This window comes from Monodelphis domestica, chromosome 6 (genome assembly GCF_027887165.1).
Source record: "Monodelphis domestica isolate mMonDom1 chromosome 6, mMonDom1.pri, whole genome shotgun sequence".
NCBI classification, from domain to species: Eukaryota; Metazoa; Chordata; class Mammalia; order Didelphimorphia; family Didelphidae; genus Monodelphis; species Monodelphis domestica.
In genome coordinates, this window is record NC_077232.1 from 155,710,202 (window position 1) to 155,782,290 (window position 72,089).

The window sequence follows — 72,089 nt, forward strand, 5'->3', positions numbered from 1 at the left end:
ATAGAAAAAGGTCTATTAGAACACGTGGAGCACAAATAGCCTACAACCTAGGGGAGGGCAAGAGTGGCAGGCATTTATGTGACTGACACCTTCTAATGAGGGGTGGGTGCCTGTGTGTGGGGTGGGAAGGATCATGACATCCACCTGAAAGGCTTTTTGTTTGTCAGCAGGGTGTGTTATAGACTTGATTAACCAAAAAGTTAAAATGTACTGATTAGCTCAAGACCTATTGATCCCTGGGTGGCCTCATGTTGAAAGAGTGAGACAGTCCCCTAGGAAGAAATGGCAGCCACAGCAGCAGATGACAGCTTCACTGGACAGCAGCAGCTTGGCAGAGCAGCAGAGAGTAGTGTTTGAGGATAGAGTGTCAGCGGATGACAGCTGAATTGGCAACAATGGCAAGGGAATTCTGGACCAAAGCCAAGGGAGATATAGCTTCACCGAGAAGCAGTGAAGTATATCACTTGCCAAGAGATAAAGCCATGAGAATTCACACTGGAGAAATGTTCCAACCATGACACAATCTTTTCTCACCTTGGAACATGAGTTTCCCAGGGATTTATTTCCTTTTCTATCACTCAGAAGTCTGTGGGAGATTTTATCCATTTATGGTTGGGTTAGGGATTGGGGAGGGGCTTCTGAGCTTTGATTCCATTGCTCAATTTTCTCTGTTATTTTCTTGGCTAATGTAGTCTAATTAAATGTTTTGCAATTTGATTAATTCCATAAAGTGCTTATTTGATGCTTCAGTGTGGCATGAAGGTGACCTAGGGTTCTTGTTTTCAGGGGCTATCTATGCCAATAGAATGCAAACTTTGGAAGTGTCTACTGCTAAAAAAATGGGTTTCAAGCACAGTCTGGCAACTGTATATTTTCTGAGAGCCAAACAAGCTAAGCCTTCAAACCTTTGAAGCAAAAACAAACAAATAAACAAATGGATAAGTGAATAAATAAGTATAAAACACTTCCTTAGTTCTGTGCAGCCTCTTTCTACTTAAGTGGTGATCATAATTGCAAAAAAGGCAAGGAGAGGTCAAAGGGTGCTAATAATCATACATTTTCTAGACTGCCTTTAAACATGAGCTTAACTGTTGATACTCAATATGTGAGATCTTGCTCTAATGTCCAAAGAGTAGATAGACTTCTAGAATAATTAAACTGTATTAATATTGACATTCTAATGATAATCAGAACAAAAGGACTGAATAATCAAGAAGTATTTGTTAAATTATCTCATCCCTTTCAGTTTGATACTCCAGGTCTTCTCTACAATGACCAACTTGAAGCCTAATTTCAGGCCTAGAATTTAAACATGGAATTACCCACTGCCTTTGACTTCTCCTTCTGATTGGGTAACTTTTTTTCTGGAGTCCAAGCCAGCTAATCTCCTCCTTCTCCAGACTTCCTCTGTCCTATCCATAGACTAAATACCTTTGTCTTCCCTCCCCAATACCACTTAAAAAAAATCTTACCTTCTATATTAGAATCCATACTGTATTTGTTCCAAGGCAAAAAAGTGGTAAGGTACTTGTCCAGGACCAATTGTCTAGGATCACATAGTTAGGAAATATCTGAGACTGGATTTGAACACAAGTCCTCCTGACTCCCAGCTCAGCATTCTATCTACTGTATCAACTGGCTGCCTAAAAACAAAGAAATTCTGGTGGATATTTATCACTTCAATGATTAAATATGAATTATTCTTTTGGTCTTTGAATAGTTTGCAAAATCTAGTCTCAGTCTTACTATCCAAGACTATAACATATTACTCCATTTTAAACACTGTACAATGCAGCAAATAATCATTTGAACTAAGAGATTGTATGAGTAGAGAGATATTATGTAAAGAGGATCATCCTGCCTTGATATATAATTGGATATAGGTATTGAGCAAAAGGGTAGACTCAAGAGTGCCTTGGGAGTGTGAACTTGAGTGAGTTGGACAAGAGTGACACATCATCAAAAATGGGGAATATTGGAGAAGTTTGATTTAAAATATAATTCATTCTTATTTAGACCAAGTGTGAAATACTTACAGGGCTACCCTCTGTTGATTTGGAGAGAGGAGAGAAATGAACCAGGGATACATAGATCTGGGCACCATCTGCTTAGAGCTAATAATTTAATGAATAGGATTTGACAAGATTACCAAACACAGAAGAAAAGAGGTCCCAGGAAAGAGGCATGGAGAATGTGTATATTTAATAGGTGGTAAGAGGATGGTTTCAGAAAAGATGATTGAGAAGAAGTAGACATATAGGAAGAGAAGTAGCAATGAACAGCAACCCAGAAAGTCAACATTTTTTTTTAAAAAGAGGATCCAGAAGGGTCATTAACAGTGTTAAAAGCTACAGAGGGGTCAATAAGGATGATTGCTAAGAAAAGATTATTGGATTTAGCAAATAAGACATTGTTGAGAACCTTGGAAAGGGCAATTATTAGTCAAGCAATAGTTAATAGATTGCAAGAAACTGATTTGTGTTAAGTAAACATGTTCTGTTATATGGTGGCTCACTTCTAGAATAAAGGTTGGGCCACCAAGGCGACTAGGTGGTGGAGTGGATAAGAGCACTGGACCTAAGTTCAGGAAGACTGGAGTTCAGATCCAGTCTCAAATACTTACTAGTTGTGTGACCCTGGGCAAGTAGTTCATCATCTACCTCATCCTCATATGCAGAATGATGATAATAATAACACCTATTGTGACAGAGGCTGACACTAAAGTAAAAATGCCAGGCTGAAAAGTGTGTAAAATTGATCACCTCGATGGGGGAGGGGACCAAGGAGATTGGAATATGGAGGAGAAGACTCTGGTTGGTCTGGTTGGTCTTGTTGGTCAGAGGAGTTGGTCTCTCAATAGGGAGAAGGCGAAGAGAGAAGGTTAAAAAAGACTTTCTCTTTAGGGTTACTCACTTTTTCCTGTCTGTGACTAGAAATCTTTTCCCCAAACATTTCCCAATTGAAAAGAATATTGAAGAGGAAACCTGAGAAAGACATTTTAAATCTCTGTATGACTTTACTTCAGCTCCTGTTCTACTGAGTCTGAACTGCAGCCAAGGGGCCAAACCCAGGGTGAGTCAACCTGACTTTCTCTCAGGGGGCTCAGGTTGCTAAGGCCTGAGTTCCCCCAAAATTTGAGGAGGGAGGGGTTTAGATAGAGACAGATAGGTTTAGATAGAGACAGGGACCCCCTTTTTCCCACTTCCCTTTGCCATTCTTTCCGTGCTAGTTATTTTTTGTATTACCCTGACTGATTTGTCATTAAAAGTTATCTGTTCCCCAAGCTGTGAACAGGTGTGAGTGAACAGATCAAGGGGAAATCCTTTGATCTCAAGTAGTAGAGGGGGAAGAAGAGGGACAAGAGCAAATCTGGGAGAGCAGCCTTAGCTAAGGAGCGAAGGCATAATTGGGGAAAATCTTCAAAACTCCCTCTCCTCTCTCTGAACCAACTGTAAACATCCCTGTCTCCCCTGAACCCAGTTTGATAAGGAAAGTTCTCCACTCTTTCCCCCTCTCAATACTGAAAGTCTTAATCACTCTATTACAACTAAACGAACCCCTCGAATACACTATCTCCTATGTTGTTGTGAGGAATAAATGAAATATGTTAAAGTTACTTTTTAACATTAGCTCCATTATTATTATTAGGAACTTTTAAAATGTGATGTTTAAAGTCTTAACAATCATAAAAATTCTGGAAATTTAAGACCTAGGAGGAACTATTGAGGTCATCTAGTTGTTTTTGTTTTTGTTTTGTTTTCCCAAAAATCTGGAATCATTTATTACCTTACTAGAAAGGTAAGGTAGGAAGGGAGGTACACAGAATCTTTCCTTTATTATATGTGAGGAAGAATAAATGAATGCACACAAACAAGGAACCCTGTTTAATCAAGATTTCAAGACCCTGGAGGATAAAAATCATTAAATAAGAGTAAAAACAAAACAGAACAACAACAACAAATTTCCACAGCCAAATGATAGAGCTTGTGGAAATCAGAACTGGAGACTGGAGATCCTGGGTTCAAATCGGATCTCAGACATTTCCTCCTTGTGTGACACTGGGCAAATAATGTACCTGCAATTGCCTATCTAATGACTCTTCTGCCTTGGAACTGGCACTGAACATTCCTTCTAAGACAGAAGGTAAGTATTTTTTTTTTAAATTATAGAGAATCAATTTCTACCGGGCTTGTCTCCTCTTAATCCTCTCATATCACCCAATCTGGATGCTCATGTGACTTTATTCACATTCTATGAAATCTCATCTAAGTACCATTTATTAAACACTTATATAGATATAGACATATATACACACTCTATGAGGCTCTGACAAAAATGAAAAATAGCATCAGATATCTATATTTTAATGAAATTCCTCCACATTCCTATGTACTGGAATACTAAAAGCTATTCCAAATGCCTTTGATGTATAGAGCATAGGTTGGTGACTTCTGTGTATATCAAAGTATACTTGAGCTGGAATTTCCATTTTCTGCTGTTTGCATGAAGAAAACATGCTATTTGCATGGAGAAAGCTTCAAATTACATGTCTTTGTTGTATTAGATCAGAGCTTGTGCCTGTAATTTATGAACTTTTCTGAGTAACAATAGCTTTAAATTCTCCATATGGAAAGCAGTAGATTTAAATAGCTAGGTAGAGAATGGGAATGGAAGGAAGTGGATGAAGTAAATGAAATTTCTAAGGTCAAATTATTTTTGAAAACTATTCAAAAGTATTAAAAAAGCTTGTCTGAGACTTGAAATAGGCTTCAAAAAATCTACCTTCCAAAATAGTTTGACAATTTGTGAAATAAAATGTTAATTAATTTATTTTGAACTAATATATTAAGTTATTATATTATTTAGTATTTTAAATGCTTTAGATGAATTTTCATTAAACTATAGCATATGCAAGGAAAAAATTAACCTCAACCCGGGGGAATCACAAAAGACAAACACAGACAAGACAGTAAATAATATTCCAGACAGTACAGATTAGACAGTTGTCCACAGACATTTGCAGTATTATAAAAAGTGTGTGTTTATGTGTTTGTGTGTATGAAGAAAGGGGTTAAGTATCATGGACCAGCATTCATATTTTGTATCATTTAAATTATATTATTTGTCCTAGATCCTTTAATTTTCACTTTATAGTTCTCTATTTATTATTTTTGTAATTGTTCTCTATTTAAGATTTTTTTTGATACTTAGAAATCTAGTAAAGAAATACTTGAAACTAGAAGTAAATTGATAAGGGCTAAAAATGTAAACTATATATGGCATGGCTCAGTTTTTGAATTCTTAATTAAAGATGTGTAGAGAGTTTGAAATCCTAACTCAAATGCAATTTGAAAACAGATACAATATAATTTTAAAGTGCTTTCTATATCACTACTACTTTCCTGAATCAATCTCAAAAATGTTTCTATCACCATATTTATCATTTAATTCACATAGAACATGCATCTTTCAATTTAGAGATTTCTTTTCATGAAACACAAACACATACATACTCACAAATAAAAACACAGGAAAATAATATTTTAAATATATCATGATACTATTCAGAATTCTTACTGAATATTGAAATTCAATCTTGTCTCCCCCTTCAACACAATTTTGAAAAGTATTGAGATATTTATGTTCTTCATGAGAAATAATAGTATAGTTTAAGAGAAAAGATATTTTTTGATATTTTTCAATTGCTTGTTAATTTCACCTCTAGTAATATGTTGCATTGATAAAAATTAATGCATAATAGGATTTTTAAAAGGCCCATTTTGTAATGATATATGTAAAGAAGTGGTGGATTTACAAATAAATTTTGGCTGGCAAAAATCCAAATTCTCTGAAAGGCCCTCAAGAGTTGTATTTAAAAAGTCACTTATTTGAGTCCTTTAAACACATTTTATCCATCTGTTTCTCCAATATGGCATTCTCTAAGGCATCTGAATAACATTTTCACTACTTTAAGAAAGATTTAATTTTTTGGTCTAAATATTTTGAGGGTATCCCAAAAAAGGGCATTCCAAAAACTTTTGTCTCATGTCCTGATTTCTGACAGTCCTCCCACCCCCTCCTAACCTCTTGTAATTCCTACTCCAGATGCTCCATCTTATTTCCAAGCTCACACTTAGCAATATTGTTAAAGCTAACTTGATATACTGGGCAAGACAAAAACAACATCACAATTCTTACATTTCCTCTTCTCTCTTTCTTTAGATCCAAAGAGCCAAAGAGTTTCATGCAGAATAATACATACACAATGTGTCTCCAAATATTTATAGTAGATCTAGATACTGTTTTAAAATGAGCAAGGTTAGCATAGTTTTCTTAAGTCTCTTTGAAACACTATATGGCACCTTTGCTTCATATGTTGGCAAACTCTACCAACATACTCCAGTAATTTTCACTATGGAGAATACAGCCATTGACTGAAATAAATGCACTTCCATTTTCTCTTAGAAACATTTGTAATCTGACACTTATAACACTATAAATAATTGGCATAGAAAAAGATTTCTAAAGATGCCTGGGCACGCACTTACAGAAACTATTTCTAAAATTACCTGGATGTGAACAATTACAAAACCATTATAATGAACGTGACAGCTAGTTTGAATCCAAGAAGAAAGGACCATCCCTCAGTGACCAAAAGGGCCTAACATTATGTAGAGAAGGAGATGGAGGAGAAAATATTAAGGCTGACTATATTCTAGATACCCTATAAACAAATAATAAAAATATGGGGTTTTGTTTTGCATATATTTCTAGGAATGTAAACTTTCCCCTTCATATACTTTTCCAGCCAGGTACCTTCATTTAGTTATTCTTAACTATAAAATGTTCAAATTCTAATATGAGGTCCTAACCAAATAAAAAGTTCCTTATTGGTCCAGTAATTTGATTCAGTATCAAGGGTAACTCATGATCTCTTGGCTCTTCATGACTCAGTTTTTTTTTTTTTGTTTTTTGTTGTTTTTTGGTTTTTTTTTTTTGCCTATCTGACTCTGGGTTCCTTATTTACATCTTCATCCTGATATCTGGTAAATGCTTGCTCTAGTTCTAGATTTGGTTTCCTTGCCCTGTGGGTCTTCATAACCATTAATAATCAAATATTCAAGCTCCTACTTCCCCACCTAGATTTCTGATCATCTTTTCTTGTTATCAATTTTCTTGGGGCAATATCCAGTGACCAGGTGATAGAATCCTGCTTTTTTGATCTCTGCTTTTTTTCCCATGACCTGTCACCATTGCCTACCCCACTTGGTTACTAGAAAAATGAAATGAGATGTTTGTAAGTTGAGTTACACACCTTAAAGTAATCGGATTTGTGAATGTATTTTTCAATTCTTGATTGCATCTTCAAATACTTTAGATCTCATTCATATGATGTTGTACCAAAGAGGTGCTCAATAAGTTTCTGCTGGTTCATTGCTTGAGGTACAATGCCTAGATATCAGATTATAATTTTAAATGACTTTTACTGATATCTTCCCACAAGAAGAAAGCAGACATAAAAAAGGGTAGGGTCAAAGTGTATAAGAACCTACCCAAGGGTCTCTCATATTTATTTGTGCCTTAATAAGAATAATGATATAATTTCAATCGTCTAAATCTATCTAAGGTGCAAACATATGCCTGCAAGAACTATCAATCCCCACATGATATAGAGAATAAAGAAAGCAGAAAAAAGAATATAACCTTAAGATCAGAGCTCATGCCAGTGTACTTTTCTTTACTAGTGATCCAGTTCTGACTCTAGATTTCAGGTACTCTCTTGAGCTCAGAAATTAGTCTAATCTTTCCTGTCTTTTAAGACTCCCTGGTCATGAGGAATCACACTGACTAATGTTAACCATCAGCTGCTTCCAGCCACTCTTCTCTGGAATTATTATATTCCCTGATTAACCTATGATTTTTTTCTGCCAGAAATCTTCAACATAGACCCTCAGGCCTGCCCTCTTCTGGGCAGCTCTGCATTAGTGATGCTCATGACCCAGATTGGTACAGAAACACATAAGAATTTATGAAATAAAGACACATAATTTTTAAATGGATCAGGGTGCATTGTAGTAAATGTTTAAAGATACAAATTTAATATATGTGCTGGTTCTTGAATTCCTAAACATCCATAAGTTAACATTCTAATGGACTGGGCTATAATTACAAGAGAAAGTCCGAGTTCAAAATCATTGCTCTAAGAAACATACATCAGACAGTCAACGGAAAGACTTACCTTGAGAAAATTAGAAATGTGGAGCAGTCCTTGAAGCACACTGACAATTTCTAACAGTTCTGACCTGAAGACAAGGACATATGCCCTAAAGCAAGATCGCCATGATTTTTTAATCTGCCAGGGTTCCTGACCAGGTAAAATATAAATCATTTAATCAGCTCCCAACTGGGCATCAGGTACAACTAGTATAAATTTTCCTTCATAAAAGTTTCATCAAAGCATAAGGCTGGCTGCAATGCTTTACCTTTTGCTAGAGAAATTACAGCCTGGAAAGACTGGCTACCAATCATATATGATTGATAGCCTCTTGATAAATTCCCCCCAAACCCCCACCCAAACTTTCATGCAGAGGAATTCAGGATTAAAATGGCCTTGCTAGCTCCTTCATTCATTTTCCATAAAACGCTTTACTTCATTTGGTGCAAAGGGAAAGACAGTGGACAATTATTGATCTTAAAAATTCTCTTAAATGCTTTCAATTTGGGATTTTTTGAAGATGAAAATGAACTCTACAGAGTAGTGACAGCTGTATTAGTCCACGAAACTATATGACTAACAATCCAGGGAATTATATGATATGAGAACTGAGGAGTTTGAGCCTCTAAAGGATGTTCAGGACTTGAATGCTCATGAAATGATGGATGCATGGATAGATTATATTCTCTGATTTGGATACTTTCAGGTCAGCATCTTTAGCAAGCCATGCAAAATGTTTCCTTGAAGAATGAGAAAAAATAATAGAATTTAGGCTAGTAAACCTCTTAAGAATGACTTGTAGAAGAACACATGTAATACCCAGTGGAATCACGCGTCGGCTACAGGGGTTGGGGGGGAGGAAAAGAAAATGATCTTTGTCTTTAATGAATAATACTTGGAAATGATCAAATAAAGTATTATAAAATTTAAAAAAAAGAAATTATTAAAAAAAAAAGAATGACTTGTAGACAATTTACTTTTGCCTAACTAGATTTACCTTTCTGAGTTTAAAGCTAGAACTGGCAAGATGAATTTACTGATAATGTGGCACTAAACTTCTCATAGAGAGGTGATCAATTTAAAATGCTAAAAAAGACATACATTTTGGGGAATGGTTAATGCAGGAATTTGTTTTGCCATATTATGGAGTTATATATTGAGGATTTGTTTTTTTTTAGGAATTTCTTTTTAATTTGCTCAAGTGCGAGGCAAAGATTAAATTTAAAAATACTTGTTCCTTAAAAAAAAATTTTAAAGGACATTAAACAAGAAAAAATAATTCAGTGGCAAAGATCCAGGAACTGGTCTAAAATCAGTAAAATTCCAATTAAATTCAATTTTATATTTAAAAATTTAAATTAATCATTAAAATAAAAGCTATGTTGGTGGAGGTGTGGGTAAGTGGGTAGATGTGTGGAGGAGAAAAAGATGCTAAAAAATCCTGACTAAATTAGCAAAATTTCCTAATTATTTAAGAATATTTTGAGAAAAACAAAGAAAGCTTCAGAAGAATTGGTCACATTTTGAATAAATACGAAAATTAATATCAACAAACAAACTGAAGAAAGTAAATGAAAGAACTCACAGTTGACCTGATCACTATCAATCTATCAATCCAATTAAACATTTAGTTAACTAAGTATATATATATATATATATATATATATATATATATATATATATATTTCCAAAGACTTTTTTCTTAGACTGAAAAGGAATGGCATGAAAGTTATAATTTGAATTTTACTATATAATAGTAAGAATTTTAATGTTGAGTTCAATATATCCTTGGGAATAAGAACTGTAATATGTGCAAGTTATCATTCTGAGGTCAATTCAATTTTTATATTACCAGAAAATCTGATTTTGCATGTGCCATTAACACCAGGTATGATATAATTTCTCTAGCAAAAGAATACTATTGTTGAATTTTCTCAGAAAGAATATAGAATCTTCAATAAGATTACAGGAAAAAAATAACAAAGAAAATGAGTCTCTGAGGGATAAGAACAGATTTTTTTTTTATTGTATAGACATACTTCTTTATTACAGAATACGATTTTTATAAAAAAAGAAAAAAACCAGAAAACTAGGCCTCAGTTTCTTCTTCTATAAAATGGAGGATTTGGCCTAGATAACCAGTCAGGTCTAAGTAGGATTTTAAGGTTATGGTGGCATCTTGTGGAGTATGGATTGGAAAGAGAATAAAATGGAATAAGGAAGCCAATTAACAGATAGCAATCCAATCAAAAAGTATAAAGACCAATACCCTTGTGGTAGTTGTATGAATGGAGGGAAGAAGATGTAAGAATGTAAGATGTAATAAAAATCATTCTGTCTGAAGTAATAGGGACATTGTTTGGAACCAACAATGGGACTTCTTTTCCTATCACTAAGATTCCACATATAAAAAAAGCAATTCTACATATACTAAAATTCATTGTCACCATGAAAAAATATTCTAAATTAACTAATTAAATAATTTTTTCTAAAAATCTAAAAAAAATTAAAAACAAATAAATAAAACTCATTATTGTTAATTTGGTACAATAGCTCTTCTGGTCCCAATCCCATTGCTGCTCTGATAGGAAAACATGTCCAGTCCTGGGTTCTGAGCCTCACTGACATCTATATTGACAGAGTAATAGCCTATCTTAAAAACTAGTCCAGTAGAGTCTTCCTTCAAGTGTCAGAGATTTCACCCTACACTCAGAGCTCATCTAGTTCATCACCTTAATTTTAGAAATGAGTAAACTGAGAGTGAGAGAAGTTCAGTGATTGGCCCAAGGTCACAGAGCTCATAAGTACCAGAAGATTTTGAAAACCGATCTTACTAAGACCAAGTCCAGCACTCTCTCGCTGTGCCTTTCTTTTCGCTGAACCTGCATGTTACTGAACCCCTGTTAAATATAAATATAACAAATTTTCATGGCCCCAGGAGTAAATTTGGCTCCTTAGACTGAGCTATGTGTCAATTTTATTTGTTTAATTCTCTCTTGCCACCACCTCCAAGTGTCTTTGAATTTAAGATAACTGTGGGACAGCCAAGGGGAAATTATACAAGAAGCAACTGGTGACGTGCACTGAAGCTCTGGAGTGACAGAAACTAAACATAGATTTCTGAGTCATTCCTATAAAATTAATGAAATCCATGAGAGCTTCTGGAGTCACTGAAAGTGTATAGAAAAAAAAAAAGAAAAGGGTCAAGGACAGAGAACTGTAATAAACCAATAGTTAAGGACAGGAATATGAATGATGGTCAAGAAAAGAAAATTGAGAAAAAGTTGATAAAAGTGTGTGTGTGGGGGGGGGGGGGGAATCAAGAGAACAATGTTGCAAAAATCCAGAAAGGACACTATTCATTAGGGTAGCCAGTCTAACAGTATCAAATGCTTGGTCAATAAGGATGAGGATGGAGAAAATGTTATCAGATTTGGCAATGGAAAAGGCATGACTAATTTTGAGAGAGGTGCTTTAGTTGAATGATAATAACAGAAGTCAAATTGCAGAGGATTCAGAAAAGATTGGTAGAAGAAATTGAAAGAAGGATATTACACAATTATATCCTAGAAGTTTGCCTATGAATGGAAGAAAAGATATAGAACGCTAGAATCAGGATGTAAAAGAGAGAGGTTTGTTTGCTTTTTTCAAGATGGAGGTATATGTGTAGGCAGGAGATGACCAGAAATTAAAGATCAGATAATGTATAAAGAAGCAACCTGTTTGAAGATATGAGTGGATAGAAGCAGTGAAAAGGGTCATTTATTCATCAGAAAAGGGAATATAAGGAAAGGGGATGGAAGATGGTGAAGTTCAAGACCCATAGTAAAAAAAAGAGGATGTGCATGATGTATGGTCTCTATTTTATATAAAATACAGGTGATGTCTTCAGCTGCTAAACAAATAAAAAAGCACTCTGAAGAAATGGAGCAGCTCTTTAGTGGCCAAGAACTAGAGAATCATTTACTAAATTCACAATTTCCCTTACAAAGAGAAAGCAAAGAAACCAACAAGGTGGTTATTCCCATAAACTCAAAAAGATGAGAATTTAAAATGACAAATAAGACATCTTTCTTTTTAGTATTAGGCAGAAATCAATTCAATTAAACAAACATAATTATAAAGTTCCAACCAGGGATTAGAGGCTATGATTGGGTGGAAGCTGGGGGTGAGGATAATGTGTTTCTGTCTTCAAGAAACTCACAATCTGGCAGAAAAGTATATAATATATACCCAAATAAAAAGAGTACTAGGTATAATTGGTGGGTGAGGAGCTAAGGAGGTTCAAAATAAGACCAAAAAAAAAGGAACTGTAAAGAAAAGGAAAGAAATAAGCATTTATTAGTGTCAGTCACACTAGAATATAATCTCATTTAATCCTCACAATAGTTGATGTTGATAGTATAATTATTTCCATTTGAGAACTGAAGAGGTAAGATAGTTAAATGACCTGCTAGGTTACCAGAGCTTGTAAGTCTTTGAAGTCTTAGTGACTCCACATCCAGCAGGCTATGCATTGTTCCAACTAGCTGTCTTAAGAAATATTCATTCAGCCATGCCAGGTTCACAGAAAAATGTTTTCTCCCAACTTACTAGTCTACATATGATCAGGAATGCAAGCAACTGCCTGTCTGACTCATTCTGTGTGACTGGTTGTGGAATAGAATCTGCTCTTTGCTGACCAAACTGGCACCAGCAACTCCTCTCTCAGCCCGATGCCATATATACCTTTGGACGAGAAGCGTGAATAAGAAAAGATCAACAACACATATAGAATTTCTTTTATCCTGTCATCTCGATGTGAGCCACTCTCCTATCACAGAAGGATCAACCTGACCTGAAGAAAGGATGGGCAATATCTCTCTCCAGCAGTATTTTAGAATTTACCCAGCCAAGTTCCTTGAGAATAATTCCAAGCCCAGGGCAATCCACAGAGGGACCAAAATAAGAAAAGATTCTCCTCGGCTACATAGAATTGTTCTATGGATCAGCACAGATTTAAGATAGTAATAAATGTCAAAAGCAGAGAGGTATGTGACTCAGCAAATTTAAATCATTAAATTTACTAACTCCATGGAATATCTCTCCTTACAAATTGTCATCACATAAAACTATTTATGTTTGCCATCCAACTTGCAAAAATGTCCATTTACGTTAGTTTAAAAAAGGAAACCTATCATTCTTTTTTATTTAAAATCCACAGATGGAAACAAGATATGCTTAACTATGTCTGAGCAATTCCACCATAATTAATTAAAAGTGTTTTTTGTTGTTTTACTGTTAATACCAAAATAAAGACATTAAAATATGGAAGCAATGTAGAGGAGAAAAATTCTTCTAGAGGAAACCTAGGGATGTCCTGAAGTTTTTCATGCTCCTTTGGAAGCCAATACTAGGGGGAAAGAACAATTGGTGAAATTACTCATCAAGGCATTCATTAAACTGTAAAGATTAAAATTAGGGAATATGGGGAGACTGAGGCAGGTAGAAATTAGTTTCTCTCTGCAAGGAGTATCATATTTTTAGAGGTTTATTAAAGGTTAAAGATTAAAGAAAATACAGAATAAGAAAAAAACACGTGCCTAGGCCAGAGGCCTAGGCCAGAAAATCTCACATCACAGAAGAGATGCATCTGCTCCAAAACGGAAGTCCCAAAGAGAGCTAAAAGCTTTTGCAACCAGGTTAAATGCCTTCTCAATCTCGGCCCAGGTGAGATTACAAAGCATTCTGGGGAAGTGGAGCAAGGAATTGTGGGGATTGAAGTCCAGAGTTCAAGTCCAATTTTATAGAATAAAATATCTGTGTGATGAAGCAGAAAAAGTGTTAGGCTTAAGATAAGGCAATCTAGGCTTGAATTCTTGTTTTAATAGTATATGTGTGATGTCAGACAAGTCATCTGACCAAAATAGTATGCAAAAGAAAGTCAGTACTGAATATAGGAAGTGGCAGCACAGTAACAGTACACAGGAACACTGGTCAGAAGGTAAAGATATAAATCATATCTCTAATATTTAAAAATTGTGTGATGTGGACAATTTTCATGAACTCTATAAGACTCAGTTACTTCCTTTCTAAAAAGGGGTTTGAGCGGGGTGGGGTAAAGGTGGCAGCATAGAGGCAGCAAAAGTTCAGACTTCTGAAAACCCTTCAGGTCCCAGGACCGCTTCCCCACCCACAGTACTGAGCTTCTAGCAGTGGCTAAAATCTCTGGGCAATCAAAGACACTAGTCTAGAGGGAAAACTTTATGGGCAAAGCTGTGCCAGGCTCAGGGATCCAAACACGGACAGATGGGAGGCAGCTTGAGGAGAAGCACAGAGGAGGCAGTCTAGTGGCAGCAACAGAGACACTCCATTCCCCCCCCCCCAGGTTTTGGCCTCAGGGCATATCCAGCACTGCAAATTTAGCACAGCTGGGCTTAATCTCATCAAGTCATCAGAGGATAGGGAAACTCGAGCTCCAACTCCCCTCCCCTACACTGCTCTGAGTGCCTTGCTAAGGTCCAAGGGTAAAGGCTGACAGAAAAGCCCAAACCCACAGATTGAGCACACAGTGAAAGGAGCAAGAATGCAGGCAACTATAGGGGGAAAACAGGGGGCAAATATGAGCAAACAACAGAAAAATAAAAAACAAATCACAATTGACAGCTTCTATCCAGACAATTAACAAAGAGCAAATGAGAATCAAGGTACACAAAGCAAAAACACAAAAACTCCAGTGAATTGGACACAGGCTTTGGAAGAACTCAAAATACAATTCAAAACACAATTAAGACAGGCTGAAGGCAACTAGGAAAAGAACTTAAAAAGTAAGATAAGTCATCTGGAAACAGTCACTTGAACTAAAATGAGAAAAATAGTGTCTTGAAAGCCAGAATTAATCAGCTTGAAAATGAGGCAAAGGAGATGAAGGATAAGACAAAGAAGATGAAAGATGAAGTCCAGAGAAAATCAGACCAGAAAGAGAAAGATAACCAAAAATCCAGGGATGAAAATCAGTCTTTCAGAACCAGAATACAATTAGAAGCAAGTGACTTCACAAGGCAGTAGGACACTATAAAACAAAATCAAAAGAATGAAAAAATTTGAGGAAAATATGAAACACCTCATTCACAAAACAGAAGATTTAGAAAATCGTTCTATGAGAGACAACTTAAAAATCATTGGTCTACCGGAAGATAATGACAAAAGAAAAAGCCTAGACATCATCCTATAGGAACTTATCCAAGAAAACTGCCCCAACATTCTAGAACAAAGGGGAAAAGTGGAGATTGAAAGAATCCACAGATCACCTCCTATACTTAATCCCCAACTGACAACATGCAGGAATGTTATAGACAAATTCAAGAAATGCCAGTCCAAGAAAAAAATATTACTTGCTGCTAAGAAGAAGTAATTCAGATACCATGGAACTACAGTGAGTATAACACAAGATCTGGCTGCATCTGCACTGAAAGAACAAAACGCATGGAATATGATATTCTGGAAAGCAAGGGAACTAGGTCTACAACCAAGAATCAACTACCCAGCAAAACTGACTCTATTCTTATAGGGGAAAGTATGGTCATTTAATAAAAGAGAAGAATTCCAAGCATTTGTACAGAAAAGGTCAGACCTGAATTGAAAATGTGATTCCCAAATATTGAACTCAAGAGAATCATCAAAAGATAATTAAAAAGAAAAAAAAACTTTTTGTAAAGGACCCTATAAGTTAAAATGATACATATGCCTGCAAGAAAAGAAGATATTGGTAACTCTTAAATATTGTCATCATCACCTAGGTAGCTAGAAGAATTACACTTATAGGGAACAGTGACAAACTGTATAGGATGAAATGCCAAGACATGAATATGTATATACATATATATATGCATGAATATACATATATATATACACATATATATGTATGCATGAATATATATATATATATATATACAATGAGAATTTTAAAAAAGAGGTTAATATTAAGAGAAATGGGAAAAGAAACAAAATGGGATAAATTTATATGTCACAAAGAAGCTCATTCCTGGAGGGGGGGAGAACATCAATATACTGGAAGGGTAAAGAGATTGGAGATTGGAAATACTCAATTCTTATGTGCATTGAAATTGACTCAAAAGGTAAGGACCATCAAATACACAGGGGCAGAGAATTGATTTGCACCCTATAGGGAAGAAGTAAAACAAATGGACAAGTGGTGAGGGAAGCAATACAAGGGAGGAAGAGGGTGGGGGAAGATAGTTTAAAAAGACTGTTAAAAAATAAGTGTGGAATAAGAAGAGAGGGGTGTAGAAAAGGAAGTAAAATAAGGGTGGGAATTAGGGGGACCAATTAAAAACAAAGCACTGGTATAGAAGGAAATAGTGAAAGAAGAAAGGGCAGGACTAGGAGTAGAAATCAAAATGCTGGGAAATACACAGCTGGTATTTGTAACTCTGAATGTTAATGGAATGAACTCACCCATAAAACACAAGCAAATAGAGTGGATTAGAAACCAAAACCCTATCATATACTGACTACAAGAAACACACATGAGGATAGTAAAAACCACATTAGGTAAGAGGATGGAGCCAAATCTATTGGGCATCAACTGATAAAAAGAAGAAAGGAGTCACAATCATTGTATCTGTCAAAGCCAAAGTAAAATGAGATCTAGTCAAAAGAGACAAGGAAAGTAATTACATCCTGATAAAAGGCAATATAGACAATGAGGAAATATCAGTACTCAACATGTATGCACCAAGTGGCATAGAATCCAAATTTCTAAAGGAGAAACTAGTGGAATTCAAGGATGAAATAGATAGAAAAACTATACTAGTGGGAGACCTGAACCTTCCTCTATCTGAACTAGATAAATCAAACCAAAAAATAAATAAGAAAGAGGAAAGAGAAGTGAATGAAATCTTAGAAAAATTAAAGTTAATAGAAATATGGAGAAAAATAAATAAGGACCAAAAGGAATACACCTTTTTTTCAGCAGCACATGGTACATTCACAAAGATTGACCATGTATTAGGGCATAAAAACATTAAAAATAATTGCAAAAGAGCAGAAATAATAAAGGCAATCTTCTCAGATCACAATGCAATGAATATAATAATTAGTAAGGGTACATGAAGAGGCAAATCAAAAATTAATTGGAAATTAAACAATATTATTCTCCAAAATTGGTTAAAGAACAAATCATAGAAACAATTAATAATTTCATTGAAGAAAATTACAATGATGAGACATTCTTTCAAAATTTATGAAATACAGCCAAAGCAGTACTCGGGGAAAATTTAAATCCTTGAATTTATATATTAACAAATTAGGGAGGGCAGAGGCCAATGAAATAGGCATGCAAATTTAAAAAAACTAGAAAGTGAAAAAATAAAAATCCCCAGATAAAAATCAAAGGAGAAATTATTAAAATTTAAATTCAAAGAACTATAACTTTAATAAATAAGAATAGAAGCTGGTACTTTGAAAAAAAAGCAAATAAAATAGACAAAGTACTGGTCAATCTAATTTAAAAAAAGGAAAGAATAAAACCAACTTGACAGTATCCAAGATAAAAAGGGAGACTTCACATTAAATGAAGAGGAAATTAAGGCAATCATTAAAAATTATTTGCCTAATTATATGGCAATAAATATGGGAATCTAGTTGACATGGAAGGATACTTTTAAAAAATACAAATTGCCTAGATTGACAGAGGAAGAAATAAAATACCTAAAAAAACCCATATAAGAAAAAGAAATTGAACAAGCCCATCAAAGAACTCCCTAAGAAAAAATCCCCAGGTCCAAATGGATTCTCAAATGAATTCTATCAAACATTCAAAGAACAACTAATCCCAATATTATACAAACTATTTGGCAATTAATTAATTATTTGGTAATTAGGTGAACACAAAATAGTATACTTCTTAGAACTTTGAGAAAGGAAAGATTTTAAAACCAAGCAAGAGTTAGAAAAAAATCACAAAATGTAAAATAAATAATTTTGATTACATCAAATTAAAAAGGTTTTCTACTAACAAAACCAATGTAACCAATTAGAAGAGAAATACCAAACTGGGAAACAGTCTTCATAACAAAAACCTCTGACAAAGGTCTAATTACTCAAATTTATAAAGAGGTAAACCAATTGTACAAAAATATCAAGCCATTCTCTAATTGATAAATGGACAAGGGATATGAATAGGCAATTTTCAGTTAAAGAAATCAAAGCTATTAATAAGCACATGAAAAAGTTTTCTAAATCTCTTATAATCAGAGAAATGTAAATCAAAACAATTCTGAAGTGCCACATCACACCTAGTTCATTGGCTAATATGAGAGCAAGGGAAAGTATTGATTGCTGGGGGGGATGTGGTAAAATAGGGACATTAATTAATTGCTGGTGGAGTTGTAAATTGATCCAACCATTCTGGAGGGCAATTTGGAACTATGCCCAAAGGGCGATAAAAGACTGTCTGCCCTTTGACCCAGCCATAGCACTGCTGGGTTTGTACCCCAAAGAGATAATAAGGAAAAAGACTTGTACAAGAATATTCAAAGCTATGCTCTTTGTGATGGCAAAAAAATTGGAAAATGAGGGGATGCCCTTCAATTGGGGAATGGCTGAACAAATTGTGGTATATGTTGGTGATGGAATACTATTGTGCTCAAAGGAATAATAAAGTGGAGGAATTCCATGTGAAGTGGAATAACCTCAAAGAATTGATGCAGAGCCAAAGGAGCAGAACTAGGAGAATATTGTACACAGAGACTGATACACTGTGGTACAATCCAATGTAATGGATTCTCCTTTAGTGGCAATACAGTGGTCCTGAACAACTTGGAGGGATCTACGAGAAGAAAACTATCAACATCCAGAGGAAAAACTGTGGGAGTAAATACACCAAAGAAAAACAACTGCTTGATTACATGGGTTGAGGGGGATATGATTGGGGATATAGACTTTAAATGAACATCCTAAATGTGGAAAGGAAATTAGACTGACAGTTTGTGGGGGAAGGGGCCAACTGGGAGTGGCAGTTGGGTCTTGTGACTACCCTTCCTTCCTGCCGGAAGTGGCAGTGGGGTCTTGTGACTAGCACTTCCTTCCTGCTGTGTGGGACTTGCTTCCTGGTGTTGGAGGAGAGAGGAGCTTATTCAGCCCAGTCTGGAGTGGCATGCTTTCTTGGTTCAGCCTGAAGATTCAAGCCCAATCTCTTCTGAAGTTTAGAACTGTGCTTGTTTGCTTTCTGTCTACTGCTACTGTCTACTACTCCCATTTATCTCAATTTTTCCAATCCTATTTCCTTTCCCAATAAATATTACATAATGCAAACCACAACAACATGGAAATAGGTTCTTATCAAGGACACATGTAATACCCACTGGAATTGCATGTTGGCTATGGAAGTGTGAGGGGAGGGGAGGGGAGAGAGGGAAAGAATATGATTCTTGTAACCAAGGAATAATTTCTAAATTGACTAAATAAAATTAAAATAAAAAATAAAAAAATAAAAATGGGGATTGAAATATTGCTCCTATACATGTTGGAAGAGTAGGATCACACTTGGAGTACTCTGAAGCAAGATCTATATAAATTATCATAACTTTACAGTTTGTTTCGCATAGCATTTTAAGGCATTGAAAGTTTTTTACATAAATTTTCTCATCTGACGTTAGATTTGAACTCATATCTTTGAACATTTAAGTCCAGTGCTCTCTACTCTATACCATCAACTGCTATAAAGATTACGAATTAGAAGAACCTCTTAACAGTCAGTGTATGTGTCTTTATTTCCCTATTGAATGTGAAAATGATTATTTTTGCCTTCATTTAGGACAAAATTACATAAGTATTGATTTATCTCCCTATGTGGCTAAGTTGGAAGCAACTGCCCCCCACACACAGTCTTTGCCTAGGTTACTAATTGGCTGGCACTCACAAGAGTTAAGACTCTGGCCAGAAAAAGCACCCCCTTTAATCATTTTTTAAAATTTTTGTGAATTTTATTTTTTTAGATCAAATGTAAATACAATTCATTAAAATTCATTTTCTCATAATTTGTAATTTATGTTATTTCTCCCTCTTTTCTCCCCAAGAAGGTAGGTAATATCATTTAGTTTATATTTATATTCTCATATAATGCATATATCTATTTTGTCATATTGTGAAAGAAGATATAATGTTTACACTAGAAAAAAATTCATGGAGAAAGTACATAATAAAATAAGTAAAAGCATAAAGTAAATATATAAAATATAAATTTATCTTAAATATATTTAAAATAAAGTAGGGAATGCTATTTTCAATTCGTATTTAAACTCCATCTGTTCATTCTCTACCCTTTAATCTTTATAAGTGAGCTAGACTAGGTTTTTGTTTTGCCCTTTTGATTTCTCCCTCTTTATAGACCATGCCAGAAAATTACAGAACAGATCGGTGGTGGGAGTAAGGCAATGAGAAGAGGAGATTACAAATCTCCTATCTCCATTCCATTTCCTTTTCTCCTCTCCTAGATTCAGGTTATGACTATTAAGGCAGAAACACATGGGAGTTGCATTAGCCCAAAGAGGAAGCCTACAAGTAGACTCTTCTGGAAAAGAGATGATGGTAGCTTTCACAGCAATAGATTTCCCAAAGAACTATATGACAGCAGCAAACACACACATAGCCACTGAGCCCAAGGGGAAGCTCGAGAATCCTGCTCTGTAATTATATATGTATGGAAGATTTTCAACTCTTGGGCAACATGATTTCTGAGTCCGATCTCCTAAGAGGTCTCTTGCTCAGTGTCAATGAGCAAGTTTCTGAGATCAGTCTTTCTGTATTGGAAAAAGATTTCTCGATCCATCCTTACTCTTCACCAAAGAGTAGGGTCATCCATCCATGTCACTCAGGAGCTAAAGAAGTAGTGAGGGCTATCTGTGACTGAAGCAAAAGGTCAGGGCTTGATGGCTATTACAACTACAGGGAGTAATTTGAAGTCATTTTATCCATCTAACTGATTCTTTGTGATTCTATTTGAGATTTTCTTGGCAAAGATATTGGACTGGTTCATCGTTTCCTCCTCAAGTTCATGTTACAGATGAGGAAACTGAGGCAAATAGCATTAAGTGACTTGACCAGGGTCACACAGTAATATTTGACAATTTGGAAATTTCATACTTGTCATAGAGTCATGGGATATCATAACTGAAAGGGACTTCCAAGTTTATCTATTTCTCTCCCTTTCCCTGATTTTACAAATAAGGAGACTAAAGGATAAGGTTGTTTTGTTTTGTTTTCTGTTTTGTTTTGTTTTTTTCCTCTTTTGGGACAGAATGGAGGCTAGAAATTAAAGTTTCAGGCTGAATGCATTCAATTCCATGGAAAAATTTCAAAATTTGAACTTGGACCTTCATGACTCTATGTCCAGCATGCTATCTATACCATGTATATGACCCTAATTTGAACAGTAAAAGATTCAGTAGGAACGGGTGATACCCAACAGTCCATAAAACAAAGTTGACTTCTGCAGGGATTCTAAAGTCTGAATACCTTTGATATATTTTCTATAACTATTTATGAACTCTTTCAAGATCTGTAAGAACATCTTTGCCTATTTGCTTTGTTTAGAGGCTCTTTGGGATTCCTGAAAAAGCCCTTCACCTGTGTCATCACCTATGATTCTCACAGCCACCCTATGAGGAAGGTGCTATCACATTCCCCATTTTGCAGATGAGGAAATTGAGGCTGAAGAGCTCCATGACTTGGCTGGGGTCCCAATGCCCCAAGACCTCAGATCTTTCTGACAATATCTGCCTACATTTAAATGTTTGTGTTTTGGGGGGAAAGACACGCATGCCGAAGCAACAGGTAGTATGAAGGTAGCTTACACAAGACCCTGATGGCTAAATTTAGGGAATCGCAGATGTGAGTTCTTTTTTAAGTACTTTTGGGGACTTTTCCTAAGGAAACTATAGATAGAGACATAATGAACTTCAAAGAAATTAAATGGCCCTCTTAGTGAGAATCCATGATTGGTTCTCTTCAGAAGTTTGAGGATTCTTGGGCAAAGAATAACATTACTTCTAAAAGTGTAAGGTATTCTTTTAGCCATAAGAGATTTTTAGTATGTACAACACATTCTACTCCTGAAGATTTTATAATCTTGGAGAGAATGAAGCACAGTTAAGGATAATACAAAGTAATACAGGATAAATACCATATGATTAGGAAAAAGGATTGGAGAAATTTAGAATGAGAGATTATTTCTTGTGGAACTGATTACAGAAGTGTTTGTGGATGAGATATTTGGGCAAAACCTATTAGAATGTGCAGCATTTGCAAAGGTGGGGATTGACAGTGAATTACAGGCAGAAGGACTGATAAAAATAAAGAAAAGGCTAATAGCCCAGTTTGGTTACAGTCCAGGGTTTGAGGAGGGGAAGAATAAATCACTGAGAAACTGGGTGGAGTATAGAGCACCTTATAAATGCCTGGCTAAATGAATTCTGTCAAAATTTTAAGCATAATATATATATATAAAATATAAGTTTATCTTAAAATATATTAAAAATAAAGTAAGGAATGTTATCCAATCACTAGAGTGATTGGGAGTCTCCAAATCAGTGACTGTGAACTCCTTGAAAACAAGTATTATCTTTTGCCCTTTTTTATTTCCCAGTATTCAGGAGAGTATCTGCCATATAGAAAGTAGTTAAATGTTTACTGACTGAGTAAATTTTGCATGAGGAAAATTAATGTGATGGCTGTATATAAAATGAATAAGAGGGAGGATAGATTTGGTTTATATATACATATAAGTATATTTATATATGTAGTAGAAGAGACATTAAAGTTCATATAGTCTAACATATTCATTTTGCAAAAAAGAAACTGAGGCCCTCAGAGAGGTTATACAACTTGCATAAGAGCATCCACATAGAAAGTGCTGGAATTCAAACCAAATATATGACTTTAAAGAGTTTTGTGGAGCTAGTGAGACCACCAACCTTCCTTTTCCAAGGTCCAAGTATTTCTTCTTAAAACTTTTTCCATCAGAAATCAACTCTCTCCAGTTTTGCTAGAGTAAATCAACCTGGAAACCTGTAACAAACTAAATCAAGGAACTTATTGGAAGGTTTGTGACAACGAATTTATGAAAAGGAAGAATATTCAGCTGGCAAAGTTTCAAGATTGTCAATGACTGGCTAGGAGAATGGAGAAAATCCACTTAACTTCTCTTTGTGAAAGCTTACCTTCATATAAAGAGAGGCTCAAGTTACTTACAATCAATTGACCTCCCAAGAATAGGCTAAAGCTTAGTGACATGTTGAACTACATTTTTCTGATTGTAGACTACTTTGTTTCCAGGGAATATTGTTAGACTTTTTCATAGAACTATATAAGCAAAAGGGACCTCAAGAAGTCATTTGATCTGTTTGTCTGAATTAAAACAGATAATTTCACAGTAATGCAGTAATTATTAGAATTTGAATGGATCTCAGCTTTCATGTAGTCTATCTCCATCATTTTACTTATGGAAAAAAATTGAGGCACAAAGAATTAATAACTTTACCAAAGTCATAGTGAATAATCGACAGACCAAGAACTTATTCCATATTTTTTCACTATAAAATAATATATTTCTTCATAGTTTCATAGAGTATAATATTTGGAATAGATCTGAGATATCAATCCTCCTGATTCATATTTCTCTATCAGATTAAGTAAAATTTCCTGAGAGAGAGGTTACTTCAGCTTAGGTACGATTTTCCTTTTGACCCATCCCACCTATTTTATTCTTCCTGGATTTTATTTCTTCATTATCCCTCTAAGATAATAAAAGATGGCAACAGTTAATGTTGGAGAGTTAGGAATAAGAAAGGCGCATTAATGTATTATTGGGAGAGGTGTGCAACCAATTCAACCAATTTGGAATTATTCAAATAAAGTGATGAAAATATCTATATCCTTTGATCCAGAGATTCCACTATTAAGATAATGGTCTAGGACAGTCTTTGGAACTAGAAACAGAGTAGATAGAAGTCTATCAATCAGGAGAATGGCTCAAAAAACTGTTCTACATGAATGTAATAGACTTTTAGTGGGCTAGACTAAATGACGAATCTGATGAAACACAAGAATAGAAAGACTTTCATACATTTTTAGAGAGTAAAGTAGACAGAACCAGGAAAACAATATGCACATTACCTACAGAAATGTAAATGTAGAAAATAATACATACAAAACAAATGAAAGTGAATGTTAAAAAAAAACATCGGTAAAAAGAAGAGATATGAGAGAAAACACCTCCTCTACTCTTTTGCTGAAGAGTGGGCACTGCATAGAATTTTTAGATGTTTTTCTCAATGTATTGATCAGTTTTATTAAGTATTTTTTCTCTTCTTTTTCATTTTCCTTAAAAGTATTCCTTTTATATACAGAATTCATCTCTAAGAAGAATATCTGGAAAGTTTAGCCAATGTTAAAAGAAAATATATTTATAAAATTATTTTTCTAAAAAACGGTAGAATGTCATAACCTGTCCTGATCCAACTATATCTGGAACATTATGTTCAGTAATGGACACTATATTTTAGGAAGGACAATGACAAACTACATTATGGGCTGAAAAATTCTTGGGTGACTAAGTATCTCATTTAATAAGCCCTGCAAAGGTCCAGGATTTAGAAATGTTTAGAAATGATTACAAATCATCATTTCAATGACCTAACAACCTCTCCCAAATTTGACTCTTAGTTGATATTTCTTCTAAACTTCTCCATAACACTAAGGAGAAATTTTGGTGAGTATGTAATCCTAATTTATACATTGTTTGATATTAATAATCAGAAAGTAATTGATGAAGATTGCCTCTGTTATATATTTCAAGATATCTTAGATAATTTGAAAAATATATAGCAGATCTCTTGGTGGAGGAGATCCTTTAAGGTGCTGTTTTGCTCTATAGAATAAGTAGCTTTTGGTCATAAACAAAAAAAAAGGCATGGTGGTGTTGTACATTTACTCACATTTATCTTTCATTCAAATACTTTCTCTAATTAAAGTAGGGATTCCTTAGAAAGAGGGACTGTCGATACCTTGCTATCTGTATTTCTAGTACTTAGCAAAATATTTTCACACAGTAAGTACTTTAGAAATATTCTTTCATTCATTCATAATATAATATTCAAATGTTGCACTATGGTACTATAATATAATGCTAAATAAATCTGATTCAATAAAATAGTAAAGTTTTTACTGAGAAATTCTATTTTACCATATTATCCTATTATTGACTACAATGTACACTCAACAAATACAAAATAAACATTGATCTAAGAATCTTTGCAAACACTCTAATTCTTAATAAAGTGTATTCAGGAAATTGGAAGTTGGACTAAATGATAGCTGAGGTCACTTCTTTTTATAAAAGGAAATTGTTTCATTTTACTGAGAGAAGAATAAAGGACCATAGAATAAAGTAAGCATAACCAAGAATGATATGAGTTAAGATTAAAATATAAATTAAGTAAACTCTGTGGGTTAGGGATTATGTCTCATTTAATTTTGTGCCTCACTAAAATGCCTAACAAATTATGTTAAAAGTAAAAGTGAAATAAGTGTCTATGCACTAAAGAATGAATATTCTTTTATAAAGTACTCTTCATTCCAATCCAAATATTAAGTAACTTAATGAAGCCAACAATGGCGCAGAAAGCATGGGAAGTTTGATCAGTCTATCATAATGAATAACATTCAGAAGCTCTAATTATGAATACTGTCATACTGTCTAGGCTCAGCAGAGGAAACAAAAGCTTAAATGTGTTACAAGGACAAAATAAAGGGAAGAGCGTCACTCCATTTATGGTAATTAAGAGCAACATTAATAGCATTAAAGAAAAAGTAAACAACTACTACATAAAATTATTGCTATGGAGATCAGAAAATATCAAAGCTAGGACAGTCAGCATCTAAGATCATGCAAAAGAGAACAAACATAATTGAAGGATCTTAGGTAGCATCTAGTCCAATGCACTCATGTTACACAAGAGGTAGCTGAGGGCTAGAGAAGGGAAGCAAGTTCCTTAAGGACATATAGTGGAACTAGATCTTAGCACTAATACCTCCTTGTGCCAATTGTTCATTACACAAACAACAGAGTAGGTGGAAGTATTCTACAAATGGCAAAACACTAAACATGTCAGAGATTTATCTTCATCACCAATAATAAGGATTTATTGAGCATTCACAATTAGGTTAATAAGGTTCTAAATTACACATAAATATATATATATATACATATATATATATATATATATAGTAGATGTGAAAGATATTCCATTCATCTTTATATCTCTTCTCCACTCCAACCCACCCCATCTGACAGCTTTGACCACAGTACAAAATGAATTTGCATAGAGTATATGATCGGGTACATGAACAATACAAGGTCGTTACTTTGGTTATATACCTCTATTATGTTTATTACTATTAAACTATCCTTAGGGAATGCTAGAACTCAAAAGATCCTTCAAATATAAAATATAAGATTTAAAGAGGAAGAGAAATGAACATCTAATTCAACTCCACTTTTCAATAAAAAAATTATTATGACTCACTGTTTAGTCTCTGAAATCTTGTCAAGTAACAGGAATACTCAAGCAATGTCTGAGGAATAAAATTTGACAAAGAGGTAATTGGTTATTCTCTCTTCTTTTTTAACACCTTGGCTTGTTTTTCTATTTCATGATATACTTCAAACTCATTAAAATGTGTTAATGAAAACTTTAAAAGGAAGAAAAAAGCAGAGTATATTAACCTTTGCTTAATAAGCAAGAATGGCAAATCAAATCTAACTGAACATTGTATAGTCCCTGTACCACAATTATCCAAACTTCCTGGACAATTGTATTCCCAATTCCTAAAATGTCTTGAGGTAGTATGCTTAAATGATGGAAATGTAAAGACTAAAGCCAATGAAATATTCATTCTGTGCCTCTTACATTCTAGTTTTGTTTTAGGAAGCACAAGAAGATATATTGGTCTTCAAGGGGCTAACAAATCAGGTATTCCTCTCAAACTACAATTGCCCACTTATTAAAATCAAACTTTAACTATCAAGGGGCAAGCAAATGCCAGCTACACCATGTTTCTTTTACCCAGTTTTCTTTTCCTCTCTTCAAACAACTCCATTAAGAAAATTAACCCTCCTGTGAATTTTAAAGGCTTAGCACTCAACTAAGCCTTTAAGTAAAATAAGAATTTTTACAAATTCATTTAATTAATTAATTAATTTAGAATATTTTTCCATGGTTACATGATTCATTATCTTTACCTCCACTTCTCCCTACCTCCTCCCAGAGCCAACGAGCAATTCCACTAGGTTTTACATGTATCATTATTCAAAACCTTTTTTAATATTACTAATATTTGCAATATTATGATCATTTAAAGCCATATCCCCAATCATATCCCCATCAAACCATCTGATCAATCATATGTTTTCTTCTGGGTTTCTACACCCACAGTTCTTTCTCTGGATGTGGATAGTGTTCTTTCCCATGAGTCCCTCAGAATTGTCTTGGATCATTGCACTGCTGCTAGTAGAAAAGTTCATTACATTCAATGGTGCCATAATGTCTCTGTCCCTGTGTACAATATTCTCCTGGTTCTGCTCCTTTTGTTCTGCATCAATTCTCAGAGGTATTTCCAGTTCACATGGAATTCCTCCAGTTTATCACTCCTTTCACCACAATAGTATTCTGTCACCACAATTTGTTGAACCATTCCCCAATCAAGGGGCACTCCCTTGTTTTCCAAATTTTGTCACCACAATGAGCATGACTTTTAATGTTTTTGTACAACTATTTTTTTATTATCTCTTTGGGGTACAAATCTAGTAATGCTATTGCCCTATCAAATGGCAAGCATCCTTAAAAAGCCCTTTGGGCATAATTCCAAATTGTCATACAGAATAATTAGATCAATTCACAACTCCACCAGAAATGCACTAGTGTCCCCATTTTGCCAGATGCCCTCCTATATTTATTACTTTCCTCTGCTGTCATATTGGCCAACAGTGTTGTGTTAGTTTCTTAAAGGAAATTAATTTTTCATAATTTTTGTTTTCTCTAAGCCTGGCAAAGTACCTTGCAAACAATTGTGCTTAAAAGGAATTGAAACTAATTGAGATATCAGTGATACATTTAAAAATATTTGAAACTGAAGATATTTGGAAATGAAGAATAGGACCTCAGATGATAGAATAGGGTTGGATTTATAAATGAGGAACTCACCTGTGTTATTATACATAAGAGTAGAGAAGATAAAGGAGAGATTGTGGGGACAGAAGAGAAGAACCATGCAACATTCTTGCAAAGATGAAATAAAAAGGATGATGAATCAATGGATAGAAAAAAGGAATGTCAGATATTATGAAGAGAACCAGTATTTAGAAATAACAAAAGCTAATGGTAAAGAAAGTATTCAAGAAAATGGAATGGTTGCTTGTCAAAATCAACAATGAGGTGAAGGAGGCTAACTAAAACCAAAAGGCCATCAGTCATGACAGTTAAGAGATAACTCTTGTCCTTAAATACAGGAGGTTCATTAGAGCTATGGGATCAGAAGGCATAGTGCAGAGTTGAAAAATGAGTGGGCAGGAAGCAAGTGGAGATAGCATGTTTATATGACTCTCTAGGAATTCAGCATTTGAAAGAAAGGAGAGATATAGAATAATAACATGAATAGATGACAAGGTCAAATAAAGATTTCATTTTTCAGGGATGATGGAATTCTCAGTATATTTGTACTGCCTAGGGGAAATCACTGGGGGAAAAGCCAGCAGATAGGAAAAAAAAAACCTCAAGTTGAGAAAAGAGGAATAAACAACCAGGAAAACTCCCAGAGGAAAAGAGGACAGTGGCATTAGTAGAGGGATTGCTATCTTAAAGAAGTGTCATTTCATCCTCTGAGACTAGAAAATGACAAAGAAAATGGGTGATGATGCAGAGGAGTTTTTGCTTATGAAAGAGAAACACCTTAAGGGGAATCATCTTGGAAAGTGTCTTTTTTCAGTAGAATAGGAGATATGATTATCCAAGAAAGAGGGGGCAATGAGAGGACAGGAGTTTGGAGCTTGAGAAGAAAGGAGCTTTGAAATGGGAAATTTGGAGGATGAGATGAGTCAAAGGTGAACAAAGAATTTTCTGTGCCACAGAAAGGATCCAGTTGAGTCTTATATATAATAGGCATTTGAAATGGATCTACAGATATGATTACATAAATTCTTCCAGCTTTATTTCTCAACTCAAAAGAAGGAACAAAAAGCAGATGAGGCTAATGCTAGATTGAGAATTGGCAATGGATTTGAGGATACAGAACAATGAAGTGTTAAAAGTGATTCACTGCACTTTTAATATAGTAAAAAGGAGAGGCAAAATGGGGCTAGAGCCAGAGGCAACTACATGAGTTAGTGGATAACAAGTTAGCTCTAGAGTTAAGAGGACCTGAGTTCAAATTTATTCTTGGACATTTATTAGCTATGTGACCCTGGGCAAGTTGCTTAATCTCTTTTTCCTTTAATACATTGGAGAAGAAAATAACCAACCACTTCTTTATCTTTGCCAAGAAAACTCCATGCACAGTATGATCCATGAGGTCATGAAGAGTTGTATATGACTCAGTCACTGAATGACAAGTCTAAAATAGGGGTGAAAGACAAGAATAAGGAAAATTGGCAGAATCCATAATTTAAAAGACTTTCAAAAGGAACAATTCAGTAGAAGAAATGGAAAAACAGAAAATTGGAGTAAGAGATAAATTTCAAAGCTTAAATCATTCTTTTATAAGTATTCTTAGCACTGTCTATATCTTCCAGTTTGATATTTGGTTAAATTTAATTTTTCAGCACAAATTTACCTTTCATTACAGATTTAGGAGCATGGAACATCAGGGCATTCTTTGACAGAGAGAATACCCCAAGACCTGAGAGAAGAACAGCTCTAATCGGTAAAGAACTGGCACGATATAACATCGACATCGCAGCCTTAAGCGAAACACGCTTACCAGAAGAGGGATCACTCAGCAAACCCACCACTGGATACACCTTCTTCTGGAAAGGTAGAGCCTCAAATGAAGACAGAATCCACGGTGTTGGCCTGGCCATCAAGACCAGTTTGCTCAAACAGCTGCCAGACTTGCCTGTGGGCTACAGCGAGAGGCTCATGAACATCCGTTTGCCTCTCAGCAAAGACTGGTATGCCACAATCATCAGCACATATGCCCTACACTGACCAGCACAGAGGAGACCATCGAGAAGTTCTACTCTGACCTGAGTGCCATCCTGCACTCAGTGCCCAAAAATGACAAGCTGATACTACTGAGAGACTTCAACGCCCGCGTTGGACAGGACCATGAAAGATGGAAAGGAGTGCTCGGCAAACACGGCATGGGCAAAATGAACAACAACGGCCTACTGCTACTCAGCAAATGCTCAGAGTTCGAACTCACCATCACGAACATTGTGTTCAGAATGGCGAACAAATATAAAACAATGTGGATGCACCCAAGATCAAAACAGTGGCATCTCATTGACTACATCATTGTACACCGGTGAGACATCCAGGATGTAAAGATCACCAGAGCCATGAGAGGAGCTGAATGCTGGACAGACCACAGATTGGTTAGAGCGACTCTTCAAATGCGCATTGGGCCTTGCCATCCAAAATGCGCCCAGACAGTTTGCGCATTTTACGTCTTAGAGATCCATCTTATTTGCAAACATTCCAGTCCTGCCTGGACCACAAGCTGTCTGCCATGGGACCACTCACTGGAAGCTCAACCGAGAAATGGAACCAGTTCAGAGATGCAGTGAAGGAAACATCAAAGACAGTCCTAGGCCCAAAACAAAGCAACTACCAGGACTGGTTCGACAAGAACAGCACTGCTATTGAAGACCTATTGAGTAAGAACAAAGCCTTTATGGAGTGGCAAAATAACCCAAACTCTGCTCCTAAAAAGGACAGATTCAAGCCTCTCCAAGCCACAGTGTGAGGTCAGGAAGAGGCAAGACCGATGGTGGGGAAAAAAAAGCAGAAGAAATCCAGCGGTTTGCTGATATGAAAAACTACAAACAATTTTTCAGTGCCCTCAAGACTGTCTATGGGCCATTAAAACCCACCACCACTCCCTTGCTATCCTCTGACGGTGACACTCTCATAAAAGATAAAAAAGGCATCAGCAACAGGTGGAAAGGACACTTCAGTCAGCTTCTCAACTGACCCTCTTCAGTCTACCCAAGCACCCTTGACCAGATCCCCCAAAACCTCACCATTGAACAACTTGGCGTCCCTCCTTCAATAGAGGAAGTCCAAAAAGCCATTAAACAAATGAGTACAGGCAAGGCACCCAGTAAAGATGGGATCCCAACCGAGGTGTACAAGGCCTTAAATGGAAAAAAGCTCCAGGCATTCCAAGTAGTGCTGACCAGCATATGGGAAGAGGAAGACATGCCCCTAGAACTCAGAGATGCCTCCATCATAGCCCTATACAAGAACAAAGGCTCACGAGCAGCCTGTGACAACTACAAAGGCATCTCACTACCCTCCACTGCCTGAAAGATCCTCGCCCGTGTTATACTCAACAGACTCCTGTCATCTGTTTCAGAGCAGAACCTGCCTGAATCACAATGTGGCTTCTGACCAGATCGCAGCACCATCGACATGGTCTTCATGGTGAGGCAAATGCAGGAAAAATGCCTTGAGCAGAACCTGAGTCTCTACATTTTCTTCATAGATCTGACAAAGGCGTTCGACACAGTGAATAGGGATGCATTGTGGGTGATCCTCAGCAAGCTTGGTTGCCCAGCAAAATTTGTCAAACTGATCCAGCTCTTTCATGTCGACATGATAGGGGAAGTCCTATCTGGTGGAGAGACTTCTGATCGCTTCAACATCTCCAATGGCATGAAACAAGGCTGTGTCCTCACTCTGGTACTATTCAATCTATACTTCACCCAAGTATTACGATATGCTGTGATGGATCTAGACCTGGGCGTCTACATCAAATACCGACTGGATGGCTCACTATTTGACCTTCGCCGCCTGACTGCAAAAACAAAGACAATAGAGAGACTCATCCTGGAAGCTCTCTTTGCAGATGACTGTGCTCTCATGGCCCACCAAGAAAATCATCTCCAAACCATTGTGGACAGGTTCTCCACTGCAACAAAACTGTTTGGCCTGTGACTATCAGCCTCAGCAAAACAGAGGTGCTGTTCCAACCTGCACCAGGGAGGCCAACGAACCAGCCGTGCATTACAATCAATGGCATGCAGCTTTCTAATGTCAACACTTTCAAGTACCTGGGCAGCACCATCGCCAACGACGGGTCCCTAGACCACGAGATCAATGCCAGGATCCAAAAGGCCAGCCAGGCACTTGGGCGGCTGCACTGCAAAGTCCTCCAACACAGTGGTGTAAGCACTGCGACGAAGCTCAAAGTGTACAACGCAGTGGTCCTCAGCTCGCTCCTGTACGGTTGTGAGACATGGACACTGTACCGGAAGCACATGAAACAGCTGGAGCAATTCCACCAACGCTCCCTCCAGTCAATCATGAGGATCCGATGGCAGGACCGAATCACCAACCAGGAAGTCCTCGACAGAGCCAACTCCAGCAGCATCGAAGTCCTGGTCCTCAAAACCCAGCTACGATGGTCTGGACACGTCATCCGCATGGACCCACAGCGAATACCAAGACAGGTATTCTATGGTGAACTGTCAGCTGGACTCAGGAAACAAGGCCGACCAAAGAGAAGATTCAAGGATCAGCTAAAGTCCAACTTGAAGTGGGCTGGCATGACACCAAAGCAACTAGAACTCGCTGCCTCTGACAGAAGCAGCTGGCGAACCCACATTCATCATGCCGCCTCCACCTTTGAAGATGAGCGACGTCGACGTCTTGCCACTGCGCGTGAACGCCGACACCAGGCCACAACCGCACCTCCCCTAACAATGGGCGTCCCAGGCCCCATGTGCCACAAACTGTGCGCCTCAGCCTTTGGACTCCAAAGCCACATGAGGGTACATCAATAGATGATAATGCACAAAGACAATAGTCATTCTCGGTCACTGAGAGACTACCACTATACTACAGATTTACCTTTCTGGTTTTTTTGTATGAGACAAATATATAAGGCCTTGTGTTTGGTTCTGGGGGAAGTAGATGATGTAAAAACACTTAATTTTAATATTTTGCAGGGTATATATTTACATTATCGTTATTCCATCTACCTACACAGATGGCAGTCCCTCCCTAATTTTTTCTGGGAAGCCAGAGACAGAAAAATTCTACCATCTAGTGACTAGCCTTAGGAATTAGCCACATTTGCTAGACTTGTCTGCAAGTAACAGATGCCAATCAATTCAATGCATAGGCTCATGTTTGAAATAGTATCATCTGATAGTTTGCCACCATTAGATGCATTTTTGCAAATCAATCATTTATTAAGCACTTATACTGTGCTTAGTCCTGGGTATACCAACACTAGTAGGAAAGATAACCTCTCTTCTCATGGAGCTTACATTGTAATCGGGGAGAACAATGTGCAGAAAGAAGCTGAAAAGGAGGAAAGATGTAGGGTTTACCTGATGCAGGAGTATGGTACAGAAAGTCCAGAGCCCATGCTAAGGAGAAATGAAGCTTATACCCTGGGCTCATACCCTCCTAAGTGGCACCTGTTGAAAGAGCTATTCAGTCAGAAAGACAGGAGAGAACATAAGGGCAGGAAGGTCATTACAATATTTAAATTTCAGGACTAAAGAGAGGTTCTCCTCTTCCACTAATGGAATTTACATCTTCTCTTAGCAAGAAGAGGGGCTGCAGGAGAATCAGAGATATAGCAGAAACGAAGATTTAAGATTGAGAAGAATAAAAGAGGAGTCTCAAAACAATGAAGAGCAATCCCAAGGGAGAAGAGGTAAATACCTTCAACAGAAAGTGGTGACCTCATGAAATATTTACTCAGGGGGAGTTGATTAATTAGGAAATCACTTTTTTTTAAGAATATTGTCATTGTATGAGCATGATAATCCAAGGGAAAGTCTATATACACATTTCTAGGATCATTCATGTCCAGAAAGACAGAGAGGGTTAATAAGATAATAAGAGGAGATTTTCATGTTACTGTTTCAGAACTAAACAAATCAAAAGAAAGTCAAAAGGGAAAATATACAATTGAACAGAATTTAGAATTCAAATATTTAGGGCACTTTCTGAATGGAATCATTAATGAATATATGCATGTATAAGTATATATATATATATATATATATATATATATATATATATATTTCTCAGCTATAATACATTATATTACTATATTACATTTTAAACCCTTATCTACCATCTTGGAATCAATACTCTGTGTTGATTTCAAGACAGAAGATCATTAAGGGCTAGGAAATGGGGATTAATTTATTTTCCTGGGGCCACACAGCTAGAAAGTTTCTGATGTCATATTTGAACCCAGGACTTCCTTTCTCTGGGCCTGTTTCTCAATCCACTCAGTCATCTAGGTGTCCTAAACATACTGAACTTTTACAATATGTATTGGCACAGAATTTGCAAATGAATGTAAAAAAATCAGAAATATTACATCGTTTGAACACTATAATAATTAACTTAAGTTTCAAGAATAAAAAAGATATGTCTATGGAGAAAAAAATGAAATAACAAGTAAATAGATCAAGAATAAATCAGAATAATTATTAAGTATATGAAAAATAAGAATCATGATGAACTTATGGTATGCAGTTTTAATAGTAAATAGAGGAAAGGTTACAATGATAAAAATATACATTTAATAGGAAAATAAAAGATTAACTGAATTGCCATATCACAAATTTTACATCTAGCAAATAAAATCCTCTAAGCACAATAGAAGAAATATTGAAAATTGTAGGAATAATTGGCCAAAAAACTATAGAATTAGTAAAAAAAATAAAGGCTTGGTTCATTGAAAAAAAAAAACTAACAAAATTGCTAAAATGTTTGCCCAAGTTGATTATAAAAAGAGGAAAATAAAATTTTAAATTATCAAATAAATAAGATAAAAATCACAAGCCCAGAAGAAATAAAAAGAATTCTATAAATCTATTGTGCAATTATGTTCCAAGAAAATAATAAATTATAATCAGTGATTAAACTTAAAAATTAAACACCCAAAATAACAGAACAAAAAGAAGATACTAAATAATCCAAATTCAGAAAAGGAAATAAATTTAGATTTAAAGTAACCTTAAAAGGGGATAAGGGATGTCAAGATAGATTCTTAAAATCCATCAAATTTTTAAAGAATTTTAAAGAACAATTGATATCTATTCACCTTAAAAAATTAAAAATAAATTTTTAAAGGATTCTAATAAATTTGTCTTGGGAGACAAATATAATACCAAAACCTAAACATTCATAGGAGAAAAACAAAAAAAAAAAGAGAAGTATAAACCAATTCCACTAATGAATACTAAGTCAAAAAATAACTATTTAACACAATGATAGAATTTTGTGCATAGAGGAAGATCCTAGTTCAAATCCAGGTTTAGATACTTATTAGCTGTGTGAATGAGGGCAAATTATTAACCTGTGTCTACCTCAGTTTTCTCAACTGTAAAATGGGAAAAATAATCACATTTACTTCACATGGTTGCTATAAGTATGCGATGATATGATATTTATAATGTATTTAGCATAGTGTTTGGAACATAGTAGGTATGTAATAAATTCTTGTTGCCTTCCTCTTCCCTTCCTGGCAAAACATAACTATAGACATTCATCCAAAAAACAATCACAGTGATTATGTTGAATTTATAATAAAAATCAAAGGAGGGTTTGACATTAGGAAGACAATTCACAAGTTAATAATATTAAAAGCAAATTAGGGCAACTAGGTAGCTTAGAGAAGCTACCTGGAGACAAGCTACCAGCCTGGAGACAGGAAGTCCTGCATTCAAATCACAATTGGACACTTCTTAGCTGCCAATACATACTACTGATTCTAAGATGGAAGGTAAAGGTCTATTTTTTTATCTAAAAGCATGAGATTATATTAATTAATGTGGGAAAAAGATCTGTGGTAAAGCATAACACCCATTTTTACTAAAATCCCTACCAAGAAAGAAAACCAGTAATGGAAGAATTTTTTTAATCCTAAAACTCTAAAACCAAAAGCATTAATCACTTTTCTCATTAAATACTGAAGTAAAACAAGGATGTTCCCTTTCCCTGCTATTATTTGGCCAAGTTCTATAAATATTAGCAATAGCAGTAAAACAAGAGAAAGAAATTAAAGGAATAATGATAGGTAAGGAGGAGACATTTTCTGTGTTTGCTGATGACATGATAGTTTGCTTAGAAAATGTTAGTATATCAAGGAACCGAGATAATGGTTTTTTAAAATGCTGGAGGATACAAAATAATACATAATAATTAATAGTATTTCTACAAAACGTGAAAAAGGAAATAACTATGAATGCATAAAATATCTTGGAGTCAATCTACTAAAGCATATCTAATATCTGTTTAGATACCAATAAAAATGTTCCTCAAAGATATAAACACAAATTAAGGAAGGATTATTCATTGTTCATAGCTGGGTCATATGAATATAATAAAAATGACAATGCTACCAAAGTTAATTTACAAATATAGTACTGTATCAGTCAAACTGCCATGGCAAAACTTAACATAGTTAGACAAAATATTTCAAATGTAAAGTACAGCGATGTTGAAATGGAGGGGAAATAGCACTCTGGACTTCAAAATATATTATTAGGAAATAATGAAGCTTGTTCCACTCTAATTTAGAACTCTGAAATATACATAAACTGATCGGGCTAGACAACAAAATCAGAAACAGTTGATCTTGGTCACAGGCTTCAGTTAACTTCCAATACATATTTTCAACAACAAAAAAATCCCTATTTCACAAGAATTTTTATGGAAAACTGGAAAGCAATCTGGCATAAATTACTTATTTAGATAGCACTCCCATTAAAATGAGAACTCCTTAAAGACAGAGGCAATGGTTTCATTTTTCCTTGTATTTCCAACACTTAAAGCATGGATTGTCCTATAAGTATTCAATACTTATTATTGATTGATTACTTGATAAATTTGGTTTTTGAAAGACGGTTAAGGATCAATAGTCAAAGAAAAGAAAAAGCATCATAGGCAGAGAGCTCTGTATGCACATGCACAGGGAATCTCAGGTGATAGGATGTAGTAATGGATGAATCTAAGCAATCTCGCCAAACTGGGCTACCATATTTCACAAACTTGATGTTCCATTTCCCACTTCTGTGCATGTAAGCTGGTCATCCTCCATGTAATTCACTCCTCCACTTTCACTTAATAAATGCTTGCTAAATTGGACTATCATGCATACATGTACAATATATTAGGCTCAATTTTAGTCATGATATATAATCCATCTACACACATGCTCGTATAAGTGCATACTATACACAGATGAGACTAGGAAAAACTAGGGCAAAGACAAATGAAATCAAATTAGAAAAGGGAAAAAATTCTCTTTGAAAAAGCACCAAGAGTATTAATTACAAAAATATCAGAAAACAGTGATTGAAAATTCTATGAACATATAATTTGAATTTTTTTAAAGCATCAAGCCTTTAGGAATCATGTTTAGTCCCCTAAACCCAGTTTTTACTTGTAGGGATTTTACAAACCCCCAAACATAAGGATATTCAGGAACCCAAAGTTAGAGCCCTAACCTACATCAAGGAATAAACTAGCACTAGGTCAGTTAGAATCAATATTCTGTTAAAAGTTAATCAATAGAGAAACACTTAAAAGAAAGGCTGAAATTCAGAGTTTGGGAGACATGTAGGAAAGAAGACTTTTTCTGAGTGTTATTTAAAAGAAAAAACCCTGCACTTTATTCAGTCTAGGGTCTAGAGATGGAATAAGCACTTTCAAGACATCCTGGGTAAAACCTATTATCTCTCTTTTCTACTAAAGTGTAGAAACAGAATGGGGCCAAAAATGCTTTACTCAAAAATCTACTTTCCAAAGAAACTACTCTAATAGTCTCAACTGATCTGCTTTCAGAGAGCAGTTCTTCCAAACCCATTGATTGTTTCTTGCCCGTAGATAATCCTGAGTTAGTACTTCCATTGATTTATGTCAGTTTTAAAAGCCCTGATTCTCTTGAATTATTCCAGTGAATTTCAAGCTGAGCAGTTCTAACTCATTTCTCTAATCTATGGACTGTATAAGCAATTTCCAGTTATTTCAATAGAATTTTTTTTCAAATGAATTTCTCTGAAATACATTCCAAAAAGGCTCACATTTCTGCATATTGCATATTTCATAAATGTCTTGATGATGGTCTCTATAATGTCCTAAGTGGAATGAAATATATGGGCTTTTTATTCATAGAACATACATGAAAGCTCTTTACCCTCTTCCCTTCCTCCCCCAACAAACACTTTTTAACTGTTTGCTAGTTTGGTTATTCTAAAAACACAGATATGAACATGCCACAGTGCTACTCAAAAATATTCAGTTGTTCCCTATGCCACCTAAAATAATGTACAAAAGTTTTAATTTACATTGAAGTTCTCCACAATCTGTTTCCACTTGCCTTTCCGGTCTTATTTCTTATTTCTTATTTCTCCTCTTTTATAAATTCTCCATTCTGGTCAAATTGGGAAAATTAATTGTTCCCCGGTATTGGGAACCTGGCATCACCTCCCTCTCTGCATTTGAGTAAATAGTCTTCCATGTCTTTATCTCGTTCTCTTTTTCAAAGTTTAGGTCAGTAGTCCCTTCATTCCTGAGGTTTTTCCGAGTGATTTTCAGTGATATAGGCCCAATTCGACTTTTGAAACTACTTTTTTGTATACTTTGAATTTACTTGTCTGTTTTCACATGTTGCATCTCCAGTATGATATAAGCTTCTTCGGAAAAGGTGATCTTCGACTTTTGATTTCATATAATATAGCTCTTAACTCACAGGTTGTTGAAATGATCAAATGAGAGACTATCTAGGAAGCACTTTGACCACATTAGGTATTATATTAATAGCATTTTTAGGCAGCAGGGTAGTGTAGTGACTAGATCCATAATTTCATTGGCAGAGGGAGTTTCTGGATGGGAAAACTCCCTCTACCAATATAGATCTGGAGCTTTCTGACAATGTTTTGTCTTAGTTTCCTTTAGAATCTACTTAGTAGCAAAGTAAGTAATGTGTCCAGAGGTACAGGACTAGTGAGTATCAAAGCCTGGTCTTGTATTCAAGTCTTCCTAACTCTGGAGCCAACTCTATCTTCACTGTATTATACTGTATCTTCAGTTATTAAGATTCAGGTTATATATAACATTATTTATTTTCCTAGTCAGTGCTTGCTTGTTTAAAAACTGTGCTGAATTGAAGTGAAGTAAAATGAAGTGGCATTTGGGATCTTGTGTCCTCTTAAGTCAAAATATCCAAATCATAAGTGTCCTTCAAGGAACTCAGAGTCTAATGGAGAAGAATAATCATTTTTAATAAGAAGAATATTAACAGAAATTTCCACAGCTTTTTAAAGCTTACAAACCACTTTTCATGATTAATTTCTTTTGCTAATTATCTCAAAATAATTAGAACAAATTAAGATCAATTTATCAGGTGGTGACTAAAAATATGCTAAAATATGACAGCTGCGTTTTTATACTTATTTTAGCATAGTAATAAGTACAATAACTCTAGCTTTGGGGTAAATATGAAGCTAATTTTTTTTAAAAATGAATTTTATACCACAACTAAATTTTGTTTTGAAATGGCATTATTAAAAGATAAGTGTTCTAAAACTCTTATCTTTTAGAATGACTTTTTCATATTAATATTCTGGCCAGAGCTAGCAATGGTTAAAGGTGTGAAATAAGTGGAATAGGTCCTTGGTGACTCACCATTGACTTTTTGCAATGTCTTTTCATTTTCTCATCTAAAATTATTTTTCTCTCCTATATTCTATTCCTGGTTGGAAGGTCTCCTTCCTTAATTACAAAAAACATAATGCTACCGAAATGTTGGCCTTAGAAAAGTGGATGAACTCCGCCTTTTTGGGCAATACACTAAATATTTGATGAGAGGATATTTGAGCAGATGATTCCCAGAGGGAGAAAATCTAGAAGTCATGGAGTAATTAATTTCTAATAAATGGAAATTAATACAAGATAACTGGGGGAAGCGGGAATGGCAGCAAATGAGGAATCAACTAGTCAAATTAAATCTCAAATCTACGAGGGGGATTATCATTTCATGTTGTTCAAACTAATACTGAACAAGGTAATATAACAGAGGTAGTTGACATGGTAAGAGGCATTCAAGGAAAAATATATGTGGGTTTGGGGGTAGTGCCTAAATTAGTGATAATTGCTGGTTATGGTTATAATTCTCTTAGATTATTTAAGGAATATCTCAGGTGAGCCTATGACATGGGTGATTTGGGGAGGGGGAGACAGAGACAGACAGACAGAGAGAGACAGAGACAGAGAATACATGGGAAACCCAGTAATCTGAGTGGAAACTCTGAAAATTTGACTATAAATCTAGAGGCAAGATACATCTATCTGACTAGGCATATATGTCCCAATAGTAAGGTGGCTTGGATTTGTGAGAGAACAAAGAAAATGAGTGCTAGCTAGACACAGTCCAAAGCTGATATGGTTAACTTGTGACTCACATATGGAAGGTTTGTGGCTATTATAGATCCTAGTGCCTTCCCAAAAAAGAAATATGGAGGTGGAGTTGAGGAAGGGTGATGATGAAAATAAACACCCACAGATATTGAATGGAACAATTTTAAGTGCCAAATACAGTATCACTTCCACATTTTGACTTTCCTCATCATAGTTCAGATTTATTATGGATTGACATACAAAATTAAATAGGAATTTGGGGACAGTTTTACAGAAGCCATAGGCAGCAGATGTGAAGGTCAACAGATAACACAGAATAAGTTTGGAACTCAGAAATACATAAAACATATGTATAGTGTTGTATAATATGAATATATTCTTTAATACCATAAATATACACAATTTATCTTCTAAAGTTAAAACAAACAAAACATTAAAGTTTTTGAAAAGAATGCAAAAGCCAGTAGGTGAAAAAGTCTAGAAATGTAGAGATGTCTTTATATGTTTAGAAATTCTTAAATGTAAAACATGTATTTCCTATTATATGTTTTAATATGTTTTTACATGCTGTATATTCAGTATTATTCTCAACAAATTAGTTTCTTTTTACATTTTCATTTTTCATACAGTATTTTACTTAACATTAATGTACATATAGACTATGAGCAAAAATTAACTGAAATTTTACAATAAGGTATAAACACTCCAAAAAAAGAAAACAAAAAATATGGACTTCTTTGGTGTAAAGTAAAAAATTTTACATGGATTTTCTAGATAGGTGAAAGGGAGAGGTGACACACCCCAACCCTACGTACCCTGCCAATCTGTGGAACAGATATCTGTGGTCTCCAGATTGGATAAAAGAAAACTTACTGGGGGCACAAGCACAGATAAAGCACAGGACAAATATGAAATCAATATGTGAGTGGTTGGGAATGGGAGAATGATACACAACATGCATATAAGAAGTCAGAAAAGAAATAAATTCTCTTGACTTTTTTGATGTTCCCCTCCCCTCCAAAATATAGGTTCCAACCTATAATTTCTCCATTGTCAGAGAATTCTCATTGTGTAAACTCCCTTGACTACTTCAAGCAGCAATTCATCTGTAACTGAATCTTAAAAAGCATTTTCTCCAACATAAAGGGTTTTGGTGACTTCCCTTTGGTCACACAGTATATATCAGAGGTAGAACTTGCACTCAGGACTTTCTGATTCCAAGGCCAGCCATCTATTAAACCACTTTATGATGCTTCTATACATGAACAATATGGAACTCTGGGTATTGGGCAAGTTCCATGGGATTGCTTTTGAGTATTTGGGTGTCTTCTGTGGAGAAAAAAAAAGCCAGTCATTTAGCTCTTCCCCACAAAGGAACTGTCACTCTTCAGGAAGGTCATTTGGTGAATTTTCTTGTAGACAGTTTATCAAACACAATTTCTGTTCAATTACACATAATGTAAATGTTATCGTTTCACATCTAAGCAGTCAGTGACACATCACATTCACTCAGCTATTCTTCCCAATTTGTTTCTGATCCCACAGTCATAGGTCATAGCAGATTCTGCTTTCTTGTCAGTACATGCTAAATGAACAATCAGTTGATAACTACATTCATGGCAGACAAGTTATGTCTAAGTTAGGTCTGGAACAATTTAGCTGTATTGTCACCATTAACTACAACTAGACTCTGTCTCAGCAATTTCACTGCTTTCATCATGAGAAGGACTTCAGAGACTAAGCTATGCTCTAAATTATTTTACCATCATATGAAGAATAAATTACATGTGGTTCTGACATGGGCATTGTACCCCCAGAAGCTCAGGCAAACTATTATCAGGGAAATTCCTTTGCTCCCTTACATCCTCATGACTCCTAACCCAAAACATCTAATAACTCCTATAATACACTGAGAGGATTACCCTCTTTGATCCTCCTTTAGACTTAAGATGGGCAGAGAGATGCACCTCCAGGCTACACCTCGATACTATCAGGCTGTATCTCAGACATTTGTCTGTTCCCTAAAACTAAAGAATCTTTAATGAGGGTCAATCCCTATGTCTCCAGGCAGATCCTGGTCAGATGACCAAACCCCCGACCAAATGGCTGAGGATTTACCCTCTAGAGTCACTTCCTTACCACGACACAGCATCTGTGTAAAGAGTATAAAATTCCCAGAATTGATGTTGTCTGGGGGACAGCTTTTCCATTCATGCTGTCTTCCCAGGGGCAACCTTCCATCTCGCTGTTCCACCTGTACTATCCTCTTGGCCCTTCTCAACATTACTTTCTAAATTAATAAATTTCTCTTTTTATTTTAAACTAAGTTTTTACAGACTTGCATTCTTGCAGAAAAGTATCCTTCCTGAACCCAAGGGATACACCTCTTCACCCCCACAACAGCCCTTTCTCTAAACAAGACAGAAGACCATTGCCACAAAAACTGAATCACTACAGAACTTTAAAGTGATGTATATCTAATCAGAGGTAGACATACCTAGCTGAAGATTAATTCAGGATGTGGAAAAATAAACTTAAAACTAATGACCCCAAAACAAGGCATCTTTAGTAAAGAAGTAATTTTCCCCTAATATTTGCAAAACCTCAATGAATGGGTAGATAATTCTCACAGTTTTATTTTTTTTTTTGAGATTTTATTTTTATATAATGTCAAGAAAGTGGGCTCATTATGGGCTGACACTTCTTGATATTCTTTGGGTCATTTTTTTGTGATAGATTTTCTGTGATTTATTGCTAATTGTTCAGTATCTTAATACATTTCAAATAACTTGATAATTAATCCTCCATTGTTTTAAAAATGTGGCCGGGTACAGATTTTATTTCTTATATACATGCTTATCTAGACTAAGTGCTCTTCCTACATTTGTCTTTATGAGTAAAATACATACATCTATCAAGTCTATTTTGGATGAAATGATTGTTTTGAAAGCCCACAAAGGTTTCCCAAAGTGATTTGCTATAGTAAATCACATCAGTCATAGAACTGATGGAAAGGTAAACAGAATGAATTGTACCATTGCATTGACTTGTCCCAGTGATCATTTCCTTCCTCTTGTTAATTTTTATTCTCTCATTCTACTCGTTGCTCCTTTGCTGCTCATAAACATGTACAGATCTTCCACAAACTTAACAAGCTTTCCCTTCACACTGACAGTCCCTGAAGCTATCAACCTAAACAATCCTTCCTTTCAAAATTGGGCTTTAAGAAAGAATTATAAATCCTAGCTGTTTATTCGCCATCCATCCTACTTCTCGATCTCTCACAATTAGTTATTGGGCATCTAAGATCTCCATTGTATTAAAATGGTTCTGTCTAAAGTTACCTTCAATCCCTTAACTGCTATATTCAATTTCCTTTTCTTAATCCTCTTTGGTTCCTCTGCAGGGTTTGACAGTTCACCACTGCCTCCTCCTGGATCCTTTTCCCTTTGCTAACAGAACCCAGCCCTGCTCTTGGTCTTAGGGCTTCTGTGGTCACTCCTTGTCAGTCTCCTTTACAAATTCATCATTTATTCTCATGCTTTAAGCCAGAGGTGTTAAATACATAGACAATCCACCACACTCCCAAGTGTGACCAAACCAAATTAAAATTAAAATGGGAAATTTTATCAAAAAAATTAAAATGTAGTAAAACATAGATAATATTAATATGTGATTTTTCCAAGTCAATGTGTGTTTCACAGGGATCCTTGTTTATGGACATCTGTATCTTAACAGGTAAGAGATTCAGAAGATGAAGAAGAAGGATAGGGTATGACTTTGGGAGATATATAGGGATGTGCTGGTAAATGTTGTACAGCTGGCTCTCTGGTGCAAAAAAAGAAAGTGCATAGGATCTTCCAGGCACTGTGTTATTCTTTTGAGACAATATTTCATGAAATCTACAAAAATATCCTGAGACAAATGCTATTATTAACTTCATTTTATAATTAAGCAAACAGAGCTTACAGGGCGTCATAAGTAGATATGTAGATAGATGTATGAAGTGTGTATTGTAATTAGGGTTGAATTTTATATTATAGAGTATGTATATAGAGCATGTGTGTAAATATTGCATGTATATATGTAGCATGTATGTATATAGTGTATATGTGTATGTATTATATGTGTATATGTAAAATTTATGTATGTGTGTAATATTTGCTACTAAGGTCTTTAGATAAAATGATTAGAAGCACAGTTCTATGTAACACTGAGTTTTGTATAATAATAAGTTTTTAATTTAAAATAAGATTGTTTTGAAGTTTCATCTACTTCTGAATGCATTTTACATAAGTAAATTTTGATGGATTGGTTTAACTTTTTTGTAAAAATTTATGCAGTGTTGTGTTTATTGTACTTTTTCAAAATTTTCTAATTTTGTGTTTATACATTGACAGTTTTTATAGGATATTTTCTGTATTCATTTATAAGAATAGTATTTTTATGACTTTATTGTTTTGCATGAAGTTTAGTGTTTTTATTTCTTTTTTTCTTTTTTTGCTTGTTTTGCTTTTGCATAGGTTTACTTTGTATTTTGAACTTTTGTAATTGTTCCTTGTATATTTTTTTTCACTTTTCCTTTCCTTGGTTTGAATCCTTAGAGTAAGATAATGTTAAATAGGATAAGAAAAGTGAGTGCAGGCTGTTTATTATCTTGGGTAAGAATTTTCGTTTAGGTGGGATATAAGTTTCTTGGTGCACAAATGCCAAAACATTGTTTTCAACAGTATTTTGGCTTTGTGCAAATGGGGGAACTGTTAGAAGGAAAAGATGAGTTAGGTTTGCAAAACACAGTGGCATGAGACTAGTAAAAGAGAAAGTTTTGGAATCTTGGAAGGGGAGAGTTAAACTGGAAAAAGCCTCAGGGACTGTTAGGTTGTCTGTCTCTCTCTGGATTTTATCCTGGAGGGTGTGGCTCCCAAATCTTGGGAGTTTGACCCAATCCCGGGTTACTGCTATGTGTCCTGAAGAAGATCTGAGGAAGCTGTCTCTGTCTTGTGTTCTCTGAAGCTGATTCTTAGCTGAGGTCCAAGTCCATCTGGACTCATGATTTTCCCCTGGATGCCTGCATGATCTGGGATTTGCCAGTATCTTCCTTAACACCAAGAGGGTTAGGACATAATAGGTGTACAGGGACTGGGTTTACAGTTTAGAATATCAGGGAGATAGTGTAGGAACCTAACTCTAAGAAGACCCTTCATGAGAAGGCATTAGATTTGGGGTTACTTTAGTTAGTAATCTCGGTGAAAGGATTTCCCTTACCCTCTCAACTTTTCCCTTATTTAATAAAATACACTCCTAATTACTGTGGTTTGTTTTCTGTGTGAATTGGTCTCAATCCAAGCTCTGCCTGGATTGGGTTTCTGTTGGCCTTCCCAAACCACAGTTAACAAGCTGATATTGGCCCAAATCTCTTCATCAAGTCCCATCCCCAATACCACCCTATTACAAGGGTCACAGGCAGGGAATATTTGGGATTGTGACCCATGTCTTCCTGACTCCAGATCCAGTTTTCTCAAAACCGCAGAAATAGCTGCCTCAGCATGTAAAGGTAACTTTTATTTCATCTGTTATTATTAACATTTTTCCATCACTTTATTAAGTTTAAAAATATAATCAATTCAAGCCCTGATTGGTTTTGAGGTACAAATGATCAAACTGAACATTTAACAATCAGCTCTCCCAAAGCTTAGCAAATCCCTGGAGTTATGAATCCCAAGTTAAATAAAATCTGAATGGGTAGAGTCATGAGAACAACATGTAGGAAGAACTTTAGGTTAGACTAGTGAGTCTTCATTTCAGTCAGTAACCCCACCAACATTTATTATGTACCTTCATTGGGACAGGCAAAGAATTAACCAGAGCCTGCATTGTTTTACAGCTATATCATAAAATATTATACCTTTCAACATAGTAGAATTCCGAACAGCTTTAGTAGGGGAGATTCCCAGTGAATAAAATGCAAAGGGAGTTTCATGGGGTCTAATAATTTGATGACAGATATAATACAAGAAAGTTATGAAAAGGAAGATTCAGTTGCCACTTAGCATTTTAAATTGTATCTTGTAGAAATTGCAAAGCAGCAAAATATTCTACATATCTTGAAGAACTGAAAGACTCTTGAGAAAACAATATGTCTTCTGTCAATTGTCATTTGGAACTATTTTTATGTCTGTCTTTATATCCTGAGGATCTAAGCACAGTCCCTTTTACACGTTCACAAAAAAAACCTGTAATTTGGAGAGTTCCTGGTTAACAAATTGTCTATGATCAGGAAGCAAGTCCTAAGATACTAAGTGAGACTATTGTGTTACAAGAAATGACAGAGAAGATGATCCCCCCCAAACCAAGAATGACTTAGATGAAGTGATGCAAAGTGAAGTGGGAAGAACCAGGAGAAACGTGTACATAGTAACAATTATGTATGATCATTAACTGTTGATGACTTGACAAGGCAAAGATCTAAGACAACTCTGAGAGACTCATGGGGGGGAGTGGGTGGGAATGATATCTACCTCCATCAAAGGAACAAAGGCCAAATGCAAATTGAAATAAACCATTTTTAATTTATTTCCTCCATAAATTTTTCTCTGGGGTAAGTAATATGTCTCTTCCACCACATGACAAATATGTAATTATATATTACATAATAATAATATATGTATAAACTCTATCATATCACCTGACTTCATAGGGAGGGAGCAAGGGAGAGAGATAACATGGATTGCAAAATGTCAGAAAATAAATATTAAGATATTATGTTGATATGTAATCTGAGAAAAATAAAATTTAAAAAATAAAAAGAAACTGTGAGAAGTACAGAGAAGAAGAAAATTCTTCAGAGTGGCAGAATCAGATAGAGAACTTGAATCTTTCTTAGGACTCTGGACTAAATGGCTTGTGAGGTTTCTTCCAGCTTCAGGTCTAGGACCCCTTGATCTGTCCAAGTCGAATTTTCTATCTACTATCCAAGCCTACTTCTCTATAGTAAAAAAATTCAGCTATTTTTGGTTTGGAAGAGAAGGTTAGATCTGTGACTGCACTGGCATAAAGGTTATCCTAATGAGGAAACTGCTTCTGCCAATTCATCTCAATGGTTTCTCTTCAACTTGCCTTGAGAAGTTGCAATTTATGCAGTGTCACACAGGCAGCATATGTAAAGTGTAGCTTGAACCCATGTCTTCCCATTTCTAAGGCCAATTTTCAGATCTATTCACTGCCACACACTTCCTATTGCCTTGCACATGGTAGGCATATTGAACTGTTGAATGCCAAGCTAAAACATACAACAATGAGCAGCAGTAAGAACAGTGTCAAGTTACTTGATGGCTATAAAACTTACCTCCTACTAGAAAGGCTCCAAGGCATTTCCTCCACTCTTATTTGTGGTCTAGTAGTTTAAGCAACAATAAGAGTCTTGTCAGTTTGGGCAAAGGCTCACAGAATTTTTGTATTTAATACAGCTCACCAAGTGTATCCTTTGGAATCTTCATTCCCCTCAGTGATTTCTAATGGCTCCAAAACTAATAGAGTTTCCTGTTCAGTATTTTTAAATAAAATAAAATCATCTTTGTTTCACATACTTGTGCTAGGATGCTGTGTAAAAATGCTAAAGACTATTCTGTTTTGTTTTTTTACCAAATAAACTGGAGTGTAGGAGGAAGTAAGAGTTTTGGAGCCGGGCAGAAACAGCTAAAAAATCTTAATTCCTAACCAATTTTCACTTACAAGAAAACATTCCTTAGTTCCATGAGCCATAGACAAAATCAGAAATTATGCTTTGTGATCATTAAACTTGACATTGTGTAGGGTAGGAACATAATGGTATTTACACGTGATGAAACAAAATTCTATGGCAAACCAAAGGAAGCTCTTTAGAGGTATATCTTATTCATCAGTGTCAATAAATGATAACAAGCCCTGAATGTTCATGATATTCTCCTAGGTGCTATTCAAGTCACTATAAACCACCAAGATCCATGGTCTAGCATAATAATGCCTTGTTCATAACAGGTGCTTGGGAAGTGTTTAGTTGAGATAAAATGAATTGAATGATTCATTGGTGTCCTCTGAAAATGTCTCTTCTATCCAAAGAGTAAGTAATCTAATTGAGTAAGTAACATAATTTTATCCACTCGGAGGTAGGTTGGTATTTTTCTCCTTTGCCAATGAGAACACAATGATTCAGTACAGCAGAGCAAATTGTGGCAGTGGTCAGGACTTCCCAATAATCACTTTGTGTCATGCATAATGTCTATTTCCACTTCGATGGTTCTCTTGGCAATCGGGACTGAAAATGAAAACAAGAAAATAAGATTTTAGTTATACTCATATCTTTTCCTCCATTATTCACTCCAAATCCCCACTCAACATAATGCCAAAGGGACAAAATCGAAAAGGGGGAGTCAGCTGATTCAATTACACTATAAATACACAAATGAACTCTCCAGCAGGTGTTCTAGCCAGCCCCAGGTGCACTGCTGGCATTCAGTCATGAAATAATCACTATTTATAATGTTACTTTCGTTACTATAATTTGCTTAGTGTATCAACTGCCTGCCTTGTTTGAATATTCAGGGAATATTGGAAACTTGAGAAATGCAAAGCTTAAAAAAAATAAAATGAGGAATCATACTGAGAAAAGGTTGATCTCAATTTTTTCCCCACAAAGAAGAGGAAAATAAATTTCCAATAAATAGAAATGTGCCTCCTATAAATCTGAATGACTTATTGAATGGCACATAATACAACACCACAATGACATGTTTGGGAGGAAGACAGCACAGTTTTCTTTCTCAAAATTATTATATAAGTTCCTCAGCCACATTTCCTCAACTGTGGATTGGAAAGAACAATATTATTATAGGATAGCTATGAATACTAATGAATAAATACTATTGTAAAGCACTTCCATCCTTAAATAGCTAGTAATGAGCACATTTGAATTGCTTCCAAAAGGTGATTGCTCTCATGCTATTTGCTGCTTTTGAAATCATTACTTTTCCAGTTGAGACAATATGAAGGAACAATAGCTTTCTGGAAAGAAACTTCAAATATCTTTTGACCCAAGAATCTCAAAGGATCATTTGTGATGCATCTATCAATATGGATACCCTTAAAGCCATACCACATCACAGCCTCTCAAGAGTACCAGAATCAAACTTAACAGGGATTGCTGTCTTTGAGATTTTTCTGATGAATCCATGTAAAATCTTTGAAAGGTAATTGATTTCTGAGTATTTGAATCAACATCTCTCAATCTCAGATTCCTCACCTATAAATATGTATATGTAAAGGTGCAAATGTAATAACATATGCAAAGTACTCAGCAATCCTTAAACTCCATGCAATTGCTAGCTATTATTATTCATCGAAAGATGGAGGTTAGAGTGGAGAAATGCAAGTGTTTACATGTATTTTTCCCCACTTAGAAGAAGGAAGTGTGTCATAGTAAGTAACAGATTCTTTGAGGAACATTCTTCCCCTGGAGAAGGAATGGGATGTGGCAGAAAAGCAGAGAATAGTGATAAAAACTATATCTCTGACATCTCTTGCAAGATTCAGCTATTATTCTTTCTAATGTGATCATCCACAAGCCCTGTTGGTACCCATTTTAAAAAGTTAGTAACGGAAGGGTTCCAACTCCTGAACCACTAGGAAAGAAAGGGAGCCCAGCAGTTTTCTTTTTAAGTGTATGATTACTATAATCTGTTCCTTGCTGTACATAACTCACAAATCTCCCCCATCTGAATCCAAGTTCAGATAATAATACACCAAAAACTTTGTAAAATCCTCCAAAATGCGACTAACAAATGATAACAAAGTGATTTTTGTGACATTTTCCTATGCCTATGACATGCTTATTTTTAGCCAACTTCCAACAGGCACTCTATATTTTTTATAGAGGCTAAGTAATAATTTTATCACTCCCCTACACCCAGATACAATTGTTTTGGCACCTAGATTGCTACAAATTCTCTTCCATTTAATTCAAAGCCCTGACAAAGTGAGAAAGCCATGGGACTTTACCAGTGAACTAATACACATTCTTGACAGACAAGAACTTGTCCTACTACTTGAAAATACACTATCGTCACTCCAATAAGCCCAAATGCAGTCGGGGGGGGGGGGGGATTTGTCATATTCCCAAGATACAAGCAAAGCTTAAAGTGTATTAACAGCAAGGGAAATCTTCATGCCATAATTGAAAGTGTCCTCCTTGGCAACTTAGTCAGTGGCACAGGGCTGCTTCCCAAAGAAGCAATATTAAATCAGAAAGCACCAGTTGGTGAATACTCCATGTCAGACAAATTCGGAACATTTTTATTATTCCCAAACTCATAGCATTCCTCAAGAAATAATTTTAATATTCTGGTATAGAAAAACTCTTTTTGCAATAAAGGGGGGAAATTGCCTATTTGGGAGGATCTATATCTCAATGTCTTCCTTTTCTATAGGGTAAGAAATTTTAATATGTTTCAATTTGTCCATCGTAACAATGAAAAGTTATTCACAAATTGTGTGTGTATATACATTTGATTATATATATATATATATATATATGTGTGTGTGTGTGTGAATGATATATGTACATATATGTATGTATTATAAATTTGGCTAAATATGACTCATGGTATGAAATAATTTATAATTTCCCTGGTTACATATAGTTCCAGATACTCTACATCTTACTGCATCACATGAATGCAAGATTATTTTTATGCTTTACACAGCTCCTTTGTGGATTTGAAGTGTGCCTTTTTTCACATTGCTATGAGGTCTACTCCTATGGAATAAAAATCATTTGCTGTTAGTCAACCCAAATTGTCCTTTTTCTCTTCCTATTGATCAACATAGAATAATCAATTGACATTTGGCATCATCTGATTTATAATAATTCAAGTCAGCAGCAACATAATTTAGAAAATGGCTACTAGGCATATGCCGGTAATGAATTGAATCCATGTATAATTCAAACTCAGACTAAAAATTACATTTAAATAATGTTAATCTTTTGACAACTTGACAAAGTCTAAGGAAGTCAATATTAAGGCTTCTGTTCTTTCATTAATTCAAATGTTTGCATAAGAGAGAGTGAAAGGATGCAAGGTTTGATATTTGTGTACAGAACCTTAGTTTCAGTTATATTGTATTTCTTATTTCCCTTTATATATAGGAATGCAAATTCTCTTGCCAGATTAAGAAAAAATCTGAGTTCTAAAAAATAATATGTAAATTGCACCAGTAATTTTCTACTGGCAAAAAATAATGTCTCAAAAACTATTAGAATAATGTGATTATTTATTTTCTCATCAGGGAAGGCTTTAGTGAGTACTTTTTTTTTTATTCTGCATGTGAAAACTAGTAAGGATCTGGCCTGTAAGCACCACAAGTAAAAGGTTCCATAAACTGACACATGGATTGGGATAAGGGCTAAGAAAATCATTCTAATACTGTTGCAATATAGAAAGCCACAATGTTCCAGGTAATCAGGTACAGACTTTGATTAAACACTAGTAGCAAAGCATCTTAGAGAGTCTTAAGTGAGAGAGGAGTTAAGAAGCTGAATTTTCAGGCAAAAACAGGGAAAAAATCATCACTAGTCTGGTAATTGGAGTTACCCATTTTTTTTTTGTTATAGCAACAGATATGGAATGGGGTGACTAGAGCTTGAACCAGCTCTATGGCCCTCTTGGTGACAGAACATACTTGACCTGAGATTTTTAAGTCCTTCTTTATAAACAAACTTTCTCTCTAGATCTTTCTTAATTCTGAGAATCTGATCATATTTGGCCATGCGCTCATGTAAAGAGAGGGCATCAGTCTTCATTTGTCCACTATATAGAACTCCACCACTCAAAATTGTTTAGAATGTATAGTATCTATTATCAACACAATCCCAAAATAATTATAGTCTTATAAACAATTTATTTGCTTCCCTGTCTCAGATCATGTTGTCCCCATGCCCAGATTGTACCCCCTTCCAGTAATTATATTTTAAATCTCAACTTTCCTCAAAACTCAACTTAAAGTGCCATTTCTCACAAGAAACCTAAATAATTATATGGTATCTGCTTTGTATATGGTTTTCTTTTCATTTTACATGCTGTTAACTCCAATGAAATATAAGCTCTTTGAGATTAGCGACTGTCACAGTTTTATGTTGTTATAACCAATAACTATCATAGTATCTTTAATAATTTAATAAATATTTTCCATAATAGGATTTTAATTTTAATAATTTTTGAATGAATAAACTTGGAGAAGTACAGAGAGCAAAATCAAGCAACATCCTTAGTCAACAACTTACAAAGATTATTTCTTTTTTAGTTGGCTTTTTAGTTTCCCTTTGAAGCATTTAGATGCAATTAATCAATATAGCCTTGAATAAAGAAATATCTTTGTAGGTCTAGATTAGGTACTTCTAAATTCTGTACTTCACAACTCAATTTTAATAACCTCACTCAGATGTGAGGAGTTATGGGACTTGACAACTTTTTGGCAAATTTGAATACTACACCAAAACAATTGATTGTCTTTTATTCAATGATGAATTTGTGGAAACCCATGTCTCTTTATTCTCAGTCCAGATAACTTTTTATCCACCCAAGTGCAGCCTAATAGTATTTTCTTCAAGGTATAGAGTCCATTCATGTTCCCATTACCATTCATGGATTTATTGGCTTCCAAATTCATATTCAACAAACATTTATTAAACACTTGCTATATTAGGTAATTAGGTCCTGTGCTGGGTGAAAAACAACAACAAACAGCTCCTAAAATTCAAAGACTTTGCATTACTGTGGGTTTATATAAATAAGTGTGTGTGTGTGTGTGTGTGTGTGTGTGTGTATAAAGGTATATGTGTTGAATGTCCCAAAAGTCTTAGTGTTGCTCTAAGCCATTAAAACTAAAATTTCACTTTTAGGATATCCTCTGTGTGTGTGTATAGTTTTACGTATAGTTTTTAAATGTAGTTTTATATATAGTTAGATATATATAAAATTATATTTTTATCTATATATTTATATTCCTAGATAAATAAGTATATATGCACAAATATATGTACACATACCCAATACAATACTATAATATAAAAAGTAATTTCAAGCTGCTGAAAGCATTCATAAACAGGAAAATCAGAAAAGGCTTTAGGAAATGGCACCTCGGTGATGTTTTGAATGAAATAGAAGGATTGTGAGTTTCCTTTATGTAAAGGAATGGGGGCATAAGATGGACTGTGTATAAAGAATAGTTAACAGAACAACTAGTTTGGAATGGAGAGTGAATGCTGGGGCATAATATGAATTGACTGAAAAACTAAAGCTAATAATTTCTTCTTGAGTGACTTATCCACTGAACATCTAATCAACTGAACCAGAGCCCTGATCGGTTGATCAGGGATATAATTTACCAGACAGCTGAATTACATGCAGGTAGTTCATTGAATACCGCTACCCAAACTGTCACGGCGCATGATTACCTCTGCTGACCCCAAGTTCATTAATTGAAACTATCACTTCTCTGCTTTGAAACTACAGGGAATGCTAACAAAGAAGCACAAAATTCTTCATTGGGATTAAACTGCAAAGCAGTCAATTATGGCTTTCGTGTGAAGGGGTGGAAGACCAGAATCTCAGAGCTCAGCAATGAATTACCATACTGAATAGTGAAGTTGAGTTCTAAAATTAAAAGGTGGTGTGGTTTTAGAATGAAGCTGCCTCAGAGCAACCCCACACCCTAACAAGTAAATTGATTTAGAGTGATTTTAATGGCCCCCAACAATAATGCTTTTCAGGGTTTGTCTATTCTTAATTTTATACTTTGTGCACTCTTTGAATCAGAATTTTTTTCAGTAGAGCTCCTGATTAAAATATGTCTCAATGAGCTCAACTTTTTGAATGCATCATTGTTTCAATCTGTTTGTTGAAGTTTAATTAGTTTGTGGCAAGGAAGTAAGGAGTTGTGGGTAATATTTTTAAAGAAATCCTTTATAATTGGGATGAGTTCAAATTAATGAGTCCTTCAATTTCTAATGTTCCATCTTCCCATATGTACTAAAGATCAGTAATCATTTGTGATGTTAATAATAGTAGCAAACATTTATATATGTGATTTGATCTTCATAATAAACCTGTGAGGTAGGTATTATTATCCCCATTTTATAGATGAGGAAACTGATGCTAAGAGTGGCATGCCTTTATAACATGCTAGTTAGTATTTCTCTCCAAATTTGAATCCCAGGTTTTGTGCTCTATGCACTATCATCTAATTGTACAAAATCCATAGAAGCAACCCAGCACCCAGAGTTGCAAGTGATATCATCCTAGGAAAATTACTTAACCATTCTAAGATTCAGTTTTCTCATCTATAAAGTAGGGATAATAATGCTTTTCAGCATGTCTTACAAGATTGTTGTAAAGATCAAATGAGATATCCATAATGCATTTCATAAATTTAAAGTCAGGCCTAGGAACTGCTCTGTAACAACCTAAAAGGATAGATATAATTATATTTTTGAAACAAACTGGGGTGTAACATATTCCTATTAGGTCATTTTTCTGTGTCATAAACTTTTGGATATATTTTGAAAGTTTTAAAAAGCAGAAAAATATTAACTTTGATTTTTAATGAAGATAAAAGTATGTCTGTCATTGCCATTTGACTTTAGGTTGCTGTTATTTTCAATGATTTTTCCTCATGTAAGTCAGGAAGAAAACCAAAGAAACTTAACATCTTATTATAGAATAATTGTTGTCTTTGAAGTGAAATTTCAAAAACTCACAAAATGTATTATTGAAACTTTTATTCAAAATTTTGATCATTAGTGCCTTACTAGTATATACTACTAGAGGGAGCAGTAATTTACAAGGAAATTCTGACTTTATTTCTATAATTAATTTAAATAATTATCCTCAAAACTATTAAAAGAACAGAATTATTCACACATATCTTCAGGAGTTGCCAGCATCTCATGTTATTCCATAGCAATGGTTGATCTTTGGGTCATAAGAGAAAGAGAGGGAAAGCATAATTAAAATATATTTTTATTCCAATAAAGAACAGCATCAATCTTTGTAGTATTATAGTAACTAAATATGTTTTGCTCTTTTCACCCAGCATATGCAGCTTGTACAAAATTTAACAAAATTCTTTAATTCACAAATTTACCTAGCCATAAAAATCAAGCCAGCCCCAAGACTTAAAAAAATTGAACAATGAGTCTAGTGAAAACTATTCAGCAGTATTAACAAATTAATAAATTTAACTCTCATATATAGTAGTTTTATGTAGTTCCCATTGGAATTTAATTTTTGTAGTAACATTTCCTACACAAAAATTCATTGATTCAACAAATACATATTTGGTCCTAATTATATGCTCAACACAGGTCAAGTGAAAGAAAGGAAACAGCTCTTTCCCTCAGCAGAATTATATTTTATTGGGGCACTGAATCCCTAGATAATTAGATAGACAGACAGACTAACAGACAGAGATCTGGAAATAGATAATTAATATTAAGGAATAATATAAGTTCATTGAAAAACTAAAGCTAATAATTTCATCTTGAGTGATTTATCCACTGAACATCTCATCAACTGAACCAGTTCCCCCCTCAGTTGATCAGGGACATAATTTACCAAATAGCTAAATTATATTCAGATTGTGTATATAGATATACCTATAGAGATAAGTATCTACCTATACACACATATAAATTTATATGTGCATGTATGTGTTTATTTTTATATGTATACACATTAACACACACATATAGGATAATTTGAGCAGACCAATGGCAGTTACAATTGGGAAAACACCTAAATTCAGGGTTTAGAAAGTTAAGGATTCCAAGAAGCAGAAGGGAGGATGGATTTCATTCTGGGCAGAAGAAACATTCCAGAGCTGGAAGATGGCATATCAAATTCAGCAAATAGCTAATAGACCATTTTGACAGGCTTAAAGCCCAAGCGAAAGAGATCAATATGAAATAAGCCTAGAAAGGTAAGGCAGAGCAAGAAAGAGAAGCCTTAAAATGCCAAGCTGAGGGTATTTTATAACAAATGCTATAGAGAGTAACTGGAGAATTTTGAGAAGAAAAATAAAATGGTCAGACTTGTGCCTTAGGAATATTATTTTGGCAGCTTTACTGAGGAAGAATTGAAAGGGGGAGCCTATAATTAGCAAATAGAGAAGGGACAATTTAAATAATATAGTGAGAAGTGAAGATAATATTTGTGAGTAGGAAAAGAAGAGAAAATGTGAGAAATGTCTTAAAGGAAGAATTAAACTTTGACATATGATTGGATATGAGAGAAGAGACACAGAGCAATCAAGGGTGACCTGAAGGTAATGAAGGCAGATAGTGTTAATGATGCCTTTGCCCTAAATAAAATGTTTAAAAGTTGAATGTTTGGAAATTAGGGGAAATGATTTCTCTTTTAGAAATGTAGAATCAGAGAGACTAATGAGATATCTAGGTGGTAATATCTACTAAGGATGCTTAGTGAACCTAGTAAAATATCAAAGAAAATACTGTAGATAGAAAATACAAAAGGGTATCTATTATATTCTTGGGGAACAGACAAGTTTTTTGAGGCAGTAGAGTGATAATGATCCAGCAAAAGCAATTTAGAAGGCTTGATTAAAAAGCTAGGAGGAAAATCATGAGATCATGCCACAATAAGCATGGGAGAAGACAGTAACTATGAAGAGGTTGTAATCCATAAAGTCAAAAGTAGCAAAGAGTTAAAAAAAAGAATGAGTATTGACATTCAGCCATTGGACTTAGCAATTAACCAATTCTTAGTTGCACCAATGATACATGTATGCCACAACCACTCCATTGATGAACATTATGATCTATGTCAATTTTCTCAACATGGGTGAAACCTCAGAATTGTTTCAATTTCTATTTTTTGATATCATTAATGATTTCAAGTATTCTCATGGTTGCTCATAGTTCTGTTGAATTCATCCTTTCAGGTATCACTATGTTTATTAACATTAAGTACCTATTAGATGCATTAACTTCGATTAGTTATTATAATTACTTTAACTTTATATCTCATAGAGAGGAAATGTAGTAGAAAAGGTGGCTTTAGACCTACGAAAAATAGGTGAAGCTTCACATGTTTTACATGCTAGTAATATGTGCTCAAGCAAATCTCTTAAGCTCTCATTGCTCTACACAACTCTCTACTACTATAAGTTCCATAGAAGTGTCAACCTGAATTAATTGAGAATTTATTCATCTGAAATTTCCTTGTATCACTGAAATTGGAGTATAGTCCCAAATTTATCATAGAAATAAATCTTTGGATCTCAGTTACTATTTGTGACTATTTTTATGACTTTAGTTTATCTCCCTTGAATTCCTTTAGTACATGCTTCCTTATTAATTCAGAAATTAGTCTAAATGAGCACAATCAGCATATATTGTTATTTTTCTCAAATATATTTAATCTTTCCAAAAAAACTTCCCTCAGTATAAGAAATAAGACTTTTATTTGAATCACAAGATATAAGATAATTTTGTCTAACATCCTCATATTACCTAAAACTATATACTTGAGAACAATTTTATTCAAATCCGGTTTTGCTCCAGAGTTTTACAGTATGATAGCTGTAGAGGGAATGATACATTTGTATAGCCAAAATAGCTTCACCAAGAGCAAAGCTCCACAAGGGAAGAATATTTCATTTCATCGAATCACACCAGTGAAGTACATAAATGAAAACCATGTTTAAATGAAGCATATGATATATATTTAGTCATACAAATAACTGCAAACCAAAAATAAGACCACATCTAAAAACCCAAAAGATAGAGAGGGAGGAATTTTATGAGTATATTTACCTAGAGAATAAGAGCCCAGATCCAAATTTCCCCAGTGAATGATAAAAACAACAACATAACATTAGAAAGCGGGAATTAGTTGTTATTGATGAAATGATTTGGAAAATAAGGGTTTTTTCCTCTTTTAAAAAAAGCTTATTTTTAAATTTAATGTAATATAGCTATAGTATTACAGCAAATGATTACAACATTTGGAATCTGTGACATGCCAAAATTTAGCTTACTACCACATGATCAACTTGATGCCAGGCTAAAGAGAATGAAAACACTAAGAATAATAAATCCACTTGTATCAAGCCACAACATAGACTTTCAGGACAATAGGCAATCATTTCAGATTTCCTTTTATAATCCTCAAGTGCCCACACTACATACATATGAATCAGCTCAATTCACATTTTTAAAACAAACATAGGCTAAGTGGAATTGAACTGATGTTACTGGCATTGTCTGGGATATATGGAGAAAGTCTACAGTGATGATTTTTAGCTCTATGAATTTATAGTGAAAGAGAATGAATTTCAGTGCATGTGAACCATGATCTATTCCTAAGAGAAATAAAAGGACCTCTTTGGCTATCTCCTTCCTATCCTAAGGACTACCTACGAAATGCTGAGGCTCTGGAAGCTCTGGGTAACATACCTGAAGAAAAACCTTCAAAAGCCTCTGTGATCACTGAGGTGAGACTGCAAAAATAAAAAAAAAAGGTTGAATTTATCTTCTTTTACAGCCAAATATGGCAGATTGAGGACAAGATAGATATTATGGGAACCGTTGCTTCTACTGAATAGTATATTCTCAGGTTAAAATATTTTTACAATGGGGTAGCAGAGAAGCAGGCAACTTTAAAGAGAAGCTTCAGTCTTCATATATTATACAAATATTGCATCGTTTTCTTAGCAGATTCCCCTACAAACAACTTTAAAATAAAGCTTTGATTTGAATTTGGGAGTGGCAGAACCCACAAAAACACAGAGTGAGTAGTTCTTTCAGCCTAAGGTAACATAGGAGATGGGTAGAGTTAGTTCTCTTTCCAACAGGCATGACACAGATATGTTGACTAACCTGAAGCCCGCATGGACGAAACACCAATGGTGGGACTAGCTGGTGGTGACTGAAGTAGTAGTAACTTTGGGAGCTCTTAAGCTGCAGATGGTAAGGGGATCTGGTAACAGGTCAAAAAGATATTACAAATGATCTTTACAAATGATCTCTTTGCTAGCATTGGATGCAGGGCCAGATTCTGTTTGGCATCTCCATTACCTATGCCCATTTCTGGACAAAAAGGAGTACTTTGTGTCCAGAGGGACAGGAAATACTGAAAAGCAATATCACTTCTGACTCCAAGTGAGCATGGACACTGAGGAACAATAATATTTCATGTCGCAACAGAGGAGGGGCTCTTCCTGGGTAAGGACCAGATTCCAGGACGATGGATCAGTGACAAGATTTCTCCTTAGATCACACTACCCTGAAATTACCCTAGAATTAGTTCTGAAAATGACCATGCATTAAAAAAGAACTGAAGCTTGAGATGGTTCCACTCCTTCCCACTCTGTCCCTTGGACAGAGGACAAAAAGTTTCAAATCAAGAATGAGTGTGGAAAAGTGACCAGTGTATAAATTTAAAAGCTTCCCAATAAGATCAAGAGTGAAGCAAGGATGTACATTATAATCACATTATTCAATATTGTAGTAGAAATGCTAATTATAGCACTAAGACAAGAAAAAATTGGAGTAAAAATAGGCAATAGGGAAACAAAATTATTACTTTTTTCAGATGATAAGACGTACTCACAGAATCTTAGTATAATCAATTTAATCATCGGTTGAAGCAATTAACAACTTCAGGAAAGTTGTTGGATATAAAATAAACCTGCTTAAATCATCAAAATTTCTATATACTAGCAACAAAGCCCAGTAATAATAAAGAAATTCTGTTTTAAATAGCTGCAGACAATATAAAATACTAGGGAGTCTGCCTGACAAGATAAATCTAGGGATTATATGACCACAATTACAAAACCATTTTTTATAAAAATGAAGACACATCCAAATGATTACAGAAATATTAATTGCTCATGGATAATATTAACTACTCATGATAAAATAGCAATCTATCTGTTCATTTACTTATTCAGAACTATAGCAATCAAACTATCAAAGAATTATTTATTGAGCGAGGAAAAATAATAAAATGTATATGGAAGAACAAAAGGCCAAGAATATTGAGGGAATGAATGATAAAAATAGTTAAGGAAGTCAGCCAAGCAGTTCCAGATTTCAAACTATATCAAAAAGTGATAATTGTTTAGCTGTTACTTGCTAGGAAATAGAATAATGGATCAGTGGAATAGATAGGTTAGACAACTGTTGTTTGTCCATTTATGAAGAAGGCCAATGATATTAATAATTGATGTCTTGATGTGAGTGTGAATTGGAACTAAGTGAGGCAGAATTGTACAAAGCCACTCTTTTCTCTCTTCCAAGTCCAAAGTTCATTGGCAAGACAAAAGTCAGGATGACTGGCAATGGACCTTGGTTTCAGTGATGTATGAGCATGGTCTAAGCACTCCACAATACCTCTTTCAGCTGCCTCAATGGCCATTGGAACAAATTGTTCTTGTGTTTTGGGGTGAATACAACCCCCCAATTCATCTCTGTGTTTGAGGCCTGTCACTATCAGCTTGGCTTATCTGTCTCCTGAGACTGTTTACCAAGATCATGTCTTTCCTATAACTTCTTGGAGTCAGAGGTGAGAGTAAGGTGAGAGGTAGACACCAAGGAAGAATGAGTAACCCTGAAAAAGTATTAGTCCTCCCTGAACATCACATACACCCCAGGTAGATAATACATAATAATAAATAATCATCATAATCTAATATTTGATAAATGCAGAGATCCAAGCTTTTCAGTTGTGAACTCAATATTTAATTTAAAAAATTATCTGGGAAAATTGGAAAGCACTTTGGCTGAACCCAGGTAGAAACCAACATCTTACATTGTAAACAAAGATTCAATTAAAATAATTTGTTGGTATATACATAAAGATATAAATAAATTATGAAAAATAGAAACATTAAATTGACAAATCTATAGATCAGGGAAGAGTTTATGACCAAACAACAAGAAGAAAAGATTATAGGAAGTAAAATAGGTAACTTTGATTCCTGATATGAAAAAAAAAAAGTTTTTGCAGAAACAGAACTAATGCACCCAAAATTTGAGGAAATAGGAAACTGGGGGAAAATTTAACATTATTTCTCTGATAAAGGCCACATTTCTCAAATACAGGTATCCATTCCATATCATAGGGCTTTAGGGATGTAGTGCCCTCATAATCTGGAAAATTTACATAAAAATTTTACACTTCCATTCATATCAAAAAAAGAAGTCTGATTTTTGTTTCTTTTATGCAGTTTTAGCAATACTTTATTATAAATTTTGGTTTAAGTATTTGGTCATAGGTTATATATAGATCAATATTAAGAAAAATGAGTTTTTAATTTTTTTTGTTTCATCTTCTCACCTTCATTGTTGTCTGTAGCTTCCACCAAACTTCCTCAATGTTCTCATTTAATTTCTTATGCCAACACACAATACATTTGGAACTGCAATAGGGAAAGTTGCAGTGTTGAAGAGATACCTATATTTACAGAACAGAGTCAAATTTATAGAATTGATAGTCATTCCCCATTTGATCAATGGTCAAAGGATATGAACAGGCAATTTTAAGAAGAAATCAAAGCCATCAATAGTCACATTAAAAAAAAAAGGCTCTTAGTTATCACTGATGAGAGAAATACAAAGTAAAACAATTCTCAAATATACCTCGTAACTGTTAAGTTGGCTAAGATAACAGAAAAGGAAAATGGCAAATGTAGAAGGGAATGTGGTCAATTTGGGACATGAATGAATTGTTGGTGGAGTTGTGAGCTAGTCCAACCATTCCAGAGAATGATCCGGAACCACGCCCAAAAGCCTATTAAACTGTACATACATACCTTTTCACCCAGCAATACCACTACTTGGTCAGTATCCCAAGAAGGTCAAAGAAAAGGAAAACAGCCTCTTTGCAGAAATATGTTTATAGCAGTTCTTTTTATGGTGGCAAAGAAGTGGACATTGAAGGTGAAACCATCGATTGTGAAATGGTTGAACAGTTTGTAGTATATAATAGTGATGTGATATTAATGCAACATAGCTATCTATTGTGCTGGACTCAGAGTTAGGGAGAGGTAGGTTCAAATCTTTTCTCTGATAGGACCTATTCAAAGGACCAGGTTTAAGTCACTTAACGCTGGACTCTTTAAAGCGTTCTAGTAAGTGACGAATCAAATGTTTATGGAAGAAGTCATGAACCAAATGAAATCATAGATCTTTGGTGTACTGGTGAGGTGTCCAGAGCTAAGCTAGGCATTTGTGAAATGTAAAGCAATCGATGAAAAAATGAAAGCATGGATGTGAATGCGAATGAAACTAAAAGCTCATCCATACTTCAAAGTCCATTTAAAGTTCCCCTTCAGAGTCTTTCATGGCATAGAGTGATTCCTCTCTTCCTCCAGTTCCTGTAGCAAAAAATACTGGACCTTAAGCCCTGATTGTATATAGCCTTTAACTGCCAACAATTCATGGAATTACATGTTTAGAAATGGTCTATCACATTATTTGATCCAACCACTTCGACTGACAAATGATGAAACTGAGACTCAAGGAGGTTAGGTGACTTGTGCAGCATTATACAGGTCATGGCAGAATTCAGATTTATTCCTAAGGTTTCTTTTTATTTCTAATTATTTTAAATTTGATTAAGTCCCATGTGCTCAGTAAGACTGCAATCTCCTTGAGGATATTAAATATAGGTTTGCCTCTTCCCTAGTACTGAGAGTCCTGTTTTGTACAGAAAATGCTCAGACAAAACTTGTCTACCAAAGAAGAGGAAAAAGTTGCTGAAACTTCACATGTATCAAAACCTGCTGAACTTTTCTACAAACCGAGGGGAAAAAAGATGGGATAGTCATTCTCCTTGCTTCACTTCATAAATTTGTCACATTACTCATCTCTACTGTGTTGACCATCCTACAATAGGATCCAGATTGGCTGAGCTATCATTAGAAGTACAAAAGAGTGCGTAGAATTGTTGTTAAAATGGTTTGACAACACTTAGGATTTGCTATTGTCTGACAAAACAATTGCCATTTGATTACCTAATTTACTGCATGCAGTTAGCCAGTACTTGAAATATATTCATTTTGTAGGAACATTGCTCTATTTATTCTAGACATGGGAAGTTAAAGGCTATTAGCTTGAAATACTTTGTGATATACCATCCAGCATCCCACTGATCTTAACTGTGTCATTAACCTTCTACCTGGAGTGTTTATTTCCACAATTTGGAGAAAAGTCACACATGCCCTTATAAGCTTAATGAGGTCAAGGCAGTAATCATTTTCTGAATTTCTGTAGCTCATTTCTTCAGAGAATAATTGAGTTTTAATTCTAGTGAACGATCAACCTGAATTCCTGGAGGAAACAAAGGTCACTAGGGTTCACTGTCCCAGAAGATCAGAACCAATCCTCTCCTACAAGGAATATGAAAGTGGATCAGGAGAGAGTAGGAAAGTGGGCTCTCCTTTTGGAGTTTTATAAACTGCTGAAGTTTCATTTCAGAGACTTAATTCAGCCAAACCTTAAGCCTAATGACTTTTCTAAAAACTTTCCAAACCACTCAATTGCACATATTATATTTTAATCATTCCAGAAGTCTACAAGATATAGAAACCAATAAAAGTTGTTCTCTTGAAGAAGTAGGCTGGTTTTTTTTTTTCACCTTAATGCTGATTTTTACTCTGAATCTTTCTGTGTCATGCATTTACTAGTAACATGTTCATATTTTATCATTTTGGTAAGAGAGCTTAAAAATTTGCCTATTCAATAAATGCTTATTAAGGACATAGTAAATCTAATTCAAAAACAAATTTAATTCAATAACAACTATCAGTTGCTTTTTTAATACTTTGTGAAAATAATAGCTAACTGTTACATAGTACTTACTCCATTCTAGGCACTGTGCTGAATTTTATAATTATTTTCTTATTTGATCTTTATAGCAATCCTCTAAAGTAAATGTTATTATTATCTCTATTTTGTAGTTGAGCAATCTGAAGTCAACAGTTTAAATGACTTGGTCAAGTGAGAGAATTATGGGAATTTTTTGAACTAAACTGACTCCATCTTGTGACTAAATTCTGGATCTATCTTAGTTCCCTTTCTTCAAATATAGATCAAATCCAAGTTTTGTCTTGTGAGAAATTTGTATTGTATTATTTATCCTAGTATGGAAGAGTTAGGAAGCTAGGCCACTTCTACCTATTGATCTAGGTTATACTGGCCAGAAACCCAGTCAGATCCAAACACTGATGTAAGTAGTTTTCTCACACTTATTATACATCTTAAGCAACCTATGTGTTATATCTGAAATTTGGCCATATCCCAGCTAATTTGTTACTGCTTCCTTATTCTTTTATTGAATAGAGAAATTAGGGAGGAGTAGGATACCTTTTTCCAATTTCAGGAATTTGCACCTGTTTGCTCTCTTTCTCCCAACTTGGATTGTCTCTAATCTTTCCTCCAATTAGAAATCAGATTATGTAATCTTGTTTTCTGGTTTACATCCTGTTATTTGTTTTTCATGTATAAAAATTTGTCTCCTCTTATATTTGGGGTCCAATGTCAAGCTAAGGAGTCCTGGTCCATATTTGTTCTGCAAATGACCTGCATTGTTTAATAAATCAATATGCTAACAAGTTTCAACTTTCCTTTCCCTTAGTTATTTCAGATTTTTACCTGTCACATGGGTTACATAGCTAAGAAGTATGGAAGGCTAGATTTCATCTCAGATCTTCTTGACTCCAAATCTACATTCGATCCACCTCACTGTCTCACTGCCCCTCCTTAGTGAGAAAGAAGGGGAGTCACAGTGCCCTACACTACAAAGCAATAGTTCTTACCTTTGAGATTTACATTCTCCGTATTTAACATCTAATCTAGATCTAGTAGTCATGTGTTGAGCTACTAGGCAATTCTCTTTCATTTAATCAGGTCAGTGCTTGCCTGACTCTCTCCCTCTTTTGCTCATATTAGGTAACTGTAAACATATATTGATGCTCCCTCAATTTTCCCATTCTTCTTACTCATTCCCAGTATCTACTACTCTACTCCACTTCAGTTACATGTGGAGAAAAACACAAACTTGATCTTTTCATGATCTGCAAATATTTCCTTTCATACAAACTCATAAATTCCTTTATTTGATCACAAGTTTTTATTAAACAATCTTTCACTATTCCTTAATACCTCTAACTGTGTTCTACTTCCCCACAGTAAAACTTCCATTTCTCCTATCCCCATCCCAGGCCATCTTCTTTGTCCATGTTAGACTCTTCTCCCTTTCCTATGTCAATTCTTTAATGTGCTGACTCAACTCTCCACTATCTCAGACTCTTGCATCCCTTTCTCCCTTTTCCTTTTGCCAGTCAAATTTTGTCATACTTTAACTATGGATTACTCTTATGATCACTCCTCTTTGCTCCTATTCACAGGATGCTTAGTAGAATTAGAGGAAATCACAAAACTATTTTGGTTAGAGCAACAAGAAATTTATGTTATTTGATCTTACTTGATCCCTTATTAATAAATAACTGACATTTCACTGTTTCCTAATCAGTTCACTTTTTCTTTTGTCTCAGTGGCTGTTACATATTTGTCATCAAGTCTTCATGTCATCCGCTTTGCTGAGAACCTCATATTACAATTCACTGGAAAAAATGAGGCATTTCATAAGAGAGTACCTTTATTCCCTTCCTCCATGTGTCTTATCATTCAGACTTCCCTCACTATCTCTTCCTTCTCTGTTTTCTCAGATAAAGTATATGCCTTTTTTCTTGGCTGAACCTACCCCTCTAATTGTACTCTTGATTCCATTCCTTACTATATTTTTAAGCAAACTGCCTCTATAATCAGCCACACTCCTTTAATAATTTTCAATTTCTACCTACTGGCTCAATCCCTGATTCCTAAAGAGGAAGAACTAAGGCTCAAACCCAAATCTTATATTCTTTCTCCCTAGAGCAAGTGGCTAATGGAATGAAACCTTAGCACTACTGAACTATAATTCCAAAACTCTAAGATATATTCCAGGTTCTCCCAATAAGATAAAATATTATGCAAAAAAGATGGAGAAAGAGAAGAATTAGTTACTTTTCTAATATTCAAGACTATCCCTAAGAAAAATTTAGAGATAAAACTATTCTGGAAATTGTTTGATCTAAATACTTTTGAAAAATTATATTCTTTACAAGTGCTTAGTAATAGTTTTAATAATGGTAAGATAAAATTGCTATATGCATTTATATTTAACCAATGTTACAAGATTTCTAAGGCAATCAATCAGTAATGCAATTTGTCAAGTGAAAATTATATGTATCTATTGTGTATTAGGAGGGTATTCTAATTAGAAAAATATGTTAGAATAAACCTCAGTTACAATGGTGATGATGAATTTAAATACTCAGAAAAGGCTCAAACTATTTGAATTTTTGTTTGTATATCGCCAGTTAGACTGGCCAGTGCTGCTTAATGACTCAAAAGGTTCTGTATATTATAAGCTAGTGAAAACTTGATGATCCCCCCAAATAAGCATAGATATCACTTTAACAGCACAATAATTACTAGAGCTGTCTTCTTCATAGGATTTCATTGCTACCAGTAGTTAATGACAGATTTGTTAATTAACAGCATGAAGCAAAGCCAAGGTTGATGTTCTAATAAACAGGTCATTAACTTTGATAATGACCAATTTGAGAAGATGATTGCTATTACAAACAGTAAAACATGAGTTATGAGAACAACAGAGTAATGGTAAACTTTGGCAAGTGGTCAGATCTTATGGGAAGATTCTTTTCTGAATGTGCAGATATTCCTTAGCTCTCATTTCATTTTTTCTCTCAATTTATTTGTACAGAACTACAGTTTTCCATTGCAAAAGAGCAATTATTAAAATGATTAAATACCTTAACTTAATTGTGAAGAAGTAGCCTTTCATCTGAAAATCAATAAGAAAAATTTATTTAATAAGTATAACATTCCTCTTAATATAAAACTGCTCCTATTTTGAAATGGCATTTCTTTCCATGTCTAAGGATGGTATGTACTACAATGACAAACATTAGAAACATAGCATCCAAAAAATGGATGGGAATATTGAGATTCCATTAGAACAATCCAACCAATATATTAATTACCTCTATGACAAACCAGAAGTCATATAACCACTGCTTGAACAATTTGCAGGACAGGAAAAAAGAAACTCATCTCATAGGGCATGATGTTTTGTTTTTGTTTTGTTTTGTTTTTGCTGGACCTCTTAAATTATCTGAAAAATAATATCTCCTGGTAACATCCACCCATTCATCCAAGTTCAGATCCTTGGAGTTAACACAGAATAAATCTTATTCAAGAGATTCCTTAAAATATCTGAATTAGTGAAACTATAAGCATTTATTAAGCACCTGCCAATTGTCAGTTTTGAGAATGAAGATATTTGGCATATCTTCCCTTAATTTTTCTCTTCTTCAAGTTAAACAAGCAGAGTTTCTTTTGTCCAATTTTTCCATATTCCATATCCTTTAGTATTTTAGCCACTATCCAGTTATCCAACTCTACTCCTAAACCAGGGCTTCAGCACAGCCACCACCCCAGGGTAAAAATAATAAATAATTTCGCAAGCTTGTGCCTAGAGCAGGAGTATCATTCAAGAGAAAAGTTAGAAAGAATATGAGGAGGACACAAATCAAAGAAGCCTCAGTCTTCTATAAATTCTCAGGGTTCAGACAACAGGTCTATTGCCATCTAACTGCAGCACTGCCCAAGACTACAGAATTAGTTTCCATGTGATAAAACTAGCATCCTAGCTTTGCTTACAGAGCTGCATTACCTATAAGGGAGGATTTCACTATCTGTTAATCTGTGACTAATAAACTCTTTTCTCTTCCTTTCAGATTTCCTAGGATTCCAGGATTAAAGTAGATCAGGCAAAAATTTGCATTTCTCTATTCTCACTACCACCCACTCCCTTATATCCATCATCTTCCAACCTTACCCTTCCAATTATTTTCAGCTTTCTACCTTCCCCTTTCACTGTACCTTCCCCCCAGAATCCTGCTCTATAGCTCTTCTTTAAAATCTTTGTATTAGACTGCCTCCTCTCATAAATTTTCTATTTTCCAATACTTATGAAAATTTGACTCCATAAAAAAACACTGCTTCCCTGACAACTATCTATATAGCTGGTATATTATCTCATATCCCTACTAGCACAGAAGGAAGACGCCTATTTGTTTCTCATTGCCATTTTCAGACCTCTGAACTACTCTGCATTACTCTCTCCTTCTCTGAAATGTATCCAATTCAAAACATTATTTTCCTATTAAAAGCCTGGTAGCAGTTGTTCACTGTGCCCAGTCACTCTCTCTCCTTTCTAAAGGGGCTTACAATTTAATTCATACTTTTTCTTTCAACGACAATTTCAATCACTTCATTTGGGGAGATATATAGATATATCAACTTCCTCTCCAATAAACTAGCCTCCTAGTTTGTCAAACCATTAAATTGTCACCTTTTTCTTTCTCCCTTTACTCACCCACTGGGATAGTCATAACCTTGATCACCATCTACAATAGTTCAACCATCATGATGAAGAATTTTGAAATCCCTCAGAACATAATATCTTATCCTTCCATTTCTACTTCTATTCTATGCTTCCTGAACTTATTCTCCATCCTCATTATAAACTCCATTCTCTCCATTCTTCTCCCTCTGTTTCCAGTCCATCACCTTAGCTTTGTCCTCATTTTTTCTCTCACAGTAACTCTGACTCTATAGTTAATTCAAATTTATCCTGGAACATATTTCTCTTTCATCCTTTTTCAAGTCATGCCCTTCCAAACACCAATCCCCCATTTTCTCAGCATCCAGTTGTTCCATTCCTGATCACAAGCTGTTGAATGCCACTATAGGAAGGCACAAGGTTGTGCTATGTTAACTACAAATTTGTCATTCTTTAAAAAATAGCTGGGCCTTCATTGCTACATAACAATCCTTTTATTCTTTCCTTTTCTAGATTTACAGTTGTTCTACCCAATTCGGTTTCTCATTTTCCAATTTCCCAATTTCTTTCTCTTCTCTTCTCAAGACATATATATTACCATTTCCTCTCAACAGAAGACCCGGTCAACTTGCATTGCTAAGAAAAGCAAGGATTTTGAGCTACAGTTCCCTCTAATTCTATACTTCAAAGAATGCACTCAAATCATTCTTTGTTCTCTCCTCTTTTACTCCAACTCCCCCGCTCTAGTTTTTACTCTTTATTACTATTTCCTTGATACTTACTAGCATCCATCCTTAAAAATAGATTGGTCAAGCCCTCAGACTAATGTTCTGTCCTTCCCGCTTTTCATAAGCAAATGTCTAAAAGGATTCTTTTTCTGGACATCTTCCATCTCTACAATTGAAGCTCTCACTTTTCTATTGATCTCCAGTCTTGTGTCACCAATTTACAGCTAAACATCTTTAACCTGATATTCTAGAAGTATGCCAAATTCCATGTTCCAAATAAATTCTATTTTCTCCTAAATTATCCCCTCTTCCTAATGTCTGTTTCAACTAAGGGCACTAGTTTTGAAAACTCAAAGGTCCTGGAAAGAGGACTGAAATACTCCTTATTTTAAACTTCACACTCTTCAGTTGCTGCCATCACTCAGGAACTTATCCTTTTTTTGAAATTCACCATGTTAAAATTTTCTATCTTTTAAAATCATAGCAGCTATTGTCTACCAATTCTCAGATATCTGCTTCAGTGTCTGCCTCTCCTTCACAAATGTTTCCCTTATATTCATAAACTTCAACAAGCTGATGCTTTCCTCAAACAATCTAACCTCTACCTCCTCAATTTCCTCTCATCACATTACCTACTCTTTCAATCCACTTCAGGCACACACAGGAATGATGATACTCAATCTCATGATAACATACAAGTATTCCTATCTTTCCTTTTCTCCACATACCTCCCTAAGTTTTTATTGCAAAACCGAAACTTTTGCACTAAACCTATTCTAACCTTTCATCTTGATTTCCAGTCCCTTTACCTCTTAGTACTTTCTTAAGATATTATTGGTAATCTTACTTTACTTCCCTACCAATCTCATTCCTATAAACAATTCAACAGCACAGTTTTATCAACTCTTGAATTCCTTATTCTTTGAATAAACCTTTGCTAAGCTTATGTTAAACCTCAGATTTTTATTACTCCTATCATCTACCTCCTCTACTCTTACTCATGGGCTGCTAAATGGAGCTAACTGAAGTCAAGCAATCACAGTGAAGGAGGACATTATCAATTTATGTTACTTAACTTCAGCTGGGCCCTCACTAAAAAAATGCATTATTTTCATTCTTCTCTCTCTGAAACCATCCCATTTATCTGAGTTCTTTTGAATTTATTTTTCTTCAAGTCTTCCATAGCTACTCCTCCTAGTCAGCTGATAAACTGGCTTGAGAAAATTGAGGCCACTTGCAATGAGTTGCCCTTTTTCTCTTTTTATTCATCTCAAAACTGTTAGTATTAAATCTATTCTCTTCCTTTTCACCTAATTTCTGATAAAGAGTGGCTATTTTATTATTAGAGCCAACACCTTTGCATATGTGTTGGGTCACATCATCATTAATCTTCACCAGAATATCATTTCAATAATTCCTCTCTCTAATCTTGAGTTTTTTTCTAACTTTATCTTTCCTACCACTGCCTTGGAGTCTCTCCCATCTATAAATAGTCTTTATTTGACTCCTTAAATTATTGCCTTATATGTCTGGTCCCTTTCCTATACCAACTACTATAAAAAGCTATATCTACTCAATGTCTCCATTATTCCTAGCTCACTCATCCTTCTGTTCTTTACAATATTGCTTTTGACTTCACTAACTGAGACTCATTTCTAAAGTTACCAACCTTACTTACCAATAATTTACAGATGTGATGTTTTTTTTTTTTTTTTCACAGTGCACATATTTGCCGTTCTGCTGCATTTGACACTGTTGGCCACCCTGTCCTTCTGGATACTCTTTCCTCTCTGGGATTTCATCACACTTTTCTTTCTTGCTTCCTCTATCTCTTGAACTGTTCCTTCTAAGTTTCTTTTGCTAGTTAATTATTCATACCATGCCTCCTAACTGAATTCCAAGCTCTCACATCTCTCTATACTTTCTCCGTTTAATTATCAGTATT

The 72,089-nt window shown here is 34.9% G+C and overlaps 1 protein-coding gene across 2 annotated transcripts; it reads left to right on the top strand.

The window, feature by feature from the left end:
- Positions 1–2,776: 2,776 nt before the first annotated feature.
- LOC103099468 (uncharacterized) lies at positions 2,777–59,600 on the top strand. Of its 2 annotated transcripts, XM_056802685.1 has the most exons (4): positions 2,777–3,072; positions 30,116–33,266; positions 34,051–34,162; positions 59,347–59,600. In XM_056802685.1, exons 2-4 carry the CDS (start codon positions 32,514–32,516, stop codon positions 59,364–59,366), a joined length of 885 nt encoding a protein of 294 aa, XP_056658663.1. In that variant the 5' UTR covers positions 2,777–3,072; positions 30,116–32,513; the 3' UTR covers positions 59,367–59,600. The 2 variants fall into 2 exon arrangements, with proteins under 2 accessions (XP_056658663.1, XP_056658662.1); XM_056802684.1 differs by lacking the exon at positions 59,347–59,600 and having other exon boundaries at positions 34,051–34,457.
- Positions 59,601–72,089: the final 12,489 nt, after the last annotated feature.

Coding starts and splice junctions, on each gene's coding strand:
- LOC103099468 (XM_056802684.1), top strand. CDS start 32,514: ATGCAGCTTTCTAATGTCAACACTTTCAAGTACCTGGGCAGCACCATC. Junction 33,267..34,050: donor GACTCCAAAGCCACATGAGG/GTACATCAATAG, acceptor ATCTTCTCTTAG/CAAGAAGAGGGGCTGCAGGA.